Raw genomic sequence first — 72,089 nt, 5'->3', positions numbered from 1 at the left:
CTGCAACGTCAGATAGCTGAGCTGCAAACTCAGAGTGCCACTCAGAGAGTGTATAAGACTTATCCCATGCAAAGGCCGCATGAGGCAGGGACAGACGGAAATCCCAGGAGGGGCCAATTGGGAGTAAGCAGACCACGACCCGGATACTGTTTCCGGTGCGGGGAGGATGGCCATTTGGCTATCAATTGTGAAAGTGCTGCAAATCCTTCCAAAGTTGAAGAGAAACGACTTAAATTAAGAGAGCTGCAAAGCCAATGGGACTCCTTATATGGAAGGCCTGCCCAGCCTTAAACTGAGAGGGGTCTCTGTACCAGGGCATATGGAGACCAAACGTTCAGACTGTCGCCCTGAATGTTACAAACAGGCATCTCATGTGACTAACCATAAGCTACCGCCATCAAACCACTTGCCAAGGGGGCTAGTAGGAATAAAATGCACGGCTAAGGTCATCATTGGAGAGAGGGAGGTGGATTGCCTTCTTGACACTGGGTCACAGGTGACCACAATTCCTCAGTCATTTTATGAAGCAAATTTGTCAGACTCCCATTTGAAGCCCTTAGAAAACCTTTTGGAAGTTGAAGGAGCTAACGGCCAGACTGTCCCGTATTTGGGGTACATTGAGTTAACCCTGAAATTCCCAAAAGCATTTGTGGGAACTGAAGTTGAAGTCCCCACCCTCGCCCTTGTGGTGCCAGATTTGACTAGTCTTTCTCAAATTCTAATCGGAACAAACTCTCTAGATGTTCTTTACAGCCAATGTGCTAAAGAGAATGCGTCTAATTTTCAGTCAAGCTTCTATGGTTATCAAGCAGTACTTAGTTTTGCAAGCTAGGTGGAGGCAAGCTAGCAATGAAACCCTGGGCTATGTAAAGTTGAGGGGGAACTCCCCCAAAGCTGTGCCTGCTGGGAGCACAGTGGTCTTGGATGGCTATGTCCATCTTCATGGCCCCCACACAGAGAAATGGGTAACTCTTGAGCCACCATCAGTTTCCTTGCCAAGTGGCCTGCTAATGGCCAGCTGCTTGCACACTTTACCCTCTGAACGAACCTCCAAATTGTCAGTTTTGCTGAGAAACGGAACCCAAACCGACATAAAGATCCCTCCTAAAGTTGTGTTGGCAGAGATTCATGCAGTTCAAAGGGTCATGAGCCAGCAGCACCAGGATTTAAACATCAAGGCTGAGGAAAGCACGCCCACCGGTGCTAACCTTTCCTTTAACTTTGGCGATTCACCTCTACCTACAGGCTGGAAAGAACGAATGTCGAAGGTGTTAAACTCTATGCCTGAGGTATTTTCTTTGCACAACCTTGATTATGGACACACTGAGAAGATCAGACATCAGATAAAGCTCAGTGATGAGACTCCATTCAAGCACAGAGCGCGACCCATCCATCCTCAAGACATTGACGCTGTGAGAAAGCACCTACAGGAGCTTTTACAGGCGGGTATCATCCGCGAGTCTGAGTCACCGTTTGCCTATAGTCGTAGTCCGGAAGAAGGACGGTACAGTGCGGTTATGCATTGATTTCCGAAAGCTCAACTCGCAGACAATCAAGGATGCGTATGCCTTACCAAACCTAGAGGAAGTTTTCTCCACACTAACAGGCTCGAAATGGTTCTCTGTACTTGATTTGAAATCTGGCTTTTACCAAATTGAGATGGAGGAATCTGATAAAAGTAAAACGGCATTTGTCTGTCCACTTGGATTCTGGGAATTTAATAGAATGCCACAAGGAATTACCAATGCACCGAGTACGTTCCAAAGATTAATGGAACGATGCATGGGAGACTTGAACAGAAAGCAAGTACTAGTGTTCATTGATGACCTTATTGTTTTTTCCAAGACTCTTGAAGAACATGAATCTCGGTTGCTGCAGGTTTTCAACCGACTTAAGGAGTACGGGTTGAAATTGTCCCCTGACAAGTGCCGATTCTTTCAGACATCAGTGAGGTATCTAGGTCATATAGTCTCACAAAATGGGGTAGAGACTGACCCGGCAAAAGTTGAGGCCTTAAAGACATGGCCAAGGCCCACAAATTTGAAAGAACTGAAGTCCTTTTTAGGTTTTGCCGGATATTACCGGAGATTTGTCCGTGACCATTCCAAGATCACTAAACCTCTCACCGACCTTACAGCGGGATATCCTCCACTTCGGAAAAGTGGTATTAAGAAACCAAGGGAAGTAGAGTATTTCGACCCCAAAGAAAAGTTTTGTGATCGATGGACTCCAGAGTGTCAGAGGGCCTTTGATTCTATAATTGGCAAACTTACATCTGCACCTGTTTTGGGCTTCGCTGACCCCAAACTTCCTTATGTCCTTCACACAGATGCCAGTACCACTGGGCTTGGTGCAGCTTTATATCAGGAGCAGGAGGGGCAGATGCGAGTCATAGCTTTTGCCAGCAGAGGATTAACCAAGGGTGAAAGTAGGTACCCTGCACACAAATTAGAGTTTTTGGCGTTAAAATGGGCTGTCACCTCTAAATTTAGTGACTACCTCTATGGTGCAGAATTTACTGTTGTAACGGACAGCAATCCCTTGACGTATATACTAACCTCAGCAAAGCTTGATGCCACCAGCTACCGCTGGCTGTCCAGTTTGTCAACTTACAATTTCAAGCTGCAGTATAGAGCTGGGAGTCAAAATCAGGATGCTGACGGGCTTTCCAGACGACCGCACGGTGAGCTTTTGGATGACTTGGTCTCTCAAAAGGAGAGAGAATGGATTAAACAGTTCACATTACACCATCTCATGGAGCCAGGTGATGAGTCATCTGTCCTCATGGATGACACAATAAAGGCCATCTGTGAAAGGCATCAGGTGATTGGGTCATCTGGAAATCCTAACTGTCCTCCCTCCTCACTTACCTTGGTTGAATCCTTATCTCACCATGAGAACGCTCTTCCAATTGAGTTCCAACATGAAAATGAACATGGCCTTCCAGATCTTCCTTACCTCTCAGAATCTTCCTTGGCAGATCTGCAGAGGAAAGATCCGGAAATTAAAATTGTAATTCGAAGGTTAGAGAGCGGAGGGAAACTCTGTAACTTAAGAGACCAGCCGCTTACACTGGGATTGTGGTTTAAAGAGTGGAACCGGCTTGAGCTGAGGGGTGGAGTGTTGTATAGGAAGAGACAGAACTGTGGAACCTTTCACTATCAGTTGGCGCTGCCTGCCACATTGAGAGACATGGTGCTAAAAAGACTTCATGATGACATGGGTCATCTAGGTATCGAAAGGACCCTAGATTTGGTCAGATCAAGATTCTTTTGGCCCAAAATGTCACAGGCAGTAGAGGAAAGGATCAAAACTTGTGAACGCTGTGTGCGTAGGAAAACACCCCCGGACAGAGCGGCTCTCTTGGTAAACATTCAGACTAGCAGGCCCTTAGAGTTGGTATGCATGGATTTTCTTTCCTTGGAGCCAGACCAAAGCAACATTAAGAACATACTAGTCATCACAGACCACTTTACAAAGTATGCCGTTGCAGTACCAACTCGTAATCAAACTGCCCAGACCGTTGCTAAAAGCCTGTGGGACAATTTCTTGGTACACTATGGGTTTCCGGAGAAACTGCATAGTGACCAAGGGACAGATTTTGAATCACGTACAATAAAGGAATTGTGCAAGGTGAGAACTACACCATACCACCCGAGAGGCAATCCAGTGGAACGATTTAATCGTACACTTCTCCAGATGCTGGGGACACTGGAAAATGAAAAGAAGTCTTGGTGGAAGGAGTTTGTAAGGCCTTTAGTGCATGCCTACAACTGCACCCGCAATGACACCACTGGGTATTCTCCTTATGAACTCATGTTTGGTAGACAACCACGCTTACCGGTTGATCTGGCTTTTGGACTGCCAATAGACAATCCCATAAAGTCACACTCTCAATACGTGCAAGATCTAAAGAATCGGTTGCGTGAGAGTTATGAGGTGGCTACTAAAAATGCAGAGAAGGTAGCAGGACGTAATAAAAGGAGATTTGACGAGCGTGTTGTTGCTTCAACTTTAGGAGAGGGTGATCGTGTTCTTGTAAGGAATGTGCGATTGAGAGGGAAGCAAAAGCTGTCTGACAAGTGGGAACAGGATGTTTATGTGGTTGTCCAAAATGTTCGGGACCTGCCAGTATATACTGTACGGCCAGAGGGAAAAAGTGGTCCTCTTCGAACATTGCATCGTGATTTATTGCTGCCCTGTGGGTTTTTGCAAGCACGCAAACCTGAAAGGCAGAAAGTAGCCAGAAGGCCTAGAACCAGAGCTTCTCCTATTGTTCAGGAGATACATGAGTCAGAGTCTGTTTCTGAATATTCAGAGTCTGCAGATGAGCAAATTCCTTGTTATGTACCTGGAAGGATTTTAGGTTCAGAAACTCAATTCATCACAGAGCACTTACCTCACGTTCGAAGGGGCATTGACACCTATTCTAGATCCTACTGAAGAGAACTTGCCAACTCAGAAACCTGTGGAGATTAATCAAGAAAAACCTACAATAGAACACTTACCGGAATGTAAACCTATAGAGGAAAATTTTAATGAGTCTGTAGAAATGGAGATGAGTGAGAATGAGTCTGACACGCATTGCACATCACCTGATGTCTCTGTGAAGCAAAGACCAGAGCCACCAGAATCTCCTGTGTCCTTGAACGAGTCCCTTACTCAAGCGGCTGAAAAAGCTCCAACTGATTCTGAATCACCCCTCGAAAATGAAAATGTAATCACGAATGAGATGAGTCACACTAAAAGCACCTTAAATGAAGATGGGGACATCGAAACGGAAGACACTGTTGCCCCTAGACGCTCACAGAGAGAAAGACGCCCCCCAAAAAAGTTTGAATATCCCCAATTAGAGAATCCACTCACTTTAGTGATTCAGTCCTTGTTGCAGGGTCTAAGCAAAGCTGTTAGTTCTTCTTTAGAAGAGTCAGTTGTTGCTCCGGTAATTCATGTGTAGATGCAACGGGACGTGCATATATTCCAGAGGGGAGGGTGCAACCCAGGTTACTATCCAGCCTGGAGAGGCTTAAGATTTGTGTGTGTATGTATTTGTGTACACACTCATTTTGAATTGAGTGATTAGATATCACATTAGATGTCATTAGATATTAGAAAACATCACAGTTTAAACATGTATAAATAAATATGTGTAGTTGAATTGCCACGTGTAGCTCCGCCCACTGTCGATTGCGTCATTGCACAACGCGGTCTGCTTCACTTGGTCAGAGAAGTAATGGCAGACAGCATGCATTTCATTTAAATTTGTGATTCCGATGCAAAAAAAAAAAGGATAAAAAGGAAAAGTAAGAAATTGATTAAATAAAACACTTGAGTTTAAAATTGTTGTCATGAAGGAGAAAGTATTAAGCTGTATTATTTCCATAAAGTAATCAAGGAGCTGGGCAGTTGCATCTGGTGAAATCTGTGTAAAACAGCCTTTCTGTGATGCATGAGGATTTATGCTAACTGATATCACTCATTTCTTGGTGAGTAAGCTTATGGGCTATTTTATATGCTTTTTGGAGTTAATATTATTTACTTTTTTTTTGAGAGTTAAGTGAATTTAAAACATGCCATAGCTATATGTTCAGTAAGTGTAAAGAAAAAAAAGAGTAAAGAGGTAAAAATAAGTTTATTTACTGGTATAATTAAGGATGTATTGTTTCAAAAGGATTATACCAAGTTATTTAGGAAATAAGAGCAATGTTTGTAACCTAGCCTGCATGAGGCCTATGCTAACCATGTGGTCTTGTGTGTTTTTAGCTATAAGCTAATTAGGTACACTTGCAGCAGTTGAAAATGTTTTTTTACATTAATGCTATGCTCTGTGTGGAGATTGTAAATGGAATGCTAGAAATGTGTTGATATTATTGTGCTTTACTCAGTTGGAAATGTTCAAATTGAAATGTTGGAAGTGGTTAAATGGGAATTATTTCTGATTAATTGTTTTTTGCCTTGCTTTTACAAGGTTGGGTTTTTTTCCCCTTTACTTTCTACTTTGAGTCTTTTGCCTGAGTTCTTGGGAGTTGGACAAGAGATCCTGGATTTCATAAAACGTGTTGTTTCTGCCATCCGCAAAGAGCACAACGTTGGCAGGAACTGGCGAGCCAGACCATTTCGGAACTGGGAAAATTGTTGTTAATCATCAGAGCGGTAGGACCATTTCGTATGTTTTCTGTGGACATTGTTACAGAAGACAGGATTTGTTTTGTCTTTGAAGAATTGCGTTCCATACACCTCTTCATTCATCTTATGGACATTTAACCGAAGGGTTTTGACATTGTATTGTCTTTTGTTTCATAATTTGTATTGAATTGTATTATTTTATTTAGTATTTTTGTTTTAAGGGATTAAATATATTTCTTTATACAGAGTATACACAGGTATTTACAGTTAAAGCAAACGAGGTAAATCAAAAGGTTGAGCTCAACACACACACACACACACACACACACACAGGGCCATATATAAAAAGAAAACCATACACATTTCCTAAAGAAAACATTTTAAAGTCAATTTAATTAGAGATCATTTTATTTCATCATTTCTCAAATCAAAACAAAAAAGTAGTATTTTGTGAATTATTTATGTTGTAACTTTTATTTGTTGTGTAAATATTGCCGAATGCAAATAAGAAATCCCTTTTATTTTTGCTAACTACAACTTGGTATTGGTAATTATTTCCCTTGTCTCGTTGCAACACTGGCTCATGAGCGAATGTGGTCTTCTGATATGGTCCATAATGCAGAATTCTTCGCTTAGTGTCTAACACTAAACATTTGATAATACACAGTAGTGCGGAACCCGTTATATGTAGTTTTAATAATACGCGGTACTGACAAGCAGCCTGCATCCTTTAATCGAAGTAGGCGTGGCGGATTGTAAGACACTAGCAGTTCACTCAGATACTGCGGCGCGAGACCATTTAATGCTTTATATGTCAAGAGTAGTATTTTAAAATCGATGCAAAATTTCACAGGAAGCCAATGCAATGTGGATAAGATAGGGGTGATGTGCTCATATCTTCTGGTTCGAGTGAGGACTCTCGCTGCTGCATTCTGGACTAATTGAAGCTTGTTTAAGCACCTTGTTGAACAACCAGACAGTAAGGCGTTACAATAATCCAACTTAGACGTGATAAAAGCATGAACTAGTTTTTCTGCATCATTTGGTGACAATATATTTCTTATCTTGGCAATATTTCTGAGGTGAAAGAATGCTATCCTGGTAATATTATCTACATGTGCTTCAAATGAAAGGCTGGAATCTATAATCACACTGAGGTCTTTTACTGTTGCACTTGATGTAACAGAAAGGCCATTTAAAATCACAATGTGATCAGAAAGCTTACTTCTAGCTGCTTGTGGTCCTATGACTAGAACTTCTGTCTTATCAGGATTAAGCAAAAGGAAATAAATTAACATCCAATACCTTATGTCCTGCACACATTGCTTAACTTTAATAAGCTGTTTTTTTTATTTGATTTTTAGTATGTTTCATTATATTCTGTGTGCATGAGAACAGAATGATTTTCTTCCTTTTCTCACGACACAAGCTGTACTTTCAATAAACACATTCTATAGTAGTTTATGTTAAAGGTCGTAAAACTGTTAAACGCTCGTAAATGCAGAGCTACTCTCTAAATTTATGTTCTTCCTTACCTTATCTTTTAAAAGCATTCCAGACTGGATGTAAACACTCCTGCATCCACCTTTTCTTTGGTTCTTTGTGTGTGTGCTTATATATACTCCTGTCTCCTACAATAAACTTTGAACGTCTCACTGAGCACTGACTTGTGTGTATCATTGAGGGGTTCCCTGGATCCAGGCGGGACAAGCAGAATACAGGCTGAGCACTGAGTAGACAAAAGGAGGTCTACCAAAATTCAAGAAATCCTTATACATGTAAAGAGAAAAAAGCAGTGGGCCTAAAACAGAACCCTGTGGAACACAAACTCAACTTGAGAACATGAGGAATGGTCACCATCTAAATCTACAAAATGATAACAATGGGTCAAATAGGATCTAAGCCATAAAAGGGCCGTTCCCTTAATTTCTACTACATTTTCTAATCTGTGAAGGAGAATACTATGATTAATAGTGTCAAAAGCTGCACTGAGGTCGAGTAACACAAGTATAGTGACACAACCCTGATCAGAGGTTACTAGGAGGTCATTTACTACTTTAACGAGTGCTGTCTCTGTGCTGTGATGAAGCCTAAATCCTGACTGATACAGTTCATGTATGCTGTAGAAATGAACATAGCTGCTGTGATACTACCTTTTCCAGAATTTTAGAGATAAAGGGGAGGTTTGATATCGGCCTATAATTGGAAAGCTGACAGGGGTCAAGGTCAGGTTTTTTGATTAGTGGTTTAATAACTGCTAATTTAAGGGATTTAGGAACATACCCACTGCTGAGTGAACAGTTAATTACTTTTAACAGGGGTTCTGTTATTGCTGGAACTATCTGCTTGAGAAAATGTGTAGGTAAAGGATCTAATTCACAGGTTGACGATTTTGAAGAGGAGATGAGTGAAATTAGTTCACTCGCTTCAAGGGGAGTAAAGTATTCTAGGTTCTGATGTGATGTGATTAATTTATCATCTGTATCATTTAAATTGTCTGGTTTTAAAGCCTGAATTTTTTGCCTAATATTTATGATTTTATATGATATTTATTTAAGTTTGTATGGAATGTGAATTTGTATGAATCAAAATGGTCAGATAGTCTTTGATGAGCAAGTCGAGGGCGACAGTGGCAAGGAAAAACTTCAAGATGGCAATAGGAAGAAATCTTGAGAGGAACCGGACTCAACAGGGAACGCTTCCTCATTTGGGTGAAACAGAGAGGAGGAATTGATCTGCATTTATAGTGTGTTAGGTGGCAGGTAGCTCAGCTATAGCAGTTGATGTTAATTGATGTTAGTATGGAGTCCAGGTAGTTATTGGAGGCTCGGTTAGACTTGTAGAAAATTTCAGTCCTAAACTATCGAGCAACTGCAGCCAAGTCAATTCCTCAGTGAAACAGCTGTCAACAGTTGAGTCGAGGCCAAAGCCATCTTCATGGTAGTGTAAAACCAACCCCAGACACCGGAGGCATCCTATAAAGACAGACAGGGCATCCATGTGATAAGATCTCCAACCAGAAGCGGGGCACCAGGATGGGTCAGACAGGTCCGGAGTGCAGAGGGATCACTGGCAGCTCAGGAACGACATGTGTAGCTCGACAGAGAGAGGGAAAGAGAGAGAGGGAAGAGCAGAACAGGAGAGGGAAGAGCAGGAGAGGAGAGATAAAAGTCAGATATGGTCACAGTTACATAATGTATAACGTGCATGTATATTTAGTGTAGAGTGCAAGCAAAGACTCCAGCATGACTAACTATAACAGCATAACAAAGGGAGAGCCAGAAAGAAACACAGACATGAGGGCTCCCTGAGATGTAGAGCAAACAATTACCTCACCATCAACAAACTTGAGTGATCAATGAGAGTGGGGACAGCATCTAAACATACCATTTCACTGTAATACTCTTTGTCCCCCAGATCTGCTTTACCCAAGGAAAATCTATTTATAAAAATGCTTGATTAAATAAATAGGGTTTTAGCCCAGACCTAAACACTGAGACTGTGTCTAAGTCCCGAACGCTATTTGGGACAAGCAGCCTGCATCCTTTGATCAAAGTAGGCGTGGTGGATCATAAGACACTAGCAGTTCACTTAGATACTGTGGCGTCAGCATCGTTTTGATGCTAATCATTTAGCGACAATATATTCCGTAACTTGGCAATTTTTCTGAGGTGAAAGAATGCTATCCTGGTAATATTATCTGCATGAGCTTCAAATAAAAGACTGTACTCTATAATTACACCGAGGTCTTTAACTGTTGCACTGCATGCGGTTCGATGACTTGAACTTCTGTCTTATCAGGATTAAGCAGAAGGAAGTTAATTAGCATTCAGTCTCTTATATCCTTTACGCATTGCTCAATTTTAGCAGGCTGGTTTTTCTCATCTGGTTTTGCTGATACATATAACTGTGTGTCGTCAGCATAACAGTGAAAACTAATACCATGCTTACGGATTATGTTGCCCAACGGAAGCATGTAAAGGGGAAAAAAAGCAGTGGGCCTAAAACTGAACCCTGTGGAACACCAAACTCCTCTAGAGAACATTTCAATCAACATACTGATAACGATCAGTCAAATAGGATCTGAGCCAGGAAAGAGCTGTTCCCTTAATTCCTACTACATTTTCTAATCTGTAAAAAAGAATACTATGATCAATGTTGTCAAAAGCTGCACTGAGATCGAGTAATACAAGCATAGTTACACAACCCTGATCAGAGGCCAATAGCAGGTCATTTACTACTTTAACGAGTGCTGTCTCTGTGCTGTGATGAGGCCTAAATTTTGACTAATACAGTTCATGTATGCTATTTTTGTGTAGATATGTGCATGGCTGTTCCTCTTCTATCTTTTCCAGAATCTGATAAAGGGGAGGTTTGACATCGGCTTGTAATTGGACAGCTGACACGGATTGAGGTCAGGTTTCTTAATTATCGGTTTAACAACTGCTAATTTAAAAGATTTTGGAACGTACCCAATGCTGAGTGAAGTATTAATTATTTTCTACAGGGGTTCTGTTATTTCTGGCACTATCTGTTTGAGAAAATGTGTCAGTATAGGATCTAATATACAGGTTGATGAATTTGCAAAAGAGATGAGTGAAATTAGTTCATTCTCTTTAAGGAGAGTAAAGTATTCTAGGTTCAGATCTGACATGGTTAGTTTAACATCTGCATTAATTACATTGTCCGGTTTCAAAGGCTCAGTTTTATGCCTAATATTTACAATTTTATTATTAAAGAAATTCATGAAGTCCTCACTATTGAACAATGTTGTTGTGGAGATTTCTGCAGTGGTCTTATTTCTGGTTAATTTGGCTACGGTATTAAATAAAAATCTAGGATTATTTTTGTAATTTTCTATAAGAGTGGAGAGATATGTTGATCTAGCTACACTAAGAGCTTTTCTATAGTTCAGGATGCTCTCCTTCCATGCTATTTGAAATATTAACAATTTAGTTTGACACCACTTTACGTTCAAATTTCTAAGCGGTCTGTTTTAAAATGCGCTTGTGATCGTTATACCAGTGAGCGAGTTTCTTATCTCTAATAATTTTTCTTTAAACTGGAGCTACATTATCTAAGGTATAACAATGTCTAAATATTCAGTCGCCTGATCGAGTTCTGTGGGGTCAGACGGTGATCCAATCAAAGTTGGTAACTCTGGGAGTTAATTGTTAAAGCTCTGTGTGGTGTTTGATGTGAATGTAAGTTTAATACGGTAGCGCGGTGCTGTGTGTACATTATTACTATGAGACACTTTAATTGAGATAAGATAAGGATTTGAGATGACTTCGGACAGTGAAGTTGTGAATAAAGTTTTTATACTTAATCCAAAGAATATTATTAAATCTAAAATGTGACCTGCTTCATGAGTGGGTCCTACTACACACTGATTTACTCCTACTGAGTCCAGTATGGACATAAACGCTGTTCTCAGAGGGTCTTCTGGATTCTCAAAATGAATATTAAGCAAGTAATGCTTTGTTTACAGAAATTATAAGGTTTGAAAGGGAAATCTGCAAATTCACAAAGAAACTTATGTCCTCGGGCAGACTTTAGGAGTGGGCTTATGAGGCTCATTTCAATCCTTTTGAATGGAACTCTTATGATTGGCAACGGGGTGAGGGAGGCAGAGGCCTTTCTTCTCAGGAAAGTTTTCTGGCATCCAGGCACCTTTTTATACCTCAGCATCCAACCTGGGCCAGTGGAACCGATGTTGAATCGATGGAATAACTGATTCCGAGGTGGCTACAGTGAGGATGGGAATACGCCAGGTGCATTAAAGTGTCTACTTTACCTTGTGGAACCATTAAAAGTTCTTGGGGTTCACTCCGCCTAATTGTGTGGTAGTAAAGTAGACCTTTCCGAACCAGGAAGTAAGAGGAGGGCTTGGAACAGCCACCTTATTTGGACACTTGCAAGATGACCAAAGATTTTTAAGAAATTTTGATTTAGAAAATGAACAAGTCTGGGTTTACAAGTAACAAGTATCATGTACCATGCATGCGCTTTCTTGTTTTGACGCAGAGTGTCACGTGATCACAACTGAACCAACAGTTTTTCTCTCTCTTGCGCTGCGAAATTGTGGGTAATCATCTTCCCTGGTAGGTCTTAGTGCTCATCTCTTACTGGTATAATCAACATTTGTGCACGCGTGTACTGTTTACTATAACACTGTGACCATGTGTGTGCGCGTAAAATATATTAAATTTTTTGTCTGTATGCATGTGTGTATGGCGCGTGTATAAAGCAAAAGCAAGTCTCATTAGAGATGTTAAAAATCCTTTTTCTCCCTCTGCTCAAGGCTTAGGCTGCTCTGTGCCTGCTGTGTGTGTATTTCTGTGTGCGTGCGCGTCACTGGACACCATGCCGCACGCACGCACGCACACACACTCTTAGAGGTCTTTGTGTGTGTTTGTGTGCGGCACGGTGTCCAGTAACGCGCGCGCAAAGAGACACACAGACCCCTCCTACTTTCGCCTTCACAGACACACACACACTTTCTCTCTGCTTTACACAGGAACACTGCTTTGTCACGATTCTTTTTAAAGGTAAAGTGCAGGTTAATTTGTTTTATTATTACTTTACAGCAGTGATTCCGTTAGTGTGTCGCTCAGTCGAGTGTCATTAGAGAGATGCCTTTTTTATTTTTTTGATAAACCAGCATTTTCATTGTGTGCGCGTGCGTGTGTGAAAAGAGTGGAGGAAGGGTAATTGCATAAGACGAGAAGGGGGAGAGGGGAGCTTACTTTAGCTTCACACACACACACTGCGCCTGTGCGCACAAATGGAAACACGTCTGTGTCGGGATTCTGAATCTGTCGGAATTTATTTTTACTTAGTAAAAAGTGCAGGTAAATTTGTTTTATTTTTACTTCATATTTTGTGTTTAATTATTTTTTATTATATATAATTTGAGTTTTCATTATTTCTTATGGGGAAAAAAAATTGGTTAACAGAGTATTTTGAAATACGAGCCCACTGCCCACGACTTATGTTCTTAATCCAAGGTTCCAAAGTCAACATGGCTATATATGCATGTCTGTTTCTCATAGGCTGTTCCATGCTTTGAGGGATCAGGGCCAAACAAGGCACATATATTTGTCAATCCACTGGTCAAAATACTGCTATGGTTTCATCCCCTAATATTATTCATTTTCAAGAGAATACTGATTTCCATTCCATTTTCGCAAAAGCACTCCATATATAGATTTTCACTCCATAATAGATTTTCAAGGCCGACCACAGATGGCAGACTATACCTTACCATATTGCCACATGCATTTTGAATGAATAATTCACATGCGCGAGCGTGCAGCAGCTTGGTGCAGTTGCTCTCTGGGTTTTTGCGTGTTTTACTTGTGTTTAATACTTCTCTTTTATTTATTTATAACTTTATTTTTTCAGTATATAAGTCAGTACGGTCTGCTTCTTCAAACCATGCATTTTGAAAGTGTTATCTTTATTAGTTATGCAGCAATATTTGTTTTTTCCGCAATCAGCGCCCAGCAGCACACAGCCGGTTCCTTTGTTTACATTAGGGAACAGCTGATCGCATCAAAGCCAGCCGGCATCGGAGACCCAGTTGTGCTTCGGTCTCTAAACATCCCTGATGAGATACGGAGGAGGATACCAAGAGGACACAGAGATGGAAGGAATCGGCACAGGGGATGCAAAGATGAGGAGACACGTAAAGAGCAGAAAGAGAGGATGAGAAAGTACAAGCCGTATCTCCCGTCTCTTATCATGGGCAATGTAAAATCTCTGGACAATAAGATGGATGAGTTGACCGCTTTGTTAAGGATTGAAAACATCTTCCGCGAGTGGATGTGTGTGGATTCTGATGTGTTTTACAGAAAGGTGGTTACATGGTGATGTGCCTGACTCTTATATTACACTGGACGGCTTATGCGCAATACGGAGCGACAGGACAAGGAGAGAGAGCGGTACATTAACAACGTGTGGTGTAACTCCGGTCATGTGGCTGTTAAGGAGCGTGTTTGTAGTCCGAATATTAAAATGTTGGCTGTCGGACTTCGCCCATATTATTTACCCAAAAAATACTCTCATGTTATAATAACTGTCATGTACATTCCTCCGACTGTGAACGCAGTGTGAGACGTCATCCACTGATGTCATCCACTCGGTCACCGCCGAACTCCAGACCCGGCACCCAGATGCCTTTATTCCGATTTCCGTCAATTTCAACCTCGCATCCCTGACGAAGATTCTCCCCACTTTCACTCAGTATGTGGATTGCCACACCAGGGGGATAGGACACTGGACTTGCTGTATGCCAATGTTAATAGTGCTTACAGTGGTGTAGCCCTGCTGCCTCGGGGGAAGTCAGACCACAACTGACTAGTTCATCTCCAGCCAATATACAAATCCCTGGTCCAGCCTGCTACAGTGAGGAAGTGAGGTTGTCAGAAGGAGCCACTAATACCCTGCAGGATTGTTTTGAGGCTACAAACTGGGAAGTTCTCTGTGAACCACATAAACAGGCCATTAATGGTGTGACAGACTGCATTACAGAGTACATAAACGTCTGTGTGGACACCTGTGTACCTATGAGAAATATTTGCTGTTTCCTCAGCAATAAACCCTGGGTCACTGAAGACATTAAAGCTTCTGTAAATGAGAAAAAAAGTTCTTTTAGGTCTGGTGATAAGGAAGCAGCGAAGAAGGCACAAAGAATGTTGTCTGTGAAAATGGGGGAGGGGAAAGAGTCTTACTGCAAAAAACTGAAACAAAGGCTGAAGAACAACATGAGAGAGGTGTGGAGAGGCATGAGGAGCAATATTGGCTACAAGACAAGTGGCCAAGCTATTGAGGGCGATGTGGAACATGCTAACGATCTCAACACCTTCTTTAACAGATTTGATGTCCCTCTGTCTCACACCACTCTCAACTTAAGCTTTAAAACAGGCTCCCCTGCTCCCCCATCCATCCCAACACCGAAAACGGCCACTACTTCTTCTGCAATCCCATCAATAAACATCTCAGATGACCTGGTAAAACACGGTCTGAGCAGGCTCTGCCCTACAAAAGCTGCAGGTCCGGACAATATCAACCCAAGAGTCCTAAAATCCTGTTCTCCTCAACTATGTGGGGTCCTATGGCACCTCTTTAGCCTAAGTCTGTCTCAACAGAAAGTCCCTGCCATGTGGAAAACATCCTGCATTATTCAGGTCCCCAAGATACCACGACCTTCCGCCCAGTATGACTACGGGCCTGTCGCTCTAACATCACATATTATGAAGGTGTTTGAGAGACTTATCCTGGATACACTTCGTCCCCAGGTGAAGTCTTCTTTTGACCCTCTTCAGTTTGCCTATCAGCCACTCCTGGGAGTGGATGATGCCATTATACACCTGCTCCACCGTACCTACACCCACCTCGACAAACCTGGGACCAGTGAGAAGATCAGGTTCTTTGACTTCTCCAGTGCCTTCAACACCATATGACCGGCAGAACTGGGGAAGAAACTAAGGATCATGGAAATTGACACTTCCTAAGTCTTCTGGATAATGGATTACCTGACTTGCCGTCCCCAGTATGTTCGTTTACAAAACTGTGTGTCTGACACTGTGATCTGCAGCACTGGTGCTCCTCAGGGGACTGTTCTGTCTCCATTTCTTTTCACCCTCTATACATCAGACTTTATATATAATTCAGAATTATGCCATCTACATTTCTCTGATGACTCTGTGGTGGTGGGATGTATTAAGGACGGTGACATCACTGAGTACCAGTCTGTGATGGATGACTTTGTTTTCTGGTGTAAGTGTAACCACCTACAACTCAACATCAAGAAAACGAAGGGAAAGGTGGTCCCTGTGACTCCTATATCTTTCCAGGGAGAGACATTGGACATGGTCTCTGAGTACAAATACCTGGGAGTGCATCTGGATAACAAACTGGACTGGTCAGTTAACACAATGGCCCTCTACAAGAAAGGACAGAGCAGGTTGTACTTTCTAAGAAGGCTCAGGTCTTTCAAGATCTGTAATACCATTCTTTAGATGTTTTACAAATCTATTGTGGCGAGTGTCGTCTTCTATGCTGTGGTCTGTTGGGGCTGTAACATAAAAGCGGCAGACAGAAACAGACTGGACAAGGTCATTTAGAGGGCCGGATCTGTCCTGGGCATGGATCGGGACTCTGTTGATGTCGGGGCAAGGAAGATCCTGTCCAAAATACAAACAATCTTAAACAATCTTTCTCACCCGCTATACAGAGTTCTCACCGACCAGAGGAGCAACTTTAGCCAGAGACTAATTATGACCAGGTGTTTTACAGAGCGCCACAGGAGATCTTTACTCCTTATGGCCATAAAATTATATAACTCTTCTCTGTAGCGTTTTCACTATGGGACAGGGACTGTCAGTAGTTCCTGGTTAATAATATTTTATGACACTACTGTTCACACAACTCAAGTTCCATGTGCAATATTTGATTATTATACGCTTGTGCAATTCATTTACGCTACAGTTCTAGTGCAATGTGTAACTTAATTGTGTGCCATATTTAATTCTATTTTATTTTACTTCTATTTATTGTTATTTTTCTTTACTTTTTATTTCTTTAATTTTATTTTTTCCTAAGTTAATTTTTCCTTCCTTCCTGGTAAATTAATCAGAGCAACTGTATAACCAAGAAAAAGCAATTTCCTTCTGAGATTAATAAAGTTCTTCGAATCTTTGAATGCATCGTTGAATTGAATTGAATATCACTGCTCATTTTTTAAGATGGCAGACAAGGAAGCCGAGGAGGTAGGAGCCAAATAAAAACACCAAAACATCAGTGCCTCCGCCTAGCCCTCACACCTTTTATGCCCAAGTTTAAACAACTGGTGGCACAAAGAAGGTGTCACCTTTCACACTAAAAGGCCTACCATGTCATTTTTTTTGTGTATAGTTTTAAAAGTTTAGGGTTTGCCTTTTTTTGTAATTCTCTATTTGGAATTTGACCGTTACCTTTCTGGACCTCGGACTAAATGGAAATTTGGTAAGTGGACCTTTTAAATTTATATTTAAGTACCCCTGTTCTAGAAGCTCTACAAATGTGGTTTAATATGTTTACAGTGTGATTAGGATTAAGAAGGAATTTTAAATAATTACAATAATAATATTTACATTAATGAATATACACTTGTTAGAATTATTTTATACAAAAAGGAGTTATTTCTACTTTCTTGCTCTCTTCCTCATAGATCTGATATTAACATGGTAAATCTTTCCTGCTGCTATCATCCTGTCTCCTCTTGCATCTGTTCTTAAAGGTGTGAACGCTCCCACGCTTACCTTCTCATTCTCTTTATATGACTCTCTCTCTCCATCTCCCTCTGTCTCCTTCCCCCTCTTCCCCTAACTCGAGCCAACATCTTGTGATTCGTCTCTGAACGTACACCAGTCTTCAGTTTTAAATATATACTTATACACTCGGTTCGAACTTCACATTACCCGTAAGTAAGAAAACAGCTTAAAGTGTCCGCTTAACTTCGATACGCTTAGTTTGTTTACTAACTGTAACTTACTAACAAAATGAAAAATGGTTGTTCCAAACAGTCTTACTCCCAATTGGGATTGGATGTATAATCAAGGATTTTAAATTTTTGTTCAACCTTTCATAAACAATTTGGCTGGATGGTCGGAGGGTTCTCCTTAGTGGAGACATTATCCTAGAGAAGGTTTAAAAAACTGAACAGTGTTCATGGTAATGTCTCTGCTTCTCTCCCTCTGTCTACAGACAATCCTATACACTCCTTCTCACCTTTTTCACATATAGGTTCAACTTTGTATTAGCTTTCTTTTTTCCACATTTTATTTTATTTTTGTGCCAATGCTTGATTACCTATGTACTATTAGTTTCATTTCTAATTGTGATTCTAGAAGTAATTTAATCCTGACTATCTTCTCTCTTTATCATTCTTCTTATCATCATCTTTGCTGACTTTACTCATTATGAATCTCGGCTTCTTTACGTTAATATCTCTTGCTATGTTACCTAATTGACATTCACAAATTCTTTAAGAATTTAAGGAAGCAACTTTTAGAATTATTTTATATAAAAAGTTATTTCTACTCTCTTGCTCTCTTCCTTATAGATCTGATATTAACGTGTTAAATCTTTCCTGCTGCTATCTTCCTGTCTCCTCTTGCATCTGTTCTTAAAGGTGTGAACGCTCCCACGCTCCCACGCTCACCCTCTCATACTCTTTATATGACTCTCTCTCTATCTCCTCTCTGTCTCCTTCCCCCTCTTCCCCTAACTCGAGCCAACATCTTGTGACTCGTCTCTGGTCGGACACCTCTCTGTCTTCCTCTTCTTTGGTTCTTCAGGATCTCACCAGGACATTTACAATGGTTCATGTTCTTTGTAGTAACATATGTCAGCCGTTTGGTCAAACATATAAAACCCCCATCTTATGCTGTTAATAAACAGAGACCTTTCTAACAGACAACGTGTGTGTGTGTGTTTGAGTCTCTCCTGGCGCCAGAAAAGCTTACCGAAGCAAAGCGGACAGACCGAGCAACTCGCTTCTTCTACTACACAACTTTTAAAACTTTACCACACTATATTGCCAAAAGTATTCGCTTGCCTGCCTTCACATGCGTATGAACTTGGATATAACACGCAATTCTTAATCCAATATGATGTTGGCCCACCGTTTGCAGCTGTAACAAATTCAAATCTTCTGGCATGGCTTTTCACAAGTTTAGAAATGAGTTCTTGGGAATTTTTGGCCATTCTTTCAGAAGTGCTTTTTTGAGGTCAGACACTGATCTGAAGTCGTTCACTAGGTCCCCCTGTGTGGTTCTGGGATTTTTCCTTCCAGTTCTTGTGATCATTTTGACCCCACAGGGTGAGATCTTGTGTGGAACCCTAGATCAAGGGAGATTATCAGTGGTTTTGTATGTCTTCCATTTTCTAATAGTTGCTCCCACAGTTGATTTCTTCACACCAAGCTGCTTACTTATTGCAGATTTAGTCTTCCCAGCCTGGTGCAGTTCTACAATTTTTGTGTCCTTCGACAACATCTAAGTGTACACCTTGTGGTGCATAAAATGTGTCTTTTATACTGATGATAAATTTAAACAGATGCCAGATACAGGTAATGAGTGGAGGACAGAAGAGCCTCTTAAAGAAGTTGTTACAGGCCACTGTAGAATATTTTTATTTTATTTGGGTGTGCAGTGGGGGTACGGGAGAAATGAGTCTACCACACCGGTTTCAATTAATCAGTCCAGAAGCATGATGATAGAAAAGGGCTGTCCTGCAAAGCGCTGTCCTGCAAAGCTGTCCTGATGGTGAATAATCCTAATTTTGGACAGTTCACAGTCCAAAGCAGGGGAAAACAGCTGACAAAATGGCGTCCAGGATTCCTCTCACGGTTTAAAGATGCAGAGACAACACTGTTACATTCCACATACATGTAAAACCTGGGATTGCAAGTAACTTGGTGTGCAATTTACTTAAAGGTTTTTGCACTATGAGCAGTCCATATACGCGTTTTCTGCTGAGCTAATGATCTGAACCAATGACTCTTCTATCTCGTTCACTTGTGTGTGCTAACTGCAGGATTGTGTGTAATCATCTCCTATGCTCGGTCTCAGTGCATGTCCTTCACACTTAGTCAACATCTGTGCGTGTGTGTTAGTGTGAAAGTCCTACACAATACCTCCCCCCCTAATCATCAGAGTCTCCATTATTTCTTATGGGTAAATTCACTCTGAGACAAAATGGCATCCAGAATGTTTCTTTTTGTTAATTTAATGCGCAGAGACAACATTTCACTGTGAGATTCATTTCCTTAGGCATGGTTATGGTTTTTGGCCACATGATGGCAGTGTTGGGGAAGGGGACAGATTTATCCAAGTGAATTGGTATGCTTTATATTGTATATTTGTGTCAAAGGCATATAAGGTTTACTTTGTCTGACTTACGAACATGATCCTGGAACAAAACTTCTTCGTAAGTAAGGGACAACCTGTACTTAGACGAAGATAAGATCACATTTTAGAACAAATGAATGAAGAAAACCACGAAATTCAAAAAGGTTCACTTAATTTTTGCAAATCAATCATGGACATGGACACTCTGCATTTGGTTATTTTATGTCTGACAATCATAAATGCTTTTTACACCCATGCTTATGCCATTATTATTATTGTTTATTATAATATCACATTACTGCACATTTCTACACATTTCTGTAAAGGTTGGGACTGTGGACGCAAGTGGAAGCTGTCTGAAAGGGATGTCCGTATTGTATCCAAAAAAACATAAAACCACAGCTGCCCAACTCACTGCAAAATTAAACATTTACATTACATTAACTCTCCTGTTTCCACCAAAACTGTGCATCAGGAGCTTCACAGAGTCAATGTCCATGGCCGGGCTGCTATAGCCAAACCTTTGGTCACTCGTGCCAATGCCAAACGTTGGTTTCAATGGTGCCAGCAGCGCAAATCTAGGTTATGTGATGAGTCCACTTTCACTGTCTTTCCCACACCAGGGAAAGTTACGGTGTGAAGAATCCCCAAAGAAGCGTACCACCCAGACAGTTGCATGCTTTGTTGAGTGAAGCATGGGGGTGGACCAGTGATGGTTTGGGCTGCAATATCATGGCATCATCCATCTGGCCACTGTGCAGGACTTATATTTTATTCCTATTATTTGCACATACGTTTGCACATTTTATACTTGGTTTTATTGTATATACACTTTTTGTATATCTTTTCAAACTCTTTTTTTGACTTTATAGTGAATTTGATTAAGTTACAGACAGTCATGTATTTCTGAAACGTTATTTACATTTCTATCAGCTTCATAACCAGTTATTTAGAGCACCCCTTGTCATCCTGTCCAGAATTTGGTGCTGATATTATTAATCAGCATTCTAGTCAGCCATAGAAAAAAATAATAAACACCTATGCCTATGCAGGGAAAAGGGAAAAGAAGTTAAACTTCTTAATTGTTACTTACTTGCTTGGTCAAGTAAAATAATAATAATAATAATAATAATAATAATAATAAAATTATAAAATAATAATAATAAAAAGATAATAATAATAATAGGAAAATTTGCAAAATTTTGTTTGTTTATTTTTAATAGCCTCCTAATAATCTTGGGGGGAAAATAAGTACTAATATTTATTTCGTATTTACTATATTTTGTTTCGTTTTAAACAATAAAATTCATCTAATATACTTCTAATTGATAATGGAAGTAAATGTCTTTTTAAAGGTTCATAGATGCAGATTTTGAGGAAACAGAGAAGGAAAAGCTCTAAAGATATGCTTTAATGTATTTATTAATGCAGTGTGGTTTCTAAGGCTTACAGTATGAGTTTCAAGGTTTTTTTTGTGATACGCACACTAAAGAAACATGTTCCACCCTGTAAAAAAATAATTTCTCTATTTGCTGTCCCCCTAATTAATGCTGCTAAAAAGAAGAAAATAAGCATAAAAATATTATAAAAATAGTAAAAAATAAATATGATACGGATACGGAAAAATCCAGGAACCTGGCACGCAGGTGTCAAAAGTAAGCGATTTCACTAATTTAATGGTAAAGTATTCATTATTTTTGCTTTCATGACTAGCACTTCAACTGTGTGTCAAATTATTAAAATGTTGTCCTCTGTATTTTTTTAGAAGCCACTGAGAAGATCCAGGTATGTATAAACACAACTCCATGGAAATAACTAACTGTGCATTTAGTGTCCTTGAACCCTTAACACAATTGGAACCTTTTCAAACTAAAGGATGAAACCGAGCATGAAAAAGTTAGAAAGCCATCCTCTCATTTGAGATCCCCTGTAAGAAAGTCTTCTGATGACTTTGCGAACTTGAGCATTGACTTTCACATCTGGAAGCCCAGACTCAAACCTACAAATTACGCATCAATTGAGATCCAATCTGTGTTGTGAGTGTGGCAAATGTCTTCCCTTTGAAGAGAAATCAGAAAGTCCTCACTTTGAGAGAAATCACAAAACTTTGTCTGTATTTCTAAGGGACAACACCCACTGCCAGTGGGTCATCAAATTCACATAGATACTCAAATTTTAATTAGCTAATTAATGGGTCACCATCAAAAATGGCAAGCTCAAGCCATTATTTAGCAATAGTTTAGGACATAATATTGACAAACAGATTGTCAGTAAAACATGTAAAGTTGAGTAAATATGGAATGATTCCATTTTAATAATTCAAATGTGTTTTCCACACAACTCCTAATGTTTTGCTGTTTGCTTTTCATGTGTTTCAGCACATCAAGAACATCTTTAAAGTTCAGGAAGGGAATAAAAAAGTGCTTATTAGTAAAGTTGAAGAATGAGTACAAAATGTGGGCTAGGCGTTAAACTTTTCCAGACTTTAGCCTTGTTATATACTCGCATACCTTTTTTCTCCACTTTTTATTATCCTATTTCTTTATTTGAGAACTGGATAAATTAACAAAATAAAAACGAACGCAGTCTGTGTGCCCAGTCATACACTGTTTTTTTTTTTTTAATCATTCATACTGTAGCACTGTGAAAACACCACAACCTGATTGAGAACAGCACCATGAAGGACAGACGAGTTCTACACAGGATGGTGTGATTAGCTGAGTGCATCAAACACACCAGAGCTCCCTGACCTGCACTCAGTCTACAGCAAGAGGTGCTGGACTTAGGCCAGGAAGATAGTGAAGGAACTTATCCACCCTAACAATGGGCTGTGGTCAGGAGGGCGCTTCCGCTCTCTGAAGGCCAACATGGGGGAGAGACTGAGGGGGAGCTTCTTCCCACAGGCTACTCGAGCCCTCAACCAGCACAGTACATGTTGTAGCACTAAACTGATCTGACTTGCCTTTTGTTTCCCCTCACACCTGTGCTGGAGCACACTACTCACCGCATTGCACATTTGCACGTGGCTCATAAAATGAAGATTAACTTGCACTTCTTTTCATATGTCATGTTTTACTCACTACTTACTGACTACTGCTGTCATACATACATTTTTTTTTTGTATAATTACACTGTGCACATTTTGTGTATTATATTAGAATTATATCTAATTGTAACATAAATTTGTAGCTTGTACATTTAATTAAAATTTTTATTTATAATTTCTTCTTTGCAATTGTAATTGTAAAATCTGATTTTCCCGCCAGAGGAAGTGACATCACTTGGAGAAAGTCACATGCTTTTTTTTATTAGTGCTTTAAAGATTGTTGTGCCTTTTTATAACAGAGTTAACAGAGTTGACCAGAACGTAGGAACAGACACAAAATGTATTTTTTAATTACTAAAATTACAAATAATACAGAAAATAGATGTTTTATGAAACTGTTTACATAAATTAGTAGAGTAAACACACAAAAAAGATTAAAATTAGACGTAATTATTTCATGATAATTAAAGCTGAATGTATGATTCAGGAGGCATAGACAGTCAAAAATAGGTATAGTGGGAGCCTTTAATTTAATATTTTCATGACAAAATGTTCTTAAATACACATACAAACATTATTTTTAGTGATAGCTTGATATAATTTGTGTAATGTTTCAAAACTCTTTTAATAATTTTTTTGTTTTTGAAAAATAATAAATGGTTTATCTCGGCGACGCAAAATGTACCCGCAATTCTAGAATGACCCATATATATATATATATATAATTCTTTTTTTAATATATAATTTTAACCAATGAGTTACATAAAAATTCATTTGTCATGAAAGGGGAAATCTAGCTAAATCAAAATCTAGGGAAATAATTTAAAAAAAAGGCAATCTAGACCAAAACTGTTATTTTTTTTCTTTTTGTTTTGTTTTTGTGCCAGGCTGTAAACATTTATTTCTGTTGTAAATTTTAACATGGTGGCCCATATAGACTGATCAGTTCAGACAGTGGTGTATTTCGACAAACTGCACATTTTCGCATTTCAGTGATAGGGTCATTTTTTCAGAACTGGAGATTGCTCTTACCCAAAACCCTTCGCAAGGTCCTCAAAAAAGATAAAATCCTTGTGATAGAACAGGTAGACAGAAGTCATTTCTAAGTAAAGCGCATATGGCTGGCACTTAAAGGATTTTTGAAGTCTCTGGGCTGATGAGACGAAAGCTCAATTCCTAACAGTCTGGTGAAATCTATCATCAACTCAGTCCACAGAGGTGTCAGCATCGTGCTGTGAGGGTGCAGAGAACGTGATACTGACACACAAAGTCAGACTGGGGTAAAGGTTCAATTTTCAGTCCCTATTTGTCCTTACTGGTTACTGTGTGTAGATTAATGACCCCAAAGTACATTTTTGATCCATTTTAACTGAATACAAGGGTGTACATTAAGATCATGAATTATTATTATAATTGTAATTATTATTATTATTATAACAGTATTAAATTCTGTTTTAAATTGTATAATGCTTTTGAGACATCGCCGTCAAGTGGCTTTACTGAATGATAGAGACGGAGATATCCGGATGTTTGCAGTCATTCCACTCTACTAGTTTAATCATTCATAGTAAGGGATTCCAAGTCAAGCGAGGAGAGTTACACTGTCTCCTTGACAACAGTCACCAGGCAACTATCATCCGTCATCCTCCTCCACCTACCTCACCTCATGTCCCAACCATCTGCCCTTTGGGCTGCATCGTCCAGTGTTTGCCCACAATGCAACAGTTGCTTTTTTACACATTTCTCTAGCACAGGCAAGTCTACTGTAGCAAACAAAACTGTTAGGCGCATTAATAAGACACACTTTATTTCAAACCGAATCAGACACCAGTCAAGAAAAGGCAGAAGGAGTACAAATTATCTTTATTGTCCCTTTTTTTGTCCCCCCAAACACTGTGAGCAATGTTCATCAACAGTGCATAATGCATGAGATGACAATAAAAATGACACTGGGATGTTGTTGGTTTCAGAGCAACGTTTCCAGAACGTTTTGGTGTTGCATAAGCGTGTGTGGCCAGCCCCCACAACAATGCTCCTCGAGCTCAAATCAAGTACGATCATGTACAGTAGAAAAAGGGAATGTCAGGACATGAAACAATGGGATGATGTTCTTAATGGTTCACCATTTGTTTGTCAGAAGCAGGGGTGTTCAGCAAGTTACATACAATTCTTTGCCTGTTAAGGTCTGGATAAGCAACTGTCCAATAATTGCTTAATAATTAAACATTGTTTATCGCTATTTGGAATTTACAATTGTAAGTGGTGTATGTTCTGTTTCAACACGATGGTATTCCATTCACACAGTCCTTTGTCAAACCATCTTTAAACTTTTTCTTTCTAAAACCAATTTGCTGATTGGATCAGAGACTGATGATAAAAGTCTGAAAACTTTCCCATTCCTATAGAAAGTCTCTGGTCTGATCAGCTGGCTTTAGCTATTAAGATAATTAACATAAAAATATTTTATCAGATATCTGTAACATTATCTGTAATATTTTTCATACAATATTTTTTTTTAAGTACTTAATTTGGTCCACTGAAATATTATGCAGTCTGCACTGAGACTAAAGCTTAATTTTGACAAATTGGATGCAAATTTAATGACCCAGTGATAAATTCATAAAAAAAAACTCTCATTAACTTCCCTTCGTTATTTTCCTTCAGGCTACTTTCAAAATCAATATTTTGTATACACTGCCTGGCCAAGTGAAATGTGAAAATGATTCCTAGAACCATCAGAGAAGGAAAAACTTCATATATGTAATAACCTGGTCATTCAGTACATTCATGTCGTCAGCTGATTTCATTTTATTCCCACAAACTTCTAGAAAAAGGTCTAAAGTCTCGACCGGAGCTAATGAAGCAACCCCAGATCATAACCCTGTTTCCAGAGGCTTGTTCAGTGGGCACTATGCATGAGGGGTGGATCACTTGGTGCCTGACAGGTCCATCGCTCTGAAATAGAGTTAATCTGGACTCATTGGACTACATGACCATTTTTCCATTCTTAGCAAACTGAAGCCTTTTTTTCTGATTAGTCTCACTAAAAACTGGTTTACTTAAGGACAAACAGCTGTTTAGTCTCATCACATAGTGCGTGTATGAAAATGTTCTTTCTATTACAATAATATTTCTAATATTTCTGTAATATTTCTATTACAATTAAACATAAACATGTTTACAATTAAACATTTACTTATTATTAATCTTTTTTACCAGGCAACTTCAACAAGTGTTTAAGGCCTTGTTCACACGGGCGTAAAATCAAGCGTGTTTCTGGAGTTCGTAGCATCCGGTGAGCTTCTAGTGCGTTTTCTTCGTCTTCATTTTACGCTTCGGAGGACCAGATATATTCGGTGATCCTACATGCTATACATAAGGAAATAAAATAATTTATATTAAAATAAATAAAACAAGGGCTTTTATATCCAGTTCCCAACACACTGCCTCCACAGGTTAACACACAAACTACAATTTGGGCTGCAGGCTGACGTTAGACAGAGACAAACGAACGCCAGTGTAGAAGTCAATCGAGTGCCAATACAAAACGCAACATAAACGTCTAGGACGTTCAGCGCGCGTTCGTTTATACCAAAATTCAACGCCTGTGTGAACAAGGCCTAAGCGCTCTCCATTCATGATTTTTGTTGTTCGCTGATAACATTTCTTTTGCAAAGTTGACAGTTCAGCACTATCTTTCCAGGTTTTGGTAATGTGTTTTTAGAGTTTAAGGATGTTGAAGCGCTCTTAATTTTACTGTAAAACATAGCTGTGATTTTTTCCATACACAGTCATTGTAAGTTGTAAGTTAATGGGTCAGCACTATCCTTCTAGTTTTTAGGAACACACTGAACAATCCTTAGTGAAATCCCTATAATGTCAATTTTGGCATTTTTCATGGTTTATTGCAGGTCAATAATTTGATCCTCCTTAAATGGTGCTTTTTCGTTTGGCCAGGCAGTGTACATTTTACTTTAGCTCATGTGATCAGATCATTAAATCAGGATTAACGCAACCAACTACACCGACTCTGGCAACTACTGTACATGGCCATTGACTTTTATTTCATGTACTAGGGTGGATTCCCATTTCAATTTATGTGCATACATTCAAGTTTGTTTGTTTTTTTAAGACAAATGATTGTTGTTAAGGTGGGCGTTTAGACGCTATTAAAATAACACAATGGCGCGTCTACGTGCTTTGTTGGAGGCATGAACTACATACAGGTCATCCAAAAGTCAACTTAAGCATGTCTGTAAACTGACTCTGAATATGGGAAACATTTTAAATGAAGTCAATGATTCTGACTATGATAGCTTGTATCACTATTTAGCAAGTTAATATGACTTTGTGTGCATTGTTAAGCATTTCATTTCTCTTGCTGCCAATTTTTGATATCTTTAACAGGCCAGATGTGATCGATCAAGTGACGTGTTACACCAGTATTGAAACACAAGGTTAGACTGTGGATTAAGACATTGGACTTCCTTAGTATTGCTTTCCTTTCTGTACATACAGCCAAAAAAGATTATCCATGTTTATTAATATTTGTTGTTATATGAGCTTGTTCCTCTTGAAGCATGGCTATGATTCCATGTCTGTGTGAAATGTGGTTTAAGTGCAAGCGATCGTCCAGGCATGCGCTAAGTCGCAGTCTAAGAGGTAAAGCGAGTGTGTGTGTGAGAAAGAGAGCGAGTAAAAAAAAAAAAAGGTTTCTCACAGAGATTTGTCTAACTGCTTGTGCTGTTCATTTTATTTTAGTGCAAATAAGTCAGTGTTTAAATTCAACCTGTCGAACTAAAGGACTGAAGTGAAATTATTGTGAAAGCAGTATTTCCACAACCTCATGTGGCAAATCATATTGCTCTTATTATTCAGCTATTTAAGAAAATGTAAAAGAATTAAATAAATTGTGTCTGTGTACAGAATGAGTGAGATGTTTTTTTAGGAATAAAGTTATTTATGCAGAGAGTAGCATTCTGAGTATTAAAGGGCTTATAATTCCCACAATTTTACTTTTCTTTTTTTTTTTTTTAAAGTTAAATATAATTGAAAAAAGATTGTGGCGTGTTTATTTATAATGCCCAACATTCTTAAGGGCAGAAAAAAAAAAATCATAATTTTAAGACTGATATTGAGTCTCTCTTTATATTGGGGGATAAACTACTATATGAACATCTACACGTCCATGCACTAATTATAATACTGTCCTACACTTTGAGCTTAATTTCAGCATAAAGCTTCTCAAAGAGCTACACTACATCTGCTTGTGTAAGTGCATGATAAGTATTTTTTTCTTCCCTTCTTCATCTTCATATTTATTTATGAAACAAAACCAATAATAATGTTCTCAGTAATCCTCGCCTATTTAACTCCGATGCCTGTCATGTGGCAGCATGGGAAAACCCTCAACATGGTGAAATATCCTGAATCGTTTTATTTACATGGGTCTCAAGCGAGGACGGAAAGGTGAAATTAGAAAAGGAAGAGAAAAGAGAATCACATTTAAAGCTTTCGTTGTAATTCCACTGAGTATATAAGCGCTCTTTTCTCTTCCGGCGATGACAGCAGGTAAGGCAAAGCTTCTTTTGGTTTCTCGGAATTCAGCCACAGCGACTGCCAAAGGGTTTTCCCAGACTGCCCCATGCATGAACCCAAAACAAACATTATTACAGCTTTTCCTGGATTTAACCTGACAAAACTGATGTCTCGCTTGAGTTACTAATCTTTCCCTTCTACATCAGGGCACTGAGGTCGTGACAGGAGCGGGATTTCTGCCGCAGCATCCGGCAGCCTCTGTGTCGCTCTTGCTCACGGATTCGCTCACGGCCATGGTGTGAGCGCGGCACGAGGCCTGACAGGAAGCGCCTGGCCCTGCTGGTGAGGCTTTCCCGACGGCCCCCTCCAGGTGATCCCTCGGTCCAGCCAGACCCCAAGCTGTGACCCCGAGCGGCCCTTACAGCCGTCTCCAGGAGCTCGTTAGTGCCGTGATCCAGCGAGACTGACAGCTCCAGGTAGACACAGTCGAACATCATAGCGTTGGAGTGAGCTTCTGAAAATGAACACAAGAACTCTGTAAATCTCGAGCTTCATTTATAAACAAAAATTTTTTATTATTAAAAAACATTCTAAATATCGTCATCTCATTGTCTATATCGCTTTGTCCTGTGCACAGGATCGTGAAGGACCTGAAGCCTATCCCAGAAGACTTAGGGCATAAGGTAAGTTATACCCTGGACAAGGTGCCAATGCATCTCATTACACACACATACTTACACACTCATTTACACACTACAGGCATTTTAGGAACACTAATTAGACTAATCGGCATGTCTTTGGACTGTCGGAGGAAACCGGAGTACCTAGAGGAAACTCCACGGATGAAGAGGCGGCAATTCACTCTGGCCGGGAATCAAACCTGGACCCTGAAGGTGCAAGGCGACAGTGCTAACCACTAAGCTTTTGTGCCGCCAAATCTAAATATTACTTTAGATATTTAGAAACTACTTGGATCTCGGACTACAAGCTTGGATTTGATGATCCTCTCCTCGACATGTTTGCAGGATCCCTCAAACTCATCTGATATTTTGATACATCCTATTACTGTAGCACTCTTTTCAAGTGAACGACAAGAATTATACAAAATACAGCCACTGGGCACTTGATTGGAAACAAATTCCATATTCTTGCAGTTGTCCGATCATGTTGCAGCTGGCAATGCAGATACTGAACAAGAGCTTTAGGTAAACGTTCACATGGAACATCAGCATGAGGGAAAATGTGATCTGGTTTATATATTTCACAAATGCTATTTTCTCCTAAAATCTCCTAAGCAGTTTCAAATTTTCACAGGAGGGTGCACAAAACAACCGGAGAGTGTTGGTTCCATGGCCAGAGATTTTAGAGAACCTGTTTATAGAAGTTAGATGACAATGGGAAATCTCGAGTCAGGCAACAGTATTCCAGTATCTTAAATAACTTTTTTTGCAAATGTGTTGAACAGAAAAGCATATTAGAATGGCCAGCATATCAAATCTGTAGGTGAATTAGCTTAAACAGTGAATACGATCACATTGGCTTCCACATCTGTCAGACAACCAAGGACTCTGAAGATAACACTGGGACAGGTTTATGGATACATATTGGAAAACTGTCTCCTACTTTGATGGAGCTGATTTCATGCAGGAAGCGTCAGAATTTAGCATCTGCCAACAGTTCTGTCAACAGTTCAAGTTGGTGGAGGTGGTATAAAGGTGTGTGGAATGTTTTCTTGGCACCCCCTTGATCTATTAATACCAAGGAAGCACCATTTGAATGCCATAGCACTCTATCTGAGTGCCTTTCTTTATTGCATGATAATAAACCATGTTAAAGCATCAAGATATCAGACTGGTTCGCAAACACGATAGTGCCTCCCTAAGTCACCAGATGAGACTCCATTGGATCCCCTTTGGAGATGGGGCATAACCACATACTAGATATTTGATATATAGGGGATGCTTCCAACATCTTGCGGACTCCAAGCCAGGAGTCTTTGGTGCAAATGCTCTGTACCGACCACTGTTCTTAGACAGCTATCTTCCCAATACCATACCTTAATTTTTTTCTTATTTAATTAAAATAAGGTGGTTTGGATAAAGAACAAAAGTTGTTGATTTAACGAAGTTAAGGTTAACACCCCCTTGATTTAAGGCTTATTCTTTTTCCATCCCCGGTCCTCAGAATCTCACCAGACAGGCACCAATTTTCATGTAAATTTCATTTGTATAGTGCTTTTAATAATTACAGATTGCCATGAAACACGAAGCATCGCAGAAATCTGGATGTAGATTTTAGACCCTCTAATGAGCAAGCCAGAAGTGACGACTCGAAATGGAAGATATCTTTCTTTAGAGTGGAAAACTTTGAGAGCAAACAGTACTAGAGTAAGAATAATGAAGTTTTTTCCACTATATGTTCAGGGGTATACCCTGAGAAAATACGTTGTTATGAAAAACGAACTCAGCGAGAGCATCAATTTCTGCAGGGAATAACACTGTAAATAGCAATGTATTGTCGATAATCTGTCTGAAACCGATTTCTTTTGAGACTACAAATCCGAGCTATTGCAAGTTAATATGAAGGCTGTCCATCCATGCAGTTTTCCAACTTTTAATACGCCTACTATATTAGAAAACTGTAGAACTCCCAGAACAGGTTTTGAAAAGTTTAACGTTTTTTTTGTAAGTAGTGCTTCTAAGAAGCATTCTGAGAAACTCGTGTCGAAATTAAACGCCTGCACGGTTGCTGTTTAATCTGAGGATGATTTTAGAGAATTTCATTATCTAATCATTAACTTGACAGTTTAATACAGGGCCTTTTCATTTTATGCAAAGCTCGATTAAAGCGTGACCTCATTTCAACACTGATTTTATAAAAAATGGCTGCGCTGATTGGACTTGAAAAGAAAAAAAAATAGGGTTTATGTAATTTGCTTCATTTTCTACTTTCATTCATCGCTTGAAACACCTGCTGAATTTTCGTTAATTTATCTTCATTAATCGCTTTGTTATCGCGGTACATCAGGCTGAATATTCGTTAATTTATCTTCATTAATCGCTTTGTTATTGTGATACATCAGGGTCTGTACCGGACTAAAAGTAGCACTGAGCTGTAACCTCATCTAACTCAAAAAAAGAGGAAGAAAAAATATTATACCACAGTGCTGCAGAATTCTCAAATCTAATTGGTCAGGTTGTCAAGTGATGTAACATGATTAATATTAATGTGATCATTTTACTGTTTCTAATAACCATCATGATGCATGGAACATGGAAACTCCATGCAAACAGCCTGGCCATCAATCGAACCCGGACCATGGAGGTGCAAGACGACAGTGCTAACCACTACACCACCGTGCCGTCATTCTGAGTCAATGATTAATAAATGATCTATGGTATGTGGAAAAATTAAAAAGACATTTTTTATTTTAATAAATGAACCTTGTAATCTCTAATAATCGCTATTGTACCGTATAAGCAAAATAATACCTGGCAGAATGTTGTTATACCACAATAATTTACTTCCTCATCATGCCACATCTCACCACCCTAACAACCACCCACCCTGACCCCCTGGTGTGCATTAATTTTACATAACAACAATGACTGTTGTGTAATTTTAAATAATTACATTCATGGGATTTGACATTGGCTATGGTTCTGATCAATAATCCAGAATCTTAATAATTAGAGCCTGTTTAGGAAGATGTAGTTCTTTAAACATTATTTGAAGCCTGACAGAGACCCAGCTGTTTACACATTTAGTGGAAGTTCATTCCACCCCCTAGATCTTTTGAAGTACAGTGGAACCTCAGATTACGAGTAACCCCGTTTTCTGCAAGCGTTCCACAAGACAAGCAAAAATATTTTAAAAAATGGGCGAGTCTTGATATACGAGTACCAAGTATCATCAAGTATCATGTAAAACACATTTGCTTCTTGTTTTGACACCGAGCGTCACGTAATCACAATTGTGCCAATCGTTCTTCTTGCTCACGTGCATGCTGCGGAATTGTGGGTAATCGAGAGGTAAACATCCGTGCGAGTGTATACTGTTTGTGACCGCATAAAGCATTTTTTATATTGTTTTAAAGTTTTATTTATTTACTTTTTTTATTTTCTTCACTATGCTTTAGTACTACTGCTGAGTAGTGGCAGCTCAGAGGGCTATGGCACTGAGTTAATGATGGGAAGGTCAGTGGTTCCATCAGGTTGCCATTGTTGGGCCCTTGAGCAAGGCCCTTAACCCTGTCTGCTCCAGGGGTGCTGTATTATTATAGGGGTGCTCACCCTGCGCTCTTACCCCAGTTACACTGGGATATGCAAAGAAAGAATTTCACTGTGCAGTAATGTATAAGTGACAAATACAGGCTTAACGTAACTTTCGCTAGGAAAAAGTTGCAAAAGAAAGGCGGCAAGAAGAAGGAGATGATTACAGGTGAAAGTTAAGAAAGAAATCATCAAGAAGCGCGAATGAAGTTTGCGAGTGGCTGGCATTGCAAGGTTTAATAAAAAGTCCAAGTCAACGATATGCACAGTATTAAAGCAAAGAAAAACAAATTACAGGACTAGAAACAGCAAATGGAGTCATGCGAATATCAAAGCAGCGCCCACGTCTCCTGGAAGATGTAGAAACGTTGCTTCTCATGTGGATAAACAGGAAGCAACTTGCTGGTGATACTGTGACTGAGCAACTTATCTGTGAAAAGGCAAAGACCTTGTACGCCGACCTCGTAAGCAAACTGCCAGGTATGTCGACAGAAAATGAAGAAGGCTTTAGGGCGAGCAGGGGGCGGTTTGATAACTTTAAGACGAGAAGTGGCATCCACAGTGTTGTGAGGCACGGAGACGCTTGCGAGGTAAGACTAAGGAAGGTGAGGGGTTTGCTTTCAAGTTTTATAAGCTTCCGATGTTACCTGCCGCAGCAAGTTTTTAACTGTAATGAGACAGGGCTGTTTTGGAAAAAGTGTACCTTCATTACAGCAAAAGAAAATGCCTTGCCTGGTCGCAAGCCCATGAAAGACTACTGTTTTGTGCTAATGCAAGCAGGGAATTAAAAGTCATGGCCCTGCATGTGTATCATTTAAAAAAAAAATCTATGAGCCTTCAAGAAATGCAAGGTACAGAAGAGCCAGTTACTGTAAATGTTATATGGAGGTCCAACAGCATGGCTTGGGTCACTTAAATCCCTAACTTCAAGTGACATTATGGAGGTGTGTAAAATGTGGGAAGCTGCAAACGTGCAAAATTTTGTTGAAAAACACCACCCGAATAAGGCTGTAGCAGTGCAAGCTGTGAATCTGTTTAATGACAATGCAATGTCTTATTTCCGTGACATTCTCAAAAGTAGGCAAACACAGGTGTCATTAGATAGGTTCAGGTAAGAATTGCACTAAAAAACAAAAAAGATTCTAGTGAGCCAACAGACAGCAGTGATTAGTGAAAGTCTCTCTTAGACCAACCACAATTGTTTTTGAAAAGACAAGTTCCTTTTTACTTTAAAATGCTGGTTACTTTGATTTATTTTCACTTTAAAAGTGCAAGTTACTTTGTTTAATTTTAATTTTATATTTTTGTGCATATTGAATCATTTTATAATAATATTTTTGGGTTGTGGAATAAATCATCTGAGTTTGTATTATTTCTTATGGGAAATTCGCTTTGATATACATTCCTCTGGAAATACATGCTTCTGGAATGAATTATACTCGTAAACCAAGGTTTGACTGTGTAACAGTGCTAAAATTCCTCAAAGCAGTCCGTTCCTTTAAAATGTGCCCTTCCTGTTCCCTGTTCCCAGTCTACTTCACAGGGAACTATACACAATACCATATGCAGTGAAATGCTTAGATGACTGTTTGGGACCTAATAGGAAAAAAGAGAGGCAAATGGCAATAGAAAATATGCAGTATGTACTGTAGTACAATATGTAGTAATTCTGTTACAATAAAATAAAGTATAAAATAGAAATATTTACAAATGTAAAAAGTATAAACTGTGTATATAAACTGTATAAAGTACATGTAATGTGCAATGTGCAAACAGCAGCAGAATGGGTGGTCATGAAGTGTGAAATGAGATCACGAGAAGCAGTGGTATTGTCCACCCTTAAAGTGCATAGTTAGTCCTGATGTATCAAGATGGAATTAATTGCCTTAACTTCCTAATGATTCAAATTAGTTAAAAGTGCTGCCGCAATGTATTGCAGCAATCAATTGCTCTTTCCAGATGTTCCCAGAATTTTAATAAAAAAAAAAAATTTGGTTGAAAAATAACAAGCCATTTTTAATATATTAGCCAATTTTATATATTCTCAAACATGATTTAGTAAGGTCAATATTTTTGCATTGAATTTTAAATACTCAAATTAAATTTTCATTTAAATTATACAAACAATAAATTGCAGTGCCAAAATTTTCAGGCTATGCAAATGCTGTGGGATTTTTTCTTCCTTATGCCTTCCTTATACCATCTCTGTTTGTGAGAGATGGTAGGTCTAGTCTAGCACTAGCAGCTAGAGAATCGAATGTAGTGTGATGCATTGCGGGGTATGATAAATGCTTTAAGGTAACAGGGTGCTGACCCACTTAAGACTCTGCAGCTAAAGGAAGCCAGTGGAGGGAGTATAAAGGTGGGTTTAAAGAATTTAAAAAGATTGAAAACAAGTCATGCATCTGCACTCTGAATTTGTGTAAAAAGAGATGGATAAATCCTTCTGATGTTGTACAAGTGGAACAGCACAAGCGTGTTTGAGTAGCAGTGAAGGAGAGAAGGAAGATCGATTATCTGTGATTACCCCCAAGGTTGCATGCAACGCCCGAAGGTAAGATCACAGAGGTGTTCAGGGACATGCCTGCAATAAATAGCAGTTCATTTCTACTGGAATTCAATTTCAGCTGAAGAGCTGGCATCCAAGATGAGATGTCTGCCAGACATGTGAAGGTCTGAGTGGAAACATGAGTGTCCAAGGGAGGGAAGGAGATGATGAGTCAAGTGTCATTCACATAAGAACCCATGAGAAAAAAATACTTCTTTTTAGGAGTTTGAGAATTGTGTGTACCCAATGGACTGTGTGTGGACCAGATGCGCATCCTCTCCACCTTAGTGCTTATGACCGATTTTCCAGGTAGGGAGGAAACTGTTGCCAGACTGTGGCTCGTATTCCAGTACTCATGAGGATGAACAAAACCATCTTGTGATGGACTGTATCAGTAAAAGACCTTGGTATGATAGAATTCACTTTCATTAAAGCTCATGTAGATGATATTACAGTTTAGAACAGCGTACTATGTTGCGAAGAGTAAACTACCCATTGGTGTGACTTCAGTGGAAATTTCAGAACCTGCCACAGACTTATTCATGTTCTACAGTTCTTACAAGTTCATAGAAATTTCTGTTCAATTAGAACCAAATATTTGAGTTGATGATTTAAATTTTTATAAAGTTGTTGTAATTTGTGTTTTAACAATTTTTTGATTGATTTTTTGTTTCGTTTACAATATTATACCTTAAAAATAATCTCTTTTTTATTCGGGCTACTCAAATTTATTTTGGGCTACCAAAAACTGAAGAGTGTCTGCCCAAAGGGCTACCTGGGATTTTGAAATTTTGCAAGCCCTGAAGAGTCTTCACTAGAACCAGAAGATACACACTGCATTGCACCCACCACATCTAATTCGATCAAAGGATGCAGGCTGCTTGTCAGTACCACGTATTATGAAAATTACAGCAGGTGAACCCAAAGTTATGGGATAGCCTTCCAATTAATATTCAAAACTCAGACACTTAGTGTTATTTATTTAGCCATGCATTTTTGTGAATAGAGTTACCTTAGTTTAAAAGGGCAGATCTGGGAGACTCATGGACGTAGAGTATTATGGTGAACTGGTATGTTTAGATGCTGTCTTCACCACTCTCATTAATCACCCAGGTTTGTTGATAGTAAAGTGTAAATGTTTTACATACCAGGGAGCCCTCATGTCTGTGTTTCCTTCTGGCTCTCCTTTAAGTTATGTCCTAGTCCTGCCGGAGTCCTTGCTTGCACCCTGCACTAAATATACATTTACCTTATACATGTGACTATAATTATACCGAACTGTTATCTGTTTCAGGCAGCATGGTGGTATAGTGGTTAGCACTGTCGCCTTGCACCTCCAGGTTTCGCGTTTGAATCCTGGCCAGGCTTGTTTCCTGTCTCTGTTTGCATGTTCTTCCCATGCTTGGTGGGCTTCCTCCCAAAGACCTGCAGATTTAGCTACTTGGTGTTTTCAAATTGCGCATAGTGTGTATATGTGTGTGTGCCCTGCGATGTATTGGCACCCTGTCCAGGGTGTACCCCGGCTTGTGCCCTAAGTCTCCTGGGATAGGCTCCAGCCCCAATGTGGTAGCATCCCAAGTTACTGGGGACATTTCCACTTTACCATAAAGATGGTCCTGGCCTTGGCTGTTCACGTTGGACTTTGACTGCAGTCGCTCAATAGTTTTAGCCTCCTAACACACAGTATGGCTGTAGATTAAGCCCTGCTGTCCGTTACCACCCAAATGAGGATGGGTTCCCTGTTGTGACTGGTTCCTCTCAAGGTTTGCCATCTCAGGGAGTTTTTCTTTGCCACTGTTGCCCTCAGCTTGCTCATTAGAGACGATCTGACCATTTGGATCCATAAATATTTTCTCACCCATTCTATACTCATTTCCATAATTTTTATTTCGTAAAGCTGCTTTGCGACAATGACCATTGTTTAAAGCGCTACACAAATAAAACTAAAATTGACTGTAACAGAGACAGCTGAAAGGTCAAGGAGGATGATGAATGCCGTATGTAGATCTTAAAGACAGTTAAAAGGGCAGTCTTTTGGAAATTTGCTGCTTAGGAGCCAAACTGAGAAGCCCACCACTGAGCCACTAATGCCCTTAAAATGTTATTTATTTTTTCATTTTAATAAAAGCATATAATTTCGATTACAAGGTTGCACTTTGAAAATTGACCCTGTCTGGAAATGTCATATCATTAAAAATGAAATAAAAAGAATAAGTTTTTCTTCTTATGATCTACATGAAAATCCTGTTGAACAAGTGGGCATATATTTCACAGGTAATGTCTTCAGGTAACAAGACTGAAAAAGTGAAATACAGCAGACATTTTTTTATGACCTGAGATAAAAAAAATATGTTTCAAACATGAGATTGAAGAGACACAGGGAGCGAGAATAAAATGGACAGACTGGAACGTTTTAAAATATCATCTCAGAGAGTGCGGTTATAAAATTGTCTACTTCTCATAAGCCAGCTGGAGCGACGTGGAGATTTATAGGGAGGTGGTAGTAGGGGGTTGATTTAGCTGAAACGAAGACACCATGTGTCACAGTGAGTAAAGATGAGCTCATATTGCTAAACGGTATCTTTCTTCAACATAGCGAAGGGGGAATGAATCTTTTGTGTGCATGTCATTTTCTCATTTACGACTGCATATCGCAGTCTGGAGCCAGATATACGGTCAAAGTTTGATTAAAGAAAAAGTCCGGAAGCGGGAAGATGGATTCTAAAAATATCCACGATATAGTATTAGTGAGGAGAGAACATGTTGAGCACAGCGATATGAAAATCCCGTTCCTCCCTGCATCATTAATCTCAGACTCCTTTGTTTCCTCTCTTGCTCTCTCAGTGGTGTGCTAACATATACACACTCATCGTCTATACCACTTTATCCTGTACTTAGGGTCACGGAAACCTGGAGCCTATCCCAGGAGGCTTAGGGCACGAGGCGGGGTATACCCTGGACAGGGTGCCAATCCATCACAGGGCAAACACACACACTACGGGCAATTTGGGAACGTCAGTTAGCCTAACCTACATGTCTTTGGACTGTGGGAGGAAACCGGAGTAAACCCACCAAGCACGGGGAGAACATGCACACAGAGACGGGAATCGAGCCTGGCCGGGAATCGAACCCGGACCTTGGAGGTGCAAGGCGACAGCGCTAACCACTACACCACCTTGCCTTGTGATTATGGGGGTAAAAAAGAACATCAAAATTGTGTTTCATTGTTACTGAAACTGCTGGCATTTTCCCAAGCACAGATTTCTTAACTAGTCTTAAGGAGTCTGCCCCCAAGAGTGTGTCTTGCTCTACACTATTCTCAACAAACTTAGTAATTTTTTATTATATAAATTATGTCATCTCCATAACTATTTATACATTGAGTAAGTTATTATTATTAGTTTAGCTGTCTACCAAATTATACTAAAACCCTGAAAAAGAACGCCTTTACAATAGTTGGCTAGATCAGATACACTCCTAAAGCCGAAGAAACATCTGTGCCAAAGTCGGCAATCAAGAGAAGAATTCACCAGAGTAAATACAGAGGCTGTACTACACAATGGAAAGTAATGGAACGACACAAAAGCAGGAAAACCTGAGATATAGAAATAAAAATTTCCTGTACAGTGCTGCAAAAACCTCGTATGGAGATCCCATCGACTTCATGACAACAAGCCCTGGATCACCAGTGATCTCAAGGAGCTGCTGAACAACGAAACATTCGCAGGTTTTTAAGGGAGAAGAAATCCAACAAGCTAAACCTGTTCTTCAACAGGTTCAGGACAGGACTCCCAGCCGCCTTGTCGTGTTCCTCTTCCCACCACAAAGACCCCAGACCTCCACTTCCTCCACAGTTTCTACAACTGCTTTCATTTCAGTTCAGTTTCCTTTCCAATGACTAATAATAATGACGCACTCTGTAGTGCTAAAAGAGAAGATCTGGAAGATGCAGACTGATCCCTAAACAAACTCAGACTAGAGTTCTAGTTTGTTAGGCTGGAGGGAGGTAAGTCCGAATGAGTGACAGTGGAACACCCCTGATACTTTTTCTCTTCTCACTATACACCTCATTCAGATGACTCAGCAGTGAACAGGAGCAGAAGCAGAGTGGCCTGGTGGACAGCTTTGAGTGGTGATGTTGGAAACTGCTCTTGAATGTGGCCAAGACCTGGCGTATGGTTAAGAGGATATGGAGTAGTTTAAACACGCTTTCCAGTCTGGCAGAGTAGGTGAAGGTGTTGAAGAGCTACAGATACCTCAGGGTCCACCTCGATATACAGAGGGAGGTGGAAAGCAGGCTCTACGTAAGCTCTAAATAAGCTCAGGTGCTTTAACGCCAAATACATTGGCATTGTTTCCACTTTGGAATTCGTCTTAACTACTGTGATGGTCTAAGTTTGTGTTATTTAAGTTTTTGTTTTTGTTAAACACTTTTTTGTTCTTTTTCATTAAAATTTTTGTACTTAGTGTTGTTTGTAAGGGGACTGAGAGTAACGTCATTTCAAAATCTCTATATGTATGTACTGTACACGCAGCAGAATCGACAATAAAGTCGTCTTTGACTTGACTTTAAGTATGATCAGAAAGGCTCGTTTGGTCCTTGGGACTGCATTTGACTATTCAGAGTTGGTTGTAGAGAGGAGGTTTCTACTTAAACTATTGGAAATCATAATGACATCAGATCACATGCTAATTTGATCTAGGTAGTGGTGGTACAAATGGTTAAAGCTGTGAGATACTGGGTTACTGGGTTACAGCTTCCTACTACAGTGTGATGTGCGAAAAAAAAAAATAAACTGGGCTGTAACGTGATAGAAAATGTAATCCTAAATTAATGAAATTTAAATTGTATAGCGCTTTTAACAACTGTCATAAAGCATTGAAAAACATTATAGACGTAAGTTTGAAAAAGTTGTGGAAACAAATAAATTATGTCCAGTATATAATTTATGTATTAAATATATATGTACATATATGTAATTTATATATGTATAAATAATATTTATAATTGATTGAACTTGGACTTGCTACATTTCCTTAACACATGTGTTGGAACACATCTAACCAACCACATTGAACATTTGTACATTGCAGAGGACTGAAGTTCACAAAACATTTGTCATTTATTCCCCTTAATGTTCAGTTTCTTAGGTCATGCCGAGTAATTTCTTAGGTGACTTCACTACTGCATTTAGTATATAAGTACAGCCTTTTTCTCTTTATAAATCCTGATTTTCTGTGTACAGTAAATGTTAGCCTTGTATAGTCCTTGCATAGCTATATTTGATACTATGAACTGCCTGCTATAAACATCAATTTTACCTTTGGGATTAATAAAGTTATTTATCTCTCTACCTACCTTTCTATTTATCTATCCATTCCTCCATCCATCCATCCATCCAATAAACAGATGAGACAAAGATTGACTGATCTTTGATTTATGAGACAAGATGATGATGGAGATGAGAAGGAGCTACTCATGATCCCGACCTCGTGTTATGGCACAGGAATGTTTTTCTGTTTAGCTCCTATTTTCCAGCCATGTCATTTTAATGAAGAACGTATCTGATGCAAACCTATCCATCCATTCTCCCTACAGAGTTTAGTTTCAATGCAGTAACGCCTAAAACACTGGTTTCTTCAATAGACCGGGGTAACAAGGTAACAAGGCTGGACAAGGTAAACTGAGTTCATGGTGTTAAAATAGGACAGTGGTTTTCTGCACTCAGTCCCAGAGGTATGTTAACCTTATTCAGCCAATTACCGAGCCCAGCCTGAATGGAATCAGGTGTGTTCAAACATAAAACTGTTCACGGCTCCCTTAGGACACTCCCGTGCACAATCAGTGGGCTGGAAAGCCAAAGCTAGCCGTAGATAATGTGGCATATTGCAAAAAAATCACATTAGCGTGCCAGATGAGGCTTTAAAAGGACTCCGGGCGGATGTTCATGGTGTTTGTGAGCAGTGGTGCAGAACTATTTAAAGAGAAAGAAAAAAAAAAAAACAGCCTAAAACTTGTGAATAATTTGTAATGGGTTTAATGTATTGTACTTTTATTATTCCTGTGATGTCACATAAAGACATTTACCCACTAAGCTTTATTTTAATATCTATGGAAAATTTGGTATCTATGAAAATATCTTAAATTTGAAGAGAGAAAAATTATATTTTACTTAATTAAATGTAAATGTAAACACAGAAACACTAAAGGTATACTTGTTCTTCCAGCACATCCCACGGACGCTTAATGGGATTGAGAGCTGGAGAATTTAGGGAATCGTTGTTGAACCAGTGTGTCAGGGCTCATTATTAGTGATCAGCAGAAATGTTTGGGTAGGTGGTGTGTGTCTAGGTAAAATCCATAGGAACGACAGGACCCAAGGTTTCCCACCAGAACGCTGCCCATAGTATCACACTACCTCGACTGGCTGGCCTTCTTAGTACCATAGTGCATCCTGGTGCCACGTCGTACGGAGGAAAGTGACGCACATGTACCCGACCATCAAAATGATGAAAAAGAAAACATTGGTATGAGAAGGTGAGAGAGCTGGACAGTCTAAAATACTAAAGCGCTGTGGCATTGGTTTACAGCCCACAGCACCGGTATAAGCAAATAGTCGGACTGCATTGTGGGTAATACAGAAAAAGTAAAACAGAATAAAGAAATTGACAAAAGAAAGGTGGTAAATTAAGTTGGTGGGAAAGTAATCTGTTCCTCTTTAACTTCACCCAGTCAGCTTAATTTGAATGCAAATTTTTAGCATGAACACAAGTCGTCACACACGATATTACTGCATAATAAGTACACACGGGACTCTCCTTTTAGCACTTCATTGTAGCTGTTAATGAACAAGCACTGAGAGTAACACGTTGAGCAACATACAGTATATCTGTGTTCTGGAAACTGCATGACAATAGCAAGACAGAATAAATAAGTGACAAAAGTAACACATTTTTGTGTTGCGCAGTAGACTGGCAAACTCTGTTTTTGAGATTTAATCCACTTTGAAGAAAAGTCCACCATGAAGGAATTGAAAGAAGCCATGAAAGAAGCTAAAATATACAGCCACCACTTACTGACAGCTTTGTTCTTCACTGTTATTACTAATTAATTAGATGGCCCACTGGAGATGTTCAATAATTAAAATGGCTGCAGGTCAGCCACCAGGCTTGGTCATTACCCTCTGTGCTGATCTCGCGCGAGCGCACCAGGTCACTCTTGTTGCCCACGAGGATGATGGGAGTGTTGGGTTGGCTCTCCCTCAGCAACAAGCGCAGCTGAGATGCACGGTGGAAACTGCGTCGGTCCGTCAATGAGAACACCAGTATGCACACCTCACACTGTAGCATGGAGAGCTCCTGTCAATCAAACATGAGCTAGGGTTAGGCAAGAATACAACAATTCTGAATAATTCCCACCCGGTTTATATAGTTCTGAAAGCTATGAATTGGAGTGAAAATATGTTTATTTTATGCACATGAGCACAAAGTAAAGCTCTTTAACGGTCAAGTATTAAACAAGATGATATAAGGTCCTCAAAATGTATTTGTTAATCTGCCCACTGAAATACATCTCAGATTCTGCATTCGACTGAGGCTTGCTTTATTTTCTTTGTTTCACTCCTTTACCAAACACGCCGTTTCAGTGTCTGCAGTTTTAAATGAATCGCCTCAAACCACCTTTTGTGAAAGTCAATTTTTTTCTAACTAATCAAAACACAGGGGCTGGAACCATCCATATCAAGCGTTTCCTACCTGTCTTCAAGCTTTTCCCAGTCACATTTTTCAGTCTAAGCAGAAAAATATATGCAAGAACATTAATTCACATTGATGTTTTAAAATTTACAGAAATAAAAGTTAAAAGGCAACTATAACATATGAGGCTAGTGCAGCTGTTAGTTGATACGTAGTAATTACTAGTAATAACGGTGCCTCCTCCACGAGACAGAGACCGTGCTTGTCTTTTTGTCCCTTCTAACTTGCCGTAGTTTTGCCTCTGGTTCTAGAAGTTTTATCAGTTCAGTTCAGGCCATGTCCACACGTAGCCAGGTATTTTTATAAACAAAGATTTTTCTTGTTTTTTTTTTAATAATTCTGTCCACATGCACTGCGTTTTTAAAATATCTTTGTCCACATGAAAATGCAAAACGCCCTGACAAGTGCTGTTAGGCGTCTCCTTAATCAACAGGTTCTGAGAGGTTATTTTGTGCAGTGGTGGACTTATGTACAGTAAACTAGTGACTGTGTTAACGTTGCGTGCTGGACGTTTGTTACTCACACATTATGTTAATGAACAAAGGTGCCTGAATGTACTACTAAGCTCACTGCTGCTACTTACTGTACAAAACTATGACGACACACAGACGACAAGACCCCGCAGACAGTGACTGCTGTTTCAGACGAGACCTGTCGGATTTCTACAAAGCGAAACAGGTAATGGCGTTTTGTCTAGGCTTCTGATTGGCAAGGAGGCAAGGATCTGAGAGACTTGCTTGCTGGGTATTTATTACAAAAGGGCACTTGTTAGCCAACTGTCAAGCCAGGATCTGCCTACTTCACTCTCTAGCGAGGACAGATTACTAACCCTTCTTAAGGGCTAATAGAAAGGGTACAGTGGGTTAGCCATTAGCACTTAGCACTACCTACAGTACCAGCTGAGCCTTCATTACATTAGCTCTTAAAAATGTGGCACAGAAAATGCCAGAGCTGGGCAATGAGCCTGGGAAGGGTATTTTCTTTTTAATATAAGATTTGTATTTGTGTGGGGCTTTTAACAGCGGCCATGGTTGCAAATCAGTTTTACAAAAGGGCTGTAAAAGGGCTGGTTTGTCCACTTTCATTGTTAGAGATTTAGGTACGAAACTGTTCATGGGAATTTCAGTCCTTAACTATTGAGTGACTGCAGTCACAAGTTATCCTCATGGTCAAGTGGAACTGTCCTCGGTCACCACTAATCTGATTAGCTTTTAATGCTTTCGTGTGTTTTAAAAATAGAGAAAACATAAATGGCATGTAACGTCTTTTTTGTGTGTACACGTATTCCAAGGACTAAATCCTGAATTAGATAAATGATTCTTTAATTGTGTGCTTGCAAGAATTCAGAGCACAGGTTTTTTTTTTTTCCCCAGTTTGATTAATTGTAATTTTAATTAATTGTAAAATAAGTTCCTCCGGGTACGCCAGCTTTCTCTCACACTCCAGTGACATGCAGATTAAGCTGATTGGCATTTCCAAATTGTCTGTTGTGCATGAATGAGTGTGTGAATATCACTCACAGTGAAATTATTGGGGTTTTGTTTCCCCACTTATCCCAGTTAGGAAGCTGGGGTTAGAGCCCAGGATCAGCGCAGTTACAGCGCCCCTGGGGCAGACAGGGTTAACGGCCTCGGTTAAGGACTTAATCTTGGCCGTGAAACCTCTGACCTTCCGATTAGTAATCTAAAGCCCTAACCGTTTAAGACACCACTGCACCATAGTAGGCTGAGTGCTACTGTCAGATATTATACCATGTTATAAATGTTATGAGATTCAAGTTTCAGCCACGCAGACATCTAGTTTAAATCCGAATACAGGTACGTATATCCAGATATCCAAACCCTTTAAACACAAAGCCAGTGTGCAGCAGCGATTCTGGCTGGACTGGATTTGTGTAAAGAGGATTAAATGTGCCGTGACATGTTCTTTTCAGTGTCCCAGCAGATAAGTGCTGAGCTCAGGTGTTGCTTTTCTCCCATCATCCCAGCCCTTACATCCCTCACTCCTTAACTTCGGCACGCTTAAAGCTGCCACTTTACTAGATGGAGCGAACCCGCCCCTCCTCTTCACGGCTGTCACTGTCCATCTACCGTCTCTTCCAAGGTGTGAACTAGAAATACTGACTGCTTGTTTATTGTTCCTCGTCTCTTTATAACCCTGGAGACAGACAGAAAGTGTGAGAGAGACAGAGTGATAGAGGTAAGGAGCGCCAGAGCAGGCTTGCTGTCACTTTCTGTCTGCCCCGTTCCGTCTCGGGTGAAGCCCGAATCGTCAAGAGCGGCGCCGGAGTGATTCGTGTTTTCTCTTCGGGGGAAGATTTACAGCCCGGGATCCGTTCGAGTGGGCGATAAAAGAGATAGAAGAGAGAGGGGAAAAACACACACAAACACACACACACAGCCAAGCCACCTGCTGCTATGATTTAAGCGAGGACGACTGTGGAAAAATCCTCCTCTTTTTAGAGATGGACTATAACGTTTGAAGTTCGTGAGGGCACACAGGAGGTTGATAGTGTGAGGAAAGACGGGCTCGTCTCTGGGGAAGGCCCTGACAAAACTAAAAGGGCTTTTCATCATGGGATGGATTTACACACTCACATAACCGCTAAAGGGCTCTGCGATGTTTACGGCTGCTCGTGCCATCTGTCAGTGTCCGCCTGCTCATGTACTCATTTACACACACACACACACACACACACACACAAGGACATAGTCATACTGTAGCTTTAACAGTCAGAAATACAGTCACAGCTTTGGAAAACAAATGCCTTTGTTTTGCTTTTTCAGACACACTGATTAAAATGACACAAATATCTAAACCTGAAAATCCGATCTATTAACGAGCATGCTGTTTCAAATTTAAGTTTTATTGGTATAGTGTTTCCTGTTTTGTTTTTTTTGTTGTTGTTTTTTGTAATAGACCCTGACACAAAGCAGCTTTACAGAAATCCGGATGTACTAGTAGATTTAGATTCCTAATAAGCAGGCCAGAGACGACCGTGCCGAGGAAAAAACATCCAGGAAGAACCCTTGAGAGAAACCAGACTCACTATCATGCATGAACTTACATTTAATAATACAAAAATACGATATTCATATATAATATAATCAGTTAATACCACGTTGGTGATATTGCAACTATCATTAAATGTTATGAAGCATATATTTATAAGCATTCCCTTAAAAGAAAAAGTACAATTATTTATTAATTAATTTATTTGTTTGTTTGTTTTTGCATATAATAAATGATTGGGATCATCAAACTCATTTTAATATTGCACAAAGGTAACCCGAGTACATACAAAATGCAGTTTTTAACTCATGATTTAATTTATTATGGGAAAAAAAAATATGTCCAAACCCTTTTGGTCCCATGTGAAAAAGTAATTGCACCCTTGCTAAATCATGAATGCACTGTGAGTAACCACACTTTTTGAAAAGCTGAGTTAAATTTCACTTAAAACAGCCAAGCCTGATAACTGCCAGGCCTGTTGAATCAATAAATCATTTTCTGATGTGAAGTGAAGCACGATAAAAGTAAAAAATTCGAAAAAAAACAACACGTCATGCCGCGATACTTTTTTCACAGCACTGTAAAGTCATTTCCTGAGATCTATCCTTGCCAAGTTGGCAAGCCGAGCCAATATCTCTGGGAATCCTGATGTGTCAAGAGAGCGAGTTCAGCGCTGCGAAAATATGCTAGAAATCAATCTTTTGTAAGCTACGTACTGTACATTTTCATTGTGTCTTATTTATGGCCAAAAAAAATACTAGGTGCTGACAATATAAGATGCACATGACTGGGATTAACATGGCAATACTGTGTATCTCCTCCGTCTTTTAAACGAGTGAGCTGATATATTTTTGAAAAAGATGAATGATACCGGCCTGTGTATGGAGTCTGTTTTATTGATTTATTTTCATTGTTTTGCTTTTTTTATGAGAGTTTCTTATGAGTGCTGAAAAAAAATAACAAAATTTTTTTTTTTTTTTTAAAGCACAGTTTTCTACCTCTGGCTTAATTCAGTTAAACACACCAAGGAATCACGAACACACACACACACACACACACACAATGATCTTCTCTTCTTAAAAGTAAAGCTAATGTGTTACATGGATGTTGTAGAAAATAGCTTCGACCTTTAACACACACTTCCCCTGTACTTATCATGCTCTCTCTCTTTCCAATCCGTGCACATGCACACACACCTCATTATCCAACACTCTCGTTAGCCAATGTCCAATTCCTGCAGCACAAGCATAAAACACACACACGCACACGCACACACACACACACCTCTGCAAATACATGACTCTTACCTTTTTGCCAAACAACGAAAGCTAGAGAACAGTTTTGCTCACAACATTGACATTTTAAGAGCACCTCCATTTTCTCACACTGACAAGGTGTTAAAATGTTAAAAACTCTACATCCCACTCTTGTTTCACAATCGAAAAAGCAGTAAACAGGAGTGTACACACATTTCCAGTGTAATCGTCTTCCCACTTTACGCGTTGCGTCATCCATACCAGTCTCAGTGTAAATTGTTGTTCGAGCCGTCACACCTAGGTACGTAGCATTTTAATTCAATTTTTGGGCATTGTGATTTTTTATTTTTCGATTCAACAGCACAAATGTTTTTTGTCTGATTTGTCACAGGTTTTTATAAATGAAAAACTCCTGAAAAGTAATATATGTACCAGATGCATATTAATTTTCGACCATTTCATTGTTGAAAGTTTCCCTAAATAATTTGGAAAAAGTGTGAATCGATTATGAACCAAAAACTGTCCCATTAGTTCAATCACCTGAATGCACTCAACTAACAAAAGATAGATTCAATTGCACAATCAACTTATTTTGCACAGATATTGTTTTTGCTTTAGATTCTGTTATTGTGGTACAATATAATCAGGGGTTGCGGTAACTTGTAATTTCTCATCATTTATGACATTTTGAAGATACAGCGTATGAAGACTACGCAGGCACAGACTGTTGCATCTACTGTACAAGCTAAGTACTGTAGTTTGTTGAAGATGTCTTTAACGAGTTAAAAGAACTAGCTAAATTTGAGAACTTTTAGCTAGCTTTTATACCTTAAACTACAATGCTTAAACTTGCAGCCGCTACTATAACACTACTGTTCATTCTTATTACCATTATTATTATTATTATTATTATTAGGACATAATGACACGGTTGTTGGGAGAAAACTTTGGGCGGATCAGTTGAGATAAAGGTACAGTAGACTATGATAAAGTATGGAACTTGTACAGGTTACTTTTGGTAAAAAATCTCTCATTTTAAAATGTGTAAAACAAAGAACTTTCTGGAGCAAATAGTGAAAGACTTTCTTTCGTCCGCTCCTGTCAAGGGGTCGCCACAGTGGGCCATCCGATTTAACTCAAAAGTATAACAAACCGCAGTGTAATGCTGTGTATCAACAAAGTCTGAGCAGCGAATTACATCATCATAATCACTCATGGCAATAAAACGCTGACCGAACCATGGTATATCAGATCTAATGTACTATATCAATTTTGCGTCTCATACAGTAGCTAATACAGATTCCCGAGATAGAAAGGAAAGATAAATATCATTTCACAAGCATTATGATGATTATACTGTACTCCAGCTGAACGCTTGCCTCTGATACAGTACATAAGGAAGTGCAGATTGATTTTTTTATAATAGCAGCTCTGACTGTAGCGGTTTATATTAATGTGCTTGAGTATATTCAATGCTTTATAAAAAAAATAATAATAAAAAAAAAAGAAAGAAAACACTCTGTGAGGAAATACATTACTTAACAATTAGGAAAGAAGTCTCTGGTGTCAGCACTTTGTAACAGCCTGTAAGTGAATTTAAGATGGAACTGGAGTGACAAAAGAATGCTTTCCAGAGCAGCGCGCACACACACACACACACACACACACACTTCTCATGCACCTGTCTTTTTAATGCACGTTTATTGTTTTGTCTGGACCAAGATTAGAACTGTAAACAAAGCAGAGATTTGTGGGAACTGTTTAATTCTTTCGTACAGTTATTTGGTAAAGCTGGTGTGGGCAAAAATAAAAGACTAAACAATGGATGCACAGATTAACTTCTCCGGATGTTTTAAAGGTTACTGCAGCAACACAGGAGCTGGTGAGGGAGTTGGAGGCATCAGATAATAAAACAGCTACATCGGTGGAGAAGAGAGCCGCATACTGCAATGGCCTGAAAGTCTGTCATGCATAAAAGAATAAAAGAAGACACAACCCCGAGACGGGCATGAAAAAGCCAGACAGAGCTGGTGACTTAATGTTCACTGACACATCTTCCTAATGAAGATGGCTAATAGTCTCATTGATCACTGATTAAAGACCTGTTCCATTTTTATGCCTGAAAGAAAATAAAACTTTTATACTATTCACATTATTATATGGTATATGATTTAGAAAAGAAGGGGGGAAGAGAGAATTCATGGATGTCCAGTTAGATAGATAAGAAAAGAAAAAAACAAAACAAATATAGTTATCATGCCGTGTGTTATTTACATTTCACCGGATTTAAATCTAATAGCTCCAGCTGTAGGCTTGATTTATCTGTAACACATTAACCTCAAATTATATCATAAACATCCTTAATTGTGCACTATTTTGGATCGGCTATTGTTTGGAAATGTGATTATAGGTCTAGCTGTATGATATAGACAGCAGAGTGTTTACTCATCATCCTGCTATACACGTCATCCATCGCTTTTTAATCATTCTTTTCATTGATTTCGCTCTTCTGATGGTTTTTAGCTTTCTCTTTCTGGACATTGTATTGTTGTATGATGTATAGTGATGGCACTATACAGGCACCCAAAATTTACAGCATGCTCAGTAAAACCTGTTAGAACTGTTATCTGTTTTACTTGTAGTTCTGTGCAAAAGTCTTGGGCATATACAAAAAGATGCTTTTAAAAACATTTCCGCATTAAAGAAACTTCTATAAAGAGCAACAAAGAGTAATAAAATAAACATAAATAATTTGGAGTGAAATCAGTCGTTTTAGTTTAGTTTTAGTTAGAATATGAGTTCTTCTGGTAACTTTGTCACACTCGCTCCTTTCTATTTTTATGCGAATCCCAGGAGGGTTTTTTTTTTTGTTACCATCTAAAAACTGGTGGATATATATATATATTAGTGTTGTCAAAATTAGTGCGTTAACGCATGCGATTAATTTGAAATATTTAACGCATTAAAAAAAATTAACGCAATTAACGCGGTTGCAGTTGTTTTTATTTCCTGTTGTGGCCGACGTGTGTTCAACGTGCAAAGAAGTATGGATAAGACCAAGAAAGGACTTTTAGACGGAAAGTTTCAGTATAAAACTCTGCCGGATGGTTCTGTGGATAAAACAAAAGTAATCTGTACATTTTGCAAAGCTGAATTTAAATACCAGAGAAGTAATTCGTCTTTGACATATCACTTAAAAGCAAAACACCCCACCGAAACAATCTCTACAGGGCCTCGCCAATGTAAATTGCATTGATTGTTTTGAAATTCAAATGACACAAATGGCACATACCTGTGTTTTTATTTCTGTAATAAATATGGCTTTCAAGCCAACAGTTAATTTGGAGAATATTGATGGTTTATTGCAGGTATGTTGTTTACATGAGAAAATCTGTGTTACAAGTTAAACAAAAATTCCAATAAACAATCATATTTGAATTTAAATAGTTTCATTGTCTTGAGTTTACATTAATTATTTACATTTACATATCCAAAAAGTTTCAGTCTTTGTGCATATCCATGCATATATGTATATATTTGTTTATTTTTAAGTTATATATGGAAATACTGAAAGATTATGTACATAACTATGCAGACATGATAAACATATAACAAAATTGGTACAAAATATAATAAAGTGCCTAAGACTTTTGCACAGTACTGTAAATATCAAACTAATGTACAAATCCTGTACCTGAGTTAGAGCAGAGATTCCAAAAGGCAAATATTACTCAAGCAAAAGTACAAGTCCCTCATGTACTTGTGTACCTGAGTAGAAGTGCAGAAGTTCTCACCTTCAGATTCACTTAAGTATCAAATGTACATGGCTTGTATTAGCCTTTTTCCATAGCAAAAAAATAAAAAATTCTCTCTCTCTGCTTCCCAATTGTGCTACACTGTTCAGTTCCAGCTCCGCTTATGATTCCAAACACCTGTTACGTTATTAGGCAAGTTATACAATTATAATATAACAAAATAGTCGGCAGGTGGCGAAATTCACACTTTAAATCATACACACCACCACAGTTATGTAACAGAAATGTAGTTAAGTAAAAGGACAGAATTTTCAAGCAGAGCAAAAGTATAAAGTATCCTCTAATAAAAGCAATGAAGTAAAGTACAAATACTGAAATATATATGCTTTTGAGGATCTTTTGGTCTACTTCGCTTTGTCAGGCAGGTCCTATTTAAGTGATTTCTTGACTGTGAACAGGTGTGGCAGTAATCAGGCCTGGGTGTGGCGAGGGAAATTCAACTGTGATAAACCAAAGTTAAGGTATGTTTTAACAGGAGGGGCAAACACTTTTTCACACAGGGCTATGTAGTTTTGGATTTAGTTTTCACCTAATAATAAATACCGTCATTTAAAAAATGCATGATGTGTTTTCTTGTGATAACTTTGACTAATATTTAAATTTGTTTGATGATTTGAAACATTAAAGTGTGACAAACCTGCAAAAATAAAAGAAATCAGCGAAGGGGGCAAACTCTTTTTCACACCATGGTACAGTGTATCAGGGGTCAGGGGTAACTCAGTGGTTAAGGCATTGGACTACGGTTCGGAAGGTCCCAGGTTCAAACCCCACAACCACCAAATTGCCACTGTTGGGCCCTTGAGCAAGGCCCTTAACCCTCAACTGCTCAGATGTGTAATGAGATTAAAAAAAATGTAAGTCGCTCTGGATAAGAGCGTCTGCTAAATGTAAATGTAAATGTGTATCAAACATAAGGGGTTTATCCTTAGCTCTATATCCGTCAATGGAATCCATCTTTTTGACGCTTTTCAGCTACAGACACTGAAACAGCTTGTTTGACAAAGGAATGCACCGGAGTGGGTTCAAGTGTAGACTCATTTTTTCGTATTAGTTATTAGTCAATTAATACAGTGATATCATTAAACTGTGATGTTTGCAGACAGGGTTATCACGCTGTGAAAAAATCAAACAACATCCCTTCTAATGAACCATTGCAACTTTCAGGACAGTTCTCGTGTAAGGTGCCGTATTTAGTTGAAGCTACAGTAGGTTTCAGGATTCAGGCAGCCACTGAATAATAGAGCAGAATCGTTAGCCCAGGTGAAGGTAGGACAGGTTTCCAATTTGTGCGCCAGACTAAAGAACAAATGCAAACCAGTACCGGTGGCTGACGCACACACAGCATGGGCTCTAACACGTGTAAGGTCTATTTTAGGAAACTGGATGACTTATTAAAAGCATTCTGCTGCTACGTGCCTACTACCTGCTGTCAAGTGCATTTCAAACCTCCAGGAGAATAAAGCAGTCTACAGCACGCAGTGTGTGTGTGTGTGTGTGTGTGTGTGTGTTTGTGGGGAGAGAAGCAAGTGCATCTATCATGCTGAGTATGCAAAAGAGCTAGGCATGAAAGTGCAGCGTATACATCTGCATATGCATGAGTGCTCGTGTATGAACCGTACTGTGACTGTGGGCTGACGTGTGCGTGCTTTCCTGAATAGGATTCTAGTACAGGATAGTAGTATAGGATTCTAGCGGGTAGGTGTCTAGTATGCAAACATTTCACTTCAAGTCATATTTTCTCATTATGAGTTTTCCTTGCTTTCTTTATCTTTTCAGGTTTTTTTTAAAGCCATAATTTATGTTATTAACCTAATTGGACAGCAGAATTGTCTTTTGTTAATAATTTGCTGCCTCCAATCAGTTTGCATTCCAAGTCTTTGGAAACCAAATTAAATTCATGGCACTGATGACAGGAATTGATGCTTTAGGCAATCAAGATTTGCATAATATATGTACAGTGGAGGCTGTCTGGAATTGGACAGTAATTCTTTGCCACATCCAACTGATTAGACAGCAAAAGCGTTTGAATTGACATTAAACGCGGCGCTCCAAAAGAAAGAGCTCGAATCCATAATTATAATGAATGTGTGAACGCTTCATAAGGTCAGATCCATAAATACTGGTATAAAGATAGGGTTTTTAGGCATTTGGTCCCTGTTCACAACCACGTTGAATTTGAGATGAAATAAAACGCTCAAGATGTGAGACAAGTCACGACTTTCAACTTTAATTTAAGGGGTTTGCCAAAAGTGCAAGCACGGCACAGTAGATTAGTGGTTAGCACTGTTGTCTTGCACCTCCAAGTCCCGGGTTCGATTTCCACATCAGGTCTGTGCGCATGTTCTTCCCATGTTTGGTGGGTTTCCTCTGAGTACTCCAGATTGGTCTAATTGATATTTCCAAATTGCCTGTAATGTGTGAATGCCAATGTTGACCACGTGAATGCGAATGCAACCACGAGGGGGCGCAATCCAGTGTCTTTTTGTGCCAATCCCAAGTCTGGATAAATGCAGTGGGTTGTATCAAGAGAGCATCCGACGTAAAAACATTTGCCGAATCAATGATGCGAGTAACAAATATTATGCCTGTAATGTGTGAATGCGAATGTTGACCGGAGGTCCTACCACGATTGTACAAATAGGAATAAATATTGTACAATAGTCGCCATTGGTCTCTACTGTCACTAGTTGGACTACGGTGGTCCCTAGATGTACGGATACACATATATACAGTTTGAAAACTACAGATTTCCTAAAATAAAATATTCTTTTAGATTTACGCACAATGTAAACCACTTTTTGTATTTTGTTAACCAAAGTTTCAATTGGGAAATTAGTTTTGTACTTCGATTATCAGAATGATCCTTATCGCGCATTGTCTCATTTCCTGAGATGCAAATCACTTGCGGTATTTAAACAGGACCTAGCAGGAACCTTAATGTTAGTTGACCGTTGTAATTTGTTTGCTGTAGGATAACGTTTTTGAAAGTTAGAATGACTTTGATAAAAAAACCTTTCTGGTCCATTTTCTTTGGGGTGCATGTTAGCTGCAGAATTACCGTAATGTAATGTAATGTTCTTGTTGTTCTTTCGGCACTACTGTTTTATCCAGCCTTGGGACCAATTATTGTAGTGTAATGAAGTGTTTTAAAGCTTGTTATTATGTACACGCATTCACTTGCATCAACAGCATGCTCCCTAGTGGTCCAGTGGTAAGTGGTAAGTGGTCCACTTAAGCCCCTGGTATGGTATTAATATTGTTTTTTAAAACATTGTGTTAGGGGCAAACCATCGTCATGTAGTCAATGTTGTTCTGACGTCATTTCGTCCAGTAGTTTTAACCTTCCAAAACAACCTACTCCCAATGTTACTAATATTGCCAAACTAACATCATCGTGAAAAAACACCCATGCTGGGAAGCCTCACATTATTTCAAACCACTGAAGAAGATTTTCAGCCGTGAAAAAACACCTTTTGTGCTAGTTGCATCAAAGACTACCACAGAGCTGTGGTGCTGTCATTTTAAATTACAGGTGATTATGTATGGCTCACATGACCCCAGGAGAAATCACTGACTGGTTCTTGAGATCTGTACGGCAGCCAGTGTAACTTGTCCTATTGATGATATGATTGCTGAGCACGACGTACGCAATTATCTTGGGCTAAGTGCATCGTCTTGGAACAAAACAAGCACAAGAAATCTCAATCTCATTGAATTCCTTTACCTTAATGAAAACACGATTGAAGGGAAAAAAAAGTACCTGCTGAAACATCGACTTAATACCCGGAATATACCAAATTGATTTATACGCTTCTTCTTTGAAACTCATCGGCTTTGAAGTTAGATGTCATGTCAATTTACCATTTACATTTTTTTTATTTTGGATCTGTAAGATGATGACTACTGTATGTACATAAAAGCTACAATTCCTAAATATATTTCTTTCTAGTGGAAAAGGCTATTTGCTTGTACTGTATCTTTGTATTTACAGTTCATTATACGTCTTTGGCAAATGTTACCCTTGAGTGGGTGGAAGGGTATTGGCGTGCTGTTACATGGATTGAGGGGCGGATTTGAAAAGAATACCGAGACAAAAAGAGAGCAGGTCCAGTCATTGCTCATTCTCAACCCAGCAGTATATCCAAAACTTGGAGCCATTCAATCTTACTAGCACTTCCTGAAAAAAAAAAACTGACAGGCATATTGGGCCCATTTATCAATGTTTAGTAAAGTTTTATTCAACCTGAACTAAAATTTTTTCTTTCAGACTTTGGTTTTGGTAATACAGCTTTTCTTTGTATTAGGGATGTTCAAGTCAAAGCTGGACTTTTAATTCTGCAGAAGAAGAACAAAACACAGTTATGAAAGTTAAAACTCCCTTTTATTTCTCTATATAATCCCCTGCTACACTAATGCACTTATCCAAGCGTTTTACTAGTGCTTGCATCGTGTCTGAAACACTGGCCTCCCAAGAACTCCTTCAATGGCCCAAACATATGGAAATCGTTTGGAGTGAGGACAGGACTATATGGGGATGTGGCAATAACTCCCAAGTGGTGTTGGTGAATGATTGTGTGTAACTTTCCCCCAGACAGATGCATCTCTTGCACAAGTTTGCGACAAGTTATCTGTTAATTTTTAAGAATCAATCATTTCACTCCTTGTATGTTAAGGGGAATAAGTGCAGTGGGTTTCAAGCCGGGATCGTCATTCATGGATGTATGGACTTGTTTAACACGTTTGCACCATTCAAATGTTTTACTGAGGCTAAGAATCTCATCACTGTCATCGCCAATCTTAAATTAGGCAATATACAGTAGTGGTATCTCAGTATACAAATTTTCAGCTTAAGAACAAAAATTTTGCAAGAAATTTGCCTCGGCATACAAAGTGTTTTCGGCTTACGAGTCACCGAACCGAGCTAAACTGAACTAAACCAGCCAAGTCGCACGTACGTCCGCGGATCATTTAAAATTTGTTTGGGTCGGTGGAAACCCAAATGAAGCAAGGTTACAGTACATATATCTTGTGGGTTTTTTTGCATTTTGTAAAAGATTTTGTGAAAACCTATCTGAAAGTGGAAAAATCGGAAAAATGTTAGCAAAAGGGAGCCACTTTCAGTTCTGTTTTTAAATCAACCGGTGCCAAGAGAAATCGTAAATGAAAGTTAAGTGAGGTTTAATGTCTATTCTTAATGTTTTGATTGTTTATACACAGAAATATAATTATGGTGTTGGAAATTGTTAATATTGGTAATATTTTTTTGCATGGCTGGAACGGATTATCTGCATTTACTTTATTATTTCCTATAGGAAAATGCGTTCCGCATCAAATTCTCGCTTGAAGAACTCACCTCTGGAACGGATTAAATTCATATGCCGAGGTACTCCACTGTATCATATAAAGCCATTGTAAAGTAATTTGACTAATTCATAAATTGTGCCTTCTATAATTTTCATTAACAAAAACATTTATTCGGTGATTAATATGAAGTTTAATACAAGTTTAACAAAATATCCATTGAATTCTTAAGTGCAGTCTAATAAGCAATTGAAACTTAATCAGCAATGGAAGCTGGATATAAAGTTGCAGTAACGACATAAGCTAATGTTCCGCTGATTTAGCCGCTGTATCTAGATGTACAATCGCGGGACCTCATTAAACCCAGGACCTCATTAAGCTTTATGGACTTCTTGATGCATTTAGTGGTCAGAAATGGGAACTACAGTACACTAAGCACTAACAGAGGCCCGCTGAAAAAAGATTCATGCTGCCTCATGCACATGGACGTGACAGCAGTCGTAGCGGCTATCGACAGCGTTTTTGAGCTGACGCAGAGATCCCTTTTAACAGCAAATAATCAGAATTAAATCCAAACAGGAACACACAGGTTCAGGTAATGGGGTTATTCCTTAATGCTCTGCTAAGGCAGCAATTATTTATGGCCTCATCCATCAGCTCCTGTGTAATCTCTTTAAAACGTGGCCTCATCTCCTCTAGAGGCCACACACACACACACACACACACACACAACACACACAGCCTTTTCTGACCCCTGACCAATCAGATCTTTTTTATTCCCTCCGAAGGGAATACGCCTGAACAGGTGTTGTTTTATCTCTTCCTGTCCTAATAAAATACACGAGGATCACTGAGGTACTGAAGCATTATTTACACCTATTTCACAGCGCTGGTGAATTCTATCTTCAATTTTTTACTAATTGAGCCTGTCCTCATTTCAACCAATGTACACAAAGCTCTGCCCCAAAACATATCTTTGTTCAATTAGAGTTAACTAGAGGTAGTGTTTGTAAGGGTCGTCATGACAAAACTCTCAAGCTCACTCTGATATTCAGCTGCTAGGAAGCGAAGTCACGAATCTTTAACCTGAGTCGTGTGCATGTGATGATTTGCATGGATGTGACTTGGTATCGGGGGCGTGTCTATAAAATGATTGATAAGAGGCCAATCAGAATTCGTACAAATGTTCCAGAATTGTGCTGTTTCGGGTACATGATATACATGTTCTAAGACAATTGCTAAAACTATTATTTTTTCATCATTAAGATATATTTTCCAGATATTTTCTATTAGAATTAAATAAATAATATTGGCTAGAAAGATTTAGCTGTTGATTTGTTGACATTTTTTTAAGGAGATCTTTATTTAAAGGATGTGTATAATGCAAAATGTCTTTTTTTTGTTGCATTTTTTGCATTTTCCTCAGGGTTTAAAGAAGTTGATTCGATTTTTCCCCCTCATGTGACCTCATAAAAGAAGAGTCTGTCCCATTGAGTAACAGAATGTTGCTCAATTCTGTTGTTGTCTTAAAGGGCTGGGCTTTGCAGGAGCTCATTTACATAGACACTAGCTACGTTTAAGTAGACAATATTTCTTCAATTTGACTGAAACCAAGCAACTAACTTCATTTTTTTATATGGATGCTGAAACAATAAGTGACCAAAGCATGTGATAAGATTATAATCTCACAGACATGCACAGACTGGTTATAGGAATATATCAAAAAAAGAAGAAGTAGAAGAGAATGTATTTTTTCTCCAATATTGAGTTTACGTCAGGTTCCCTTTCAAAATCTACACTCGATGCTGCATGAAAACGCTATGGGAACATCTTTCTGTGTTGCCGGTTGTGAAGCATGTGTGTATCAAACACGCCAAATTTTGGCATATATAACCTCGGCCAGGTGATGTCATCTGATGAAGCGCACCTGCAGGTTATAAATAGGAGTGAACCGGAAACATTTCTCAGATCAATTTTGTCTGAAAGGACGTCCAGTCACGCAAGCAGTGCGGCATTGGAGCGCAGCATCTCATTCCCGCTTTTTCAGGGAACAGGGTTACAGCAAAGTAACCCGAGACGTTCCTCTTTAAAAGCTACACTCGATGCTGCGTGAAAACGCTATGGGAACGAGAATACCAACGTCGCCGCTCTGCAAGTGTCTGGACCCTCAAGGTTGTGTAGCGTGTGCGCACAAGGGCCAAGGAGGTTTCAGAGCTAGCTCTGGGAGGCTGACTCAAGAAAAAAGAGACCACGCCTAGGGCAATAGCATCTCTCACCCAATGTGACAACTTGTAGTGGCGGTAGCCCCCCGCAATGAACACCCCCCCCCCCCCCTTCAGGGAGAAAAGCTGCTCTGACTTACGCCACTGGCTAGTGCGGTGGACATAAATCTAAAGAGCATGCACTGGGCACAGTACAGTAAGTGAAGTCTTTCCTGCTCCGGAGCTGTAAAAGGCGGAGGACATAATGCTTCGAGAACAACTGGGTGCATGGTTGAGAATGGAACTTTCAGAAAATAGTTCGGGTGAGGATGCAGAATAGATTTGACCAGGGGCAAAGTCTAGGCAAGATGGAGAGACTGACGAAGCCTGCAGATCTCCTCCCTAAAAAGCCAACACTTCCTTCCAAGCGGTGTAGACTTCTATCTTTCCTGGAGGGAAAAGCTTTTCAGGCAGCAGATCAGGTTGGTTCTCCACTGCTCACCATGGCAGTTTTGCAGGCCTACAGTACCAGGCTGACCTGCTTAGAGACTTGAGCACTGGCAGGGCTCTTGAAGATAGGGCGTACTTATAATTACGCAAGGATAAGAATCGTGCATTCCTCCTTGATGCCCCCATCTCGGCTTCCGGCCTGTTTGGCGACACCGTTAACTCGGTCGCCAATAGGTTTCGTGAGGCAGGAAGTTATATGAACAAGCCTTCGGAAGTTCCTTCCTTGCTGTGCTCAAGAGTCAGGACTGTCGGCCACCCAGTCTCGACCGGGTCTGACTCTCGCGAGGCATGACACACATACTGTCCTTTACAAAGAAGTCCTGAGGCTCATGTGCCCAGAACCGTGGGGGTGGCCCCCCCAACGAGGAGAGGCACGTAGAATTCCTTACGAGAATAAATTGTTCTCCCTGGCACCCCCAGGGGGTCGGTGTTTATGCGCCGCCACCACTGGTGTTTCGGGCAACTCCAATAAAATGTTAGTTTTTCTGTCTTTTCCTGCCATGTTTCAGGATGCCGAACATCTAACACCCCACCCCCCGTCTAACCAAGCCGCCAAGATTTTTGCCCCTTTTGGAGTAACTGGCAGCGTGGAAGCTACTGCCAAGTATATTTTTTTTGGGTACTAAGCACTGTAGAAAGAAGCTACAGGATTCAGTGCTCACATCGCCCTCCGCGTTTTAACGGCGTGGTCTTTACTTCCGTGAAACCTGAAAGGGCGCATCTGCTGACTCTGGAGTTACAGAAGTTGCTGGGTTGAAGGGGCCACAGAAACATGTTCCTCTACCAGACAGAGAGTCTGGCTACTACAGTCGGTATTTCTTGGTTCCCAAGAGGAACGGGGGCTGCGTCCAATTTTAGATTTTTTGCGGGCTGAACCGCTATCTAAAACAGCTTCAAAATGTTGACTGTTAAAGTGATTGTTCTTAAATCTAACCAAGGAATTGATTTGTAACACTCGATCTGAAGGACGTATATTTCATGCCACAACACAGAAGGTTCCTGAGGTTCGCTTTTGGGGGTTAGGCTTACCAGTAGCGGGTCCTTCCATTTGGTCTAGCTCTCTACCCGCACATAGACGACTGGCTGGCCCAGTCTCAGGAGCTAGCGCTTCGACATCAAGATGTCGTCCTAGCTCATCTTTGTTCCTTAGGTCATATGGGATTCGATCATAAGGCGGGCACAGCTGTCTCCCGCTCGCGTCGAATCCATTCTCAACACCCCCAAGGAACACAAGCTAGACCAGAAAGTGACTGTTCATCACTTTCAGAGATCTTTAGCTCTCATGGCAGCTGCATCCACAGTGATACATTTGGGCCTTCTGCACATGAGAGCATCCCAGTTATGGCTAAGAACCAGGGGATTTCACTCCAGGGCCAATCCCCAATAAGGGTTACTCGCCAGGGGCTTCTATGTAGTTCAGACCCCGGTTTCTGACTTTGGGTCCCACTCTAAGTCTGTCTTGTCGTCCCAAGTTGACAACGACAGATGCTTTCCTCAGGGGCTGGGGTTGGTCTTAGATGGCCGTCCAGCCCAAGGGAGCTGGAGAGGTCATCATTCTCGCGTGGCACATCAATTGTCTCAAAATTATGGCTCTATTTCTGGCCCTAAAGCACTTCCTCCAGCAGTTGAGAGGCTACCAGGTCCTAGTGCGGGTGGACAACAGTAAGGTAGTCTCATATATAAATCGCCAGGGCGGACTGTGCTTGCGCCGCTTGAATAAGCTAGCGCACCAGGTTCTGCTTTGGGCACAGGAAAAGTTCCTGTCCCTCGGGGCGATTTACATTCCAGGGCATATAATGTGGGAGCAGATTTACTGTCCAGTCAAGCTCTGACACACGGGGAATAGAAACCCCAACCCAAAGTAGTCAGTCAAATCTGGAAGAAATTTCATGTAGCAGAGGTGAACCTCTTTGCCTAGTAGGAAACAGCTAATGTCCCCTTTACTACTCTCTGACTCTTCCAGCCCCTCTGGGTCTGGACGCCTTGGCCCATATGTGGCCCAGATTACGCCTTTATGCGTTTCCCTGATAGCTCTGCTCCCGGGAGCCTTGGCGAGGGTCGTCAACAGGGTTTGCGCCACTGACTGATAGCACCCCGTTGACCGACCAGAGTGTGGTTATCTCTCCTTGACGGCTCACCGCAGGTGATTCCAGTAAGAAGGGATCTTCTGTCTCAGGGGCAGGGGACAATATTGCATCCCCAGCCCGAGCTCTGGAACCTTCACATCTGGCCCCTGATCGGGACCAATTAAGAGATACTGGTCTTAACCAGCCAGTGTAATTGAAACTATTTTAAGTGCTAGGGCTCCCTCCTCTAGAAGAACTTATGCCTTCAAATAAAGTGTATTTGAACGTTGGTGCATGGTAATACATGTAGACCCAGTCCACTGCCGAATCGTTGCAGTGCTGGAGTTTCTGCAAGAAAAGTTGTCCTTGGGCTTATGCCTTACTTCTCTCAGATGGTACGTAGCCGCTATTTCGGCTTGTCATGTTCTGACTGACGGGGTTTCTGTGGGAAAGCACCCTTAGTTGCCGTTTTATTTATGGAGCTAAATGGTTGAGGCCACCTACTAGAGCCACTGTCCCTTCTGGGGACTATTGTGCTCGAAGGTCTGATTGACACCCCTTTTGAACAACCAGAGTCAGCGCCTGTTAGGTTTCTGACTCTTAAGATGGGTTTTCTCATGGCTGTTACTTCCCCGAAGAAAATTGGAAATGCCACTTCAAGTTGTCACATTGGGTGAGAGATGCTATTGCCCTAGCCTATGAGGCGCGTGGTCTCACTTCGCCTCTGAGAATCAGGACTCATCTAACCAGCGGAATTGCCTCATCTATTGCACTGGCAAGAGGTGTCCCCCTGCAGAAAGTGTGTCATGCGGCGGGTTGGTCCTCTTCGAACCCATTTGTCAGATTTATATTCTGGATGTTCATGCTACTCCAGGCTCATGAGTGCTCGAGTCAGCCTCCCAGAGCTAGCTCTGAAACCTCCTTGGCCTTTGTGCGCACACGCTACACAACCTTGGGAGTCCAGACACTTGCAGTGCGGCAACGTTGATATTTTCGTTCCCATAGCGTTTTCACGCAGCATCGAGTGTAGCTTTTAAAAGGGAACGTCTCGGGTTACTTTGCTGTAACCCTGTTTCCTGAAAAAGCGGGAACAAGATGCTGTGCTCCAATTCCGCACTGCTTGCGTGACTGGATGTCCTTTTAGACAAAATTGATCTGAGGAATGTTTCCGGTTCACTCCTATTTATAATCTTCAGGTGCGCTTTATCAGATGACGTCACCTAACCAAGGTTATATATGCCAAAATTTGGCAAGTTTGATACACACATGCTTCACAACCGGCAACACAGAAAGATGTTCCCATAACGTTTTAACGCAGCATCTCGTTTCTGCTTTTTTAAGGAACAGGGTTACAACAAAGTAACCCAACACAATATCTTCTATGATAAAATCCCACCTTCTGCGCTTTGATTGGCTACAAGATTTCAGTCTCAGCTATGTTTGGTTAGATCCTTTACTGTTTTTGAAATGTGAGCCAATCAGTGCTTCTTCCTTAGACAGTGGATAAAAACAGGTGGGAGAGAGTTGTTCTCACGGAGTTTACTTATTGGGAATTGAAGCAAAATCTCTCTTTGGGAAACTTATTACCCCCATGTGGGGCAAACATGTGCAGAAAGAATATATTTATTCTGACATAAAAGAAGTAATCAGATCAAGTGTTTACCTAGATATATATTTCTGTAATCTATTGAACAGATTATCAAAGGTGTGCACCTTAACCCTTCTCATCTCATTTTCAGATCAAGTGTTTACATCGTGTATGTTTTTTTACATTCAGATTGAGTAATCTATTACTTTGATTATTAGTGGATTATTAGGGTCCATGTAAACAGAGAAACTAAAATAAGGAGGGGGAGTGAAACAGCTATATTTGAGTTCGCATTAAGAGACATGCTTTGGGAAAGCTCTGAGACCAGTGTTAACTTGTCACCAAAATATGGGACCTTTGACATTTATAAAAGGAATCTCCGATATCCAAAAAGTTTTTTGAACGTTGAAGAAATTCCTCGCAACTTTCAGTTTTTTTTGTAACAAGCTGCAATTTTTTTTTTTTCCCTAGATTTTCTCTCTAATTTTAGGCGTGTCTAATTCCTCTTCCATAACTGGTGGAACTAACTAACCCGTGCCGGGCGGAGTCACTGGCGAGACTGACAGTTAGCGACCTACAGTTAGTGTAATAAACCATGGAGGTGGTGGACAGGTCTGTAAATCTTATAAGTTTCTCTTTATGTTCCTACTATAAGATGATCCATTGTCTCTCTCTCACACACACACACACACACACACACACACACACACTCTCATACACACACCAAGTAGGGCACTTGATCAGGGGTTGGAGAGCGATTTGGAATTCAGCCTTATGTTAGAGAGACAAAGGATTAAAAAATATGGATGGTTCAGAGGCAACTTAAAAACAATTATTATGGCATCAAAGTGTTTTTTTTTAGGTGGTTTAACACTGTACATAACATTATTGGATAAGTTTCCTTGCTGAAAGTGCTTCTGTGACTGGTTTGAATGCGTTTTTTGGCCAGCATCTGCTCCCTCCTCTGTACTGCTGCGACTGAACGCTGGTGGATTTAATGATTATAGACCACCTGGTGTGAAGCGATACATATAATTTGACTTCCAATTGATGTTACTGTTGATTATCACCACCCGTCTAAAGCCTTTCGTCCAATTCGATAGCCTGGTGGGAAATAAAGAGGAATAAAACACGTCTGCATGTTCGCCGCTTTGAGTCGCTCTGCTTCAGCTCTGACCACCTGCCTCTGTTTATTGTCCTATGTTATGTTCTGTCATGTTTTTTGCTTTTTAATCAATTAAGGTCCTCGTAAGGTGAATTTGGTGTTAGTGTAAGGACGTGTAGTGAACTGGAACGGTGAAAGTATTTGTGTTTTTCTCTCAACGAACAGATTGCCCTGAACAAAACAAAAGCATGAAGGCTCTGATTGGAAAGGGAAACCGAGGACTTGGAATTTCCATATTTCCCAGAATAATAGGCGATCCATTCAGCATCAGATGTACACCTGTATTTAGCGTGTATGACTAAGATTATTACGCAACACTTCAATTAAGTGTGAAATACATCAGCATTTCATGTTTTTGATTAGCAGGCGCCGCATTCATCGCTCCTGAACTTTAAATTCTGAAGTCAGGAAGCTTGCTTTAAAGCCTGCCAGGATGTAATTAGTTGTCTTTGGCTTGAGTCCGACCCTTCCTGATTTCGCCGAGATATAAATGTGGTAATGGCTCCCGGCTCCTTTCTCTGTAGCATAAGTGGAACAAATTAGAGGAGAAGGAAATAAAGAAAACAATCCCTTCTAAAAGAAAAAAAAAAAGACTCGCTGCAGCCTCGGGGTACTGTAGTAAAACGGCTTCTCCTCTCTTTTAATCTTTTTTTTTTTTTTCTTACAAGGATGCATTAAAACCTCCTCAACTCGAGGTCCCTTGTTTGGTCAAAATCTACGACAGGTTTAAAAACGGCTCCAACACTTCAATATGGTGCTCAAAGCAGCATTTAATTCAATCTGCTCGATAGTCTTTGAGTCTTAGACATCTGCGATGTTCTGTTCTAACGCAGAATTTGTCAGCTTCTCTCAGTCCGGTCTGCATGAATACTGCATGAGTGACGGTGTCAAACATAACAAACATGAGTCGACGAGTGTCACTGTTAATGCTGTTAACACACACTGCCTGATCAGGACGAATTTAATTGTGTACGTGTGTACGTGTTTATGTCGCTTATATGACTCACCTGCTTCCAGTTGTCATACACCAGGATTGAGCTGTCCTCATCATCCACCGTCACCCTTCGCAGATATCCTTCATCTACAAAATAAACAACAGATTGATCATCAGACTCGTGCGATTCGCTTTGCAGCCATTAAATCAGGAATAAATCATGAAGGGCTGGAGTGTTTCTAGAAAACTAATCCAATGTGACAACAACCAAATGAGTGTTTTCCCCTAAGGTTCACATTATTAATTAAAGCATGACGTATCGTACTTATTAATCCCTTCATTGTTATGTCTGAAGGTATTTATCGCTTTTAATTAGACTGTACATTTATATATTTTTTTTATTACATTGCGAGGGCCTCCGAATGGCGCAGTGGTAAAGTGCTCGCCCTATCATCCGGAGATCGCTGGTTCGATCCACGGCTGATGCTGGTCTCTCACAGCCTAGAGAGACCTGATTGGCCGAGCTCTCTCAGAGGGGAGGGATTAAAGGTACTTAGCGCTCCCACATTAATCACGGCTCTACAGCCATATCAGGGGCATCTGTGAGCTCGCGCACATGGAAGGAGCGGCTAGCGCTTTCCTCCGAGTGTTTTACTCCGCGTGAGCAAGCAATTTGAAAAGATGCGGTCAGCGAAAACACGTGACAGTCTTCGGCCCTCCCGGCTGAATGGTAGTAGTAGCCTTAATGTGGGAGCCCCCTAGTTACGGGGAGAAATTGGCCACGACTAAATTAGGGGAGAAAATCGGGGAAAAAAAAAAAATTACATTGCGATTATTTTGACACACATTGAGATTTGCAAGTTAAACTGTAAAACGAAAATTATCAAAAGTACTGCTTTGTATTCAATCGTTTTCATTTAGGCTAGCGGCAAATAACAGCACAAATTATTTCTTTAAATGCTAATATTTATTAAGCACCTTAAAAGTTATCAATCAAAACATAACGACTGAAAACTCTACATAGATTTGTAATTTCATGTACATTAGCTACAGTATAATAAATTGCTGCCTTTTTGCAATTAAACAATCGCAATAGCCCATATCATGATTTCGATTTTTATGCAATTATATTGTATATTTATAAAATTAAATACGCTCACAGTAACTCATCACTAACTATACACCTGAAAAAATATTTTCTAACTTATATTATTGTCTCATGTAGCTTTTACAAGTACATATAATAGCAGTGTAACTATACAGTGTGCATATACAGTACTCTATTTTATGACAAACGTTCCACTATTTATTTAAATTCAGAAGGTCTTGCCAAAAATATCACAAAAAATATTTTTTAATGTAAAAAATATCACATTTTTTAATGTCAATTTTCTCATTCATAAATAAACTAGAATTTATATATATATATATATATATAAAACAGACATGAGGTAATGCTTAATGTTCTTAATGTTTTAAACTTTCTACATAATCAAAAGCAAAAAAACTAATTTACAATAAACAATTATAATAATAAAAAACCTCTTTAATGTATTCAAATTAGCCTTGTTTGCAACAGTCCTTAACATCTGAATGATTAGAAATAATTTTCGGCACTACAGTTTCCTAGATGTACTGTACTGTCTACATAAAATGTACAAAAAAGCTATAAATAAATAAATAAATAAATAAACCTGTTTTTAAATTAACCTTTTTTAAATTTTTTATTTTAATGTTTGCCACAGTCCCAAACATTTGTATGTTATTTGTATGTATGAGATTTTTTTTTTCTGCATTACATATTTTGAACAAAGTTGTATTGTATTATTATTCAAGAAGAAGGGAACAAAAAATCAGTTTCACCAAAAAAAAGGGAAAAGAAAATTAAGATATAGATATAATATCTAAATATGCGTATAAAGAATTTTACGCACATAAGCATCAAATCAAGTAACTTTTCCCAAACAAATGCAAAATGTGAGGCACCCTCCATAAATGTTTACAGTTATGAGTAAAAAAAAGAACTGTTCTTTGTCAGTAAATACTGTATACACCGAAATATTGCTTTTCTTTTCTTTAGCTGTTACTCCAGATACAAGTATTAGTATAAGTATTAAAATGAATGCAATAATGTTAACCCAAGATTTATCCTAAACTACTGCTGTTACAGAAATTTTTTCTTAATACCCCCTAACCAAAGCAGATTAAAAAAGTATAAAAAGGTGAACACATCCTGCTGGCATTTAAAAAAAGAACATAAAGCATCTATCACCCGGTTGAACTCATGACACAGATGAATGGCACTGGCTTCTGTGAGCTTGGGAAGCCTCTTACTGATCATTTTTCATTTCTATTTCTCGTTGCACCCGTGTCAGACATAGGGTCAGGGAACATTAATACACCGGAGGGTGGAGCTCTGGGTCAGGTTCTGACTCAAAAACTGCCCTTTTAAGATATTATTATTTGGCCCATTTGAAGCAAATTAATGTCATGCTAAATGAATCTAGTGTGGATCTGGGCTGCAAATTTTTCTTAACTGATATTTAACAATCAATGAAACATTCGTTATTAATAGTTACAAGACACACATTTTTTGTTTCTACAACCCAATCCCTACTAATTGTTTATATGTGATTATACTGTATAGAGATACTGAGACCCAAATAGTTGGAACAAACTGAATAAAATATTATTGAAAATGCTGCTGTTGTCTCATTAACCTCATTCGGAAGAAACCTGCAAGTGCACCTTCTTGTGGTGTAGAACTTAACAGGTACGTGAGAAACATGATGCAAAACAAAGTTTTTTTTAATAAGTAAGTCAAAAATTCTTACTTTTTTTTTTCTTTTTTTTTTAAATGGAAAATATATATTTGTAACAATTCATCAGTCTTATTTTAAGATTTCTTTAAATACGAAATGAAAAGTAGAAACATGATTTATCCAAATTAGCATGTCAGGAAGTGTTTTATTCGATTTCCCAACATAAATCATTTTTATTTATTAAAATGTCACATTTTTAATCTGGTAACACTGTAGTTCCGTTTCTTAGTGTGTTTCTGTAATAAACTAAACTAAACCCTCTTCACAGAAAATTTTACACAAAAATATTAACGAGCATTGATTCTGTGCGAAATCTGCCTGCGCTGCTGTGATATAAAGTAAATCAACACCTTCTGACCAATCAGAACCGAGGTTTAGTCATGTGACTCAAGGAGCAAGAAACATTGTTGACGCAGAATACCATTGGTCCCACCATGTATGTTGCTCTATTAATTTTCGGAGGCATATTAAGATGCTTGTAGCAATGTTTTTATGAATAACTGTATATCAGAGTGAAAATGTTCTGCGATGGACATTGAAGATCTACCACACAGAAGTAACCAACAAGGCGGGTAAAAAGATGAAAACAAGGAACGTGTCTTTACCGCTTGCTTGTGTTTCAGAGTCTATTGAAAGCGATCTGTCAGACAGACCAGCGAGAGAGAGCGCCAGAGACGACTTGCCCACTCCGTTCTGCCCTAACAGGACAATCCGCAGTGGCCCGCGGTACTTCTGCTCCGGAGCCTTAAGAAGAAGCGGCGCATCTTGAGCGTCACCGGGGCTGAGGGCCAGAGCAGAAGGCTCGTCGAGACCCGGCGCCCAGTCGTAATCCTCAGAGACGGCTTCTTCTCGTCTTAGCAGGTGCTTGAGCGGTAGCGGAGTGCTTCCTCTGCGCAGTGGAGGCGCAGCGGATAAAGTCAAGCCATAAGCCTGAAAAAAAAAACAAAAAAAAAACACAAGTTTTACAACAAAATTTTATCGAAATATTTCGGTTCAGAATAAGAATGGTGTATGGTTTCTACAATACGTTGCAATACAGGACTGGAGAGGAAAAGAAGCTGCAAATGCAGAACGACAGACGTTTTTTTTTTGCATGGAAAAGCTTGAGGTCATTTTCTATTTCTGGTTCACGATTTTACTCAGGAAATTCACTGCGGGTTGCGAGCACAAGAATCTAAAATCAATCAGACAGATGCTCTGGTGGGATTTGGCAAGCTGTGTGGATTGCGTAGAAGTAGGTCAAAACACTTTGTGTCCATCTCAAGACACACACACACACACACAAATAGAGAAAATCTGTAAATATTAACAAGCCTGCTACGTTGCCTATACTCTTGGTAGTTAATTCTTCTTTACCTTTATAAAATAATCAGATCCCAAGAAGCACTTAGTGTGTGCACAGAGTCACACCTGCCATTAATATTAATACGGCAATTATCCAGGCCATGGTGCCATGTGTGTGTGTGTGTGTGCATGTGTGTCGTAACTAAGTTAGGCCAATCTACCACCAGTACATGCACAAACACACACTTATAGAGCGGATTATGCTAATTGTACTCGACTACTGAATTAATCTTGGCCTGCTGTAAGGACAATGCGAGGTCATGTGTGCTGCACTATAAAACAGAAACACCATTTTAAAAGCAATTCATTAAATTAAGCAGAAACAAGTAAAAGGTGCAATATGTAAGATTGTTATTTAAGTTTTTTTTTTTATGTCTTTGAGTCAACGTCCATGTCCAGACCTTACACGACTCTTCGAGTTAATTGTCTATACAATGACTGACAGGAGGCACATCCAATGCCAGACAAGCATTCTGGACTGGACGTCTTCTCATCAACTTACTACAATTCTGCTGAGGCCACAGTTTAATCCATCGGTAAATCAATTAATGTGTAATATGCAAATTTTCCAGATGTTTTGCACAAATTAAATCCCATTTGCCAGATTTATAAATTTGATCTTGCACCGCTACGATTTGGAGATCGGCAAGAAAATTTTGGTTATCACGTTTAAAATTTCAACCATACTCAAGAATTTTATATTGCAACCTAAAGTCTAGAACATATGGTAGATTTTAGTGGTTTGTATAAAGTTCATAAGTGATTCGTGCATCTTCGTAATGTATTATATACCCAAAAAAACAAGCCAAATTCCTGGTTTAGTATTGATGTTGAAAGCATCAAGCTGTTACTACTCATACAGGAGACGGAGCAAATACCAGCCTCTCAGTTCAGGTACTTTACACTGTTGCGGATATGCTTGCTCTAACATCCCTTGTTTTAGCTTCACATTACTATTGATTGTATTGGAGTCAGCCATGCTACAGTATGTCGCACTTTAGTTTCTGCTCCTTCCGCAAACTCTGTTCTTTTATTTTAAACAATGCATTTTCTCACTGATTGGCACTGTTGGCTGACGCATATAGCCACGCCTACCTCAAGGGAAAAAGCAGTGATTACTGATTACTAATATATCAATTATTATTCTTGTTTATCAGAAAAGCATCAAAGTCTGGATAGTCACTCGGTCCGGAATCGGACTGCGGTCGGCCACTTAGTGATGACTGCTCCAATAGATACTATACTACAGTGCCACACTACGTTTAGCGATCTTTAAGACAGATGTGTGTGGCAGGTTCATAGCTTCTGTAATCACACCTGTCTAAAATACAGGTTTCCAGGTCACTGGTAACAGGTGAGAAATGGCAGCAGTTCTTGACAAGTCTTGACAATTTATGTAAAATCATAAAGGTAGACAATTATGTACGTTCATAGACAGATGTGATGGTTGTGTCATCGACTTTTGGCATGATTTAAAAAGTCTCACGGAATAACAAAAAAATTTCATATTGCACCTTTAATGGAGCATTTAAGCATCAGAATTGCACAAAGTGTGATTTGAGTGACTAGGACTGTCGCACGTTTGTTGCCGCTGATCTCCTGGGATTGGTTTAAAAAAAATAATAAAACACAGAGGTCAAGAGGAGAAAGAGTCAAGACTGCTCCAGGCTCATATGTGCGGACAGGAAGGTTATATGTAACTCAATTAATAATACGTACGTAATTTGTCCCAAAGGGAAATTGTAATTCTCACACATCCCACTTAGGGTCAGAGCACAGGGTCAGGCAGGATATAGCACCCCTGGGACAAATAGTGTTGCTCAAGGCCTTAACTTCAAACCACAGACCTTTCAATATGAAACCCAGTAACTATACAGCCTTACCTGTTTTGAGGCATCACTGCCCACATCAACCAATTAACCACCCTAGACAATCATGGTGAGCAGAAAAGCATCTTAAGAGGCGGAGCATGTCAAACCTGAGGCACATCAGGCTTTTATTCCTGTTAGACAATATCAATCCAAAACTACTATACAGTCCTGATGATGATGATGATGATGATGCACACACGTCATTGCATGCACTTGAAACATCTGAAGTGTGCATACCTTGATATGCCATTAATTATTAATTACTATTAATAATTTTTTGAATGCATGTGTAAATATGTTTAATATTAAATCTCTATTCTGGATGTGCACAGCTCGGTTCAGGGTGTGTGCAATAGACACGGTACACACCGATGGTGTGTGTGTGTGTGTGAGAGAGAGAGAGAGAGAGAGAGAGAGATGGTGCTCTTACCTGCTCCGACATCGTTTTCCGTTCATGTGTTCTCACAGAGATGCTCCTTCACCAGCGCGAGCTCCGTGCACGACATGTCATGCACGAGCGTGCATCCTCCTATGTTGGAATTTCTTGTCTTTTTTATTTATTTATTTATTTTCGCGCAGTTGTGTTATCGCATGTCTTGCTCCTGAAGCGCGAGATTGCGGACCGAGCAGAAACGAGCAGGGCACGAGGACCTATTGTGTAGTGCGAGGCTGGTGCACGAGCGCTCTCACGAGCGCGGACTTACACCTGGACGGTCCTAACGAAAAAAAAGAGAGAGAAAAAATCCTTTGTAGTGGTTCCTAAACCCCGCCCACTTCTCGAGTTCAGCCAATCAACGAGAGGGAGTACCTGAACGCTATCCTTTTGGGGCGGAGCGAATGACTCATGGCCACGCCCCCTTCATGTTCATGTCGTGTGAGGAGTTTGCCTCATATTGTAACAGAAGCTCTATATTACTTCAGAAAGAGTTTTATTGTGGTTTATAGGGTACTGAGCACTTGTGGTCAATTCGGTCAAAAGTTTTTGCACACCTGACATAACAGGGTATATAACAGCACAACTT

At 39.6% G+C, this 72,089-nt stretch overlaps 1 protein-coding gene across 1 annotated transcript; it reads right to left on the bottom strand.

The window, feature by feature from the left end:
• Positions 1 to 28,075: 28,075 nt before the first annotated feature.
• On the bottom strand, positions 28,076 to 71,765 carry rem2 (RAS (RAD and GEM)-like GTP binding 2). Its single transcript, XM_053501089.1, has 5 exons — positions 71,498 to 71,765; positions 68,458 to 68,782; positions 65,104 to 65,177; positions 42,609 to 42,786; positions 28,076 to 29,122 (listed from the first exon to the last, which is right to left on the bottom strand). Exons 1-5 carry the CDS (start codon positions 71,507 to 71,509, stop codon positions 28,806 to 28,808), a joined length of 906 nt encoding a protein of 301 aa, XP_053357064.1. The 5' UTR covers positions 71,510 to 71,765; the 3' UTR covers positions 28,076 to 28,805.
• Between the last annotated feature and the right edge of the window lie 324 nt (positions 71,766 to 72,089).

This window comes from Clarias gariepinus, chromosome 1 (assembly GCF_024256425.1).
Source record: "Clarias gariepinus isolate MV-2021 ecotype Netherlands chromosome 1, CGAR_prim_01v2, whole genome shotgun sequence".
Taxonomy (NCBI): domain Eukaryota; kingdom Metazoa; phylum Chordata; class Actinopteri; order Siluriformes; family Clariidae; genus Clarias; species Clarias gariepinus.
The sequence above is the reverse complement of the archived record's forward strand: the minus strand, read 5'-3'. Positions and strand labels throughout refer to the sequence as shown.

Excerpts from the sequence above, each read along its gene's own strand:
- rem2 (XM_053501089.1), bottom strand. Across the intron at positions 42,787-65,103 it reads TGTATGACAACTGGAAGCAG|GAGCTCTCCATGCTACAGTG; the intron begins GTGAGTCATATA and ends TTTGATTGACAG. Across the intron at positions 29,123-42,608 it reads GCGCGAGATCAGCACAGAGG|AAGCTCACTCCAACGCTATG; the intron begins GTAATGACCAAG and ends GTTCATTTTCAG.